This window comes from Haliaeetus leucocephalus, unplaced genomic scaffold, assembly GCF_000737465.1.
Source record: "Haliaeetus leucocephalus isolate CR32 unplaced genomic scaffold, Haliaeetus_leucocephalus-4.0 Scaffold1, whole genome shotgun sequence".
NCBI lineage: Eukaryota > Metazoa > Chordata > Aves > Accipitriformes > Accipitridae > Haliaeetus > Haliaeetus leucocephalus.
The window spans coordinates 9,312,936-9,378,839 of record NW_010972437.1 but is presented as its reverse complement, the minus strand read 5'-3'; the positions used below and the strand labels follow the sequence as shown (position 1 = coordinate 9,378,839).

The window sequence follows — 65,904 nt, the reverse complement described above, 5'->3', positions numbered from 1 at the left end:
GGGGGGGGGGCGACCCCCGGTTTCCCCCCCCCCCCCCCCCCCCCCCCCCGGCTTGGAAAAACTGTAACAATTGAGATCAAGCACAAAAACATTATTATTGGGAAAACCCCACCTTGTATTCAAAGGCTAGCTTAAGAAATAAACATAGTAGGGGGGAACTGCAAGAATGTGGTGGAATAGTTCTCATTTATAAAAGAAGTATTCAATACCAGATATTTAAGAAAGAATAAACAATTTCTTAACTACTCAGTGAAGAATCTTTAGTATATTTCTTAAATAATTTCTTATTGTAGTTTCTGTACACTAATTTTGTATTCCTTTATGAATAAGATTAGATACAGATGTTTTGCCTCATCTGGAGGGTGTTAGAATCATGGCACGTGGTATTTTTCCTTATGCATCAGAGTTAAAAGACCTTGCTGTATGTTCTGCTTGCAAGACTTGCTCTCTCCTTGACTTTGGGCAGAGCATTTTACATTTCTATATACATCACCTTATATAAAAAATATGTAAATAACTTAGAAGAGAATGTACTGAAGAACCATTAAATAATTTTTATGATTACTAAATTACAAATGGTGTTTTAAATACAAAATAGTTGAGATGCCAATGAAAAAAGTTGAAGACAAAACTTGCAGCTAGGCAACTGGTACTTGGGATGAGCGAAATCTCTCTGCAGTGTCCAGTTTTCACGTTCCGGGAAGTCTGTCTCTTACACACTGGAAGCAATGAATATATTTCCTTCTTTGGGAACTCATGGCAAAGCAGCTTTCAGGCAAGCCAATGCATGGCCACATTTGATGGGCTGAATCAATTTATGTTCCTAAACTGACAGGTGGTTTTGAGCAGTTCATAAGGGATTTAGTTGGCGCAGTGCAAAATGCAGCCTACAGGTCAATGATATTTGGATAAACAGAAATTAATAACCAATGGCCAATACTGTTACCCTTGGTTATGCCAGATAATGCCATTCTTTCCGAGTTGTCTGACTGAAATAAATTAAAATACTTTCAGGTTGAAGACATATTTGCTGTGAGGTAAAGGGATGATAAAATTGGCCTCATACAATGAGTCAGATGTTTTGGTCTTTGTCAGGAAACAGTATCAGAACAAATGCACAATTACTAGGGTGACACCCCCCACCCACCTCAAACCCAACATCATAATTTTTGAATGTGTTTTTAGATTTTTCTCTTATTTTCTAGAAACAGTCTACCATGGTATGTGGCTTGCTTCTGTTCCCACTGAAGTCAATAGCAAAACTGCCAGTGACTGATGGAAAAAGCCCCTGAAAAATGTCTCAAAAGCATTGGTTTCACTTTGGTAAATTGAATTTATTGGCCAAAAAATTAGATTTATAATTGTTTGCTTCAATCTTAGTTACAGAGAGACTGGCATCTCTTTACATCAATTTCACTAAATTTGTTCCTTCTGACATGCTCTAAAAAGATGTATTACCCAAATTTTAAGCCAAAATTGGAAGATAAGCTCTTAGCAATATAAAGAGAATCCAAATTCAATGTACAAGAACAATGACCAAAAGCTCAATGCTACCTCTTGCTACTTTACATTAATATTTTTGTTTTGCTTACAGTGCTTGTTTTCTCAAATATCCCACTTGCCTTTTTTTGACTTTTAACCCTGAACTGTTCCGTTATCAGAAATTTCTATGTATAAGTAATAGCAATTTTGTATTGAAGTTATTGTTGCTGTTTAATAGGGCAAGAAGGAATGTTTGCTTCTTGTAGTGTGAAGGGGGGTGGATTACTTTTATATATCTTTTTGGGAGACTGCTATCAATAAATCAGTGTGGTTTGAGCAAGCTGTTGGTTAGGTTCAGCTCTTAATGCTTGGGGGATGCCACAGAACCACTGTGGAGTTTGGCTCAGGTGTAAGCCACTTCTTTTTTTTTTTAAATACCTTTCAAAAGAAAAGCCCATACTTCACAGGATCTTAAACCTGGCAACTACTTACAGAACTGTTTTTCTTGTGTACTGCTTGCTAGCATTGTGTTTGCTTCTTGCAACAGCGCCTCCGCTCCCTGAGAGCCTTAAAAACATGCTTGAAGTGCTAGATCACTGTCCTCCTGTGCCAATACTAAACATAAACTTTTCCACATGAGTCAACTGAGTGAAGTTCAGATGTTTTAAGAAGAGTTTGGTTTTCATTTGCCCGAAGGCTACTCTGCTAAAAAATTTTCAGTGACCTCATAGCTGAAGGTGACTGAAAATTTGTCCTTTTAGCTATTAAATAACTCAACTGTTCTGCACAGCTTTGTGAACTTGGATTATAATTTTTGTGTTCCAATTTTTGTAACTTGATTTTTGATTTATATGAAAATTGCATAGACCTTGAGATGTCACTGTTGGCATACCTCTTCGACTAAAATTTGCCTGATGCATTTGTAGGATATGAAAATGCTGTTAAACTAGATCAGCAGTCCCTGGTATGCTAGGATAGAAGGAAAAGCCTCTCTTTGGGTGCAACTTCATTATGTTTTCTCTCTGAAGTCTTGAAACAAATGTGCTGTGCAGCTTGTTTCTTTCTTCCTGCAACCTCTGTCTTGTTGTAGCTGGCTCTAGCAGCTCCAGCACAATCCATCTTCTTAGGCTTTTTCTAGCAGGAATTTGTTATCCTGAAAAGAATAGAGAATTTGCCGAGATGTTCAGGCTGTGTGGGCAGCTTTTGCTGGTGGAACAGCCATGTCCTCCCAGTCATGCCACCGGGATGCTATGTGGGCTCTGTGGATATTACGCGGGATCTGTCATTCTATGGGAGACTCCTTGATGGAGATGGAAGCTCATAAGATATCCATGAGACTTGTACTTGCAAAAGTGTTGATAACTAATAAAGTGAAGTCATTCCACTTTCCATAGTACAGCAAGCAGAAAAGATGTCTGTCATGTATGAGTCATCATAGATTTCAGCTCCAGCAGAAGGGTGTTTGTTAGGGTGCAGTATTCAAAAGCTGGTGGCCACAACACACAGCATAATTAATTATTTAGCTGCCTTTGTGTGAGTATCTGGATTCAGGATGATATTCTTGCATGGATATCTGTTGTGATTGGAGAAGCTAGAGCTCTGTCTTCAATATGTCATAATTTCTTGAGCCTGCAGTCATGTCTGAGTGTTAGTTAATGTATTTTTGTCCTGATCTCTTTTAACATTGTGCAGGACAACACCTTTCTCCATGCCCATCTAAAGCTAGCTTTGCTGTACTGACCCTTGGTGTGCTGTCATCACAGTGTATGTGGAAGGCCACTACTTCAAAATTAGAGAGAGGGTGGTGGAGAAGATAGATGCTAGCGGCAAGCAGATAACATCATTCAGAGAACCATTTTATCCAAGGTTAATGGAAGATCAGACACAGTATCTATCAGCTGAAGCAAGATCAAAGTAATCTGTTAAACACTGAGAACTATAACTCTGTTCCTGAACTGTCGTGATGTACTGGTGATGTACCTGCAACATTTTGATAGTGTTTGACAGGTAGTATTTGACTATTCATTAACACAAATACCTTCTGTGCTGCTCTAAGTATCTATTTTTCTGTTCTTGGATGGAAATTAAAAGTTTGAGTGGAGAAAAGTAAGTGAGAGAAAGCATCTAATACTCGCAAAGAGGTAATACACATAGCAGCAGCTGAGTAAACAGTAAAGAGGATGGCCCCTGTAGCTCTGGTGGGTTAGCCCTGGCCAGCAGCCAAACACCCACCCAGCCGCTTACTCCCCCCTGCCTCAGGGGCATGAGGGGAGAAAATAAGATGAGAAAGCTCATGGGTTGAGATAAAGACAGGGAGACTGCTTATCAATTACTGTTGCAGGCAAAACTCAGCTTAGGGAAAATTAATTTATTGCCAATTAAAATAGATTTGGGTAGAGAGAAATGAAAGACATTAAAACAACAGCTTTCCTCCCATTTTTTTCCCAGGTTGAGCTTCACTTCTTCATTCCTGACACCTCTAGTCTCCGCCTGCCCTGAGTGGCATGGGGCAGGGAGTGATGTTTGTGGTCAGTATGTAGCAATTTTTCCTTGCCACTACTGCCTCCTCACACTTTTTCCCCTGCTTTGACGTGTGTTCCCCATGGGCTGCAGTCCTTCAGGGAAAAATCTGCTCAGCGTGGGTGCTCTGCGGGCCGCAGTTCCTTCAGGACTCCTCCTCCTCCACGCGCTGCAGGGGAGTTTCTGCTCTGGTGCCTGGGGCCCCTTCCCTTCCCCCTTCTCTGACCTTGGTGTTCACAGGGTTGTTTGTCACTTGTTTTTTCCTCCTCCTCTGCCTTTACGGTGTTTTCTGCCCTTGCTTAAATATCTTTTCACTGACGGGCTCAGCTGTGCTCTGCGGTGGGGCCCTTGCGGAGCCGGCTGGAACCAGCTGTGTCTGCCTTGGGGCAGGTCCAGCCTCTCCTCACAGAGGCCGCCCACCCCTGCAGCCCTGGGCTGCCAGACCTGGGCACTGCATGCAACATGGCAGCCCAGTGTCTGAGTTAGGCCCTGGGTAGCTCCTGCCTTCATCAGTACATTTTTTTTGTACCTGGGATTCAAGAAACATGCTGAAGTTTTTCTCCAGATGAAAAGATTAATACCCCCTGGCCACAGTCTTGCGGCTGAAAGCATTTTCTGGTCAAAACATTTTGTATTACCTTTAAGTCATTTTTGAGAGCAAGATATGAGCGCGTGGTGAGCTCTGCACCATCTCAAAGGTGCTGATGCGTGAAACTGGGTTGTCTGCCCCTTCAGTGAGGCCACCATCTTTGAAAAAGGGACCTGCTTTTAAAAACCAACTTGCAGAGTCCTTTCTAACTGCAGGATTTTTAAGAAGTACTGGTTATAATGGGGTGTTCAGTGGTATCTGTGTTGTACAGGCAGTCCTAAAGAGTTACTTGATAATGTTATGATATTATGCAAGATAGGATAATGACCCCTTGTCTTTGCCTGAGAATTGTAAATTCCTTAAGCCTTTCCATAGGGGTTTTTGAAATAATGTAATATCACCTTCATCTTCTGTGAGAATGCAGACCAATGTATTTGTGTTTGTAGTGGATAGCTGTTAGGAAGGGAAGTAAAAAACTGGGAGATGTGTTGGATTAAATAGTGACTGTCAACAGATTTCTTTGCTGCAGAGCTACTTTGGAGCGAGGGTGTTTATTCACTCTTTCTCTCACATTTTTCTTTATTAAGGTGCAGTTCAGCTGAGATTGAATTCCTCTTTGGCTGTCCATAAACTGTGAAACAGAAGGATGCAGAAGACTTTTCCTTGCCTTTTTGTACATGAGTGACAAGAGCACAAGATCATTACTACAAGTTTGCTGCAAAGATGAGTTCAGAGGAGAAGACCATATCTCCAGCTCACAAAACATCCACTCCATCACATAGAAGTGCCTCCTCTTCATCATCATCTCAGAGAGACAGGAGGCAGGTAAGGAAAAGATCTAGATGTTTGTAATATCTGGTGAAATGATTCATTTATTCCTGGCTGTTACTTCTTGATAGCTCTGAATTTACTTGCTTATAGGACTGGATGATATCACTATAGCTGAGAACTGTTGATTTTTTTAAAATTTTTTTTTTCCACTTTCTGAAGTGGTTTGAAAAAAATTCAGAAGCAACATGGGCACTATGTGTAGTGCTGGAGTGGGAAGGATATAATCACATGGACAAATAGGAAACATGCTCTGAAGTCTTTTAGGAAGTGGTTTCTTTGGCAGCATGAACCTACAGTGTTGCTTCAAGTTGTTTCGTGCCCTCTGGGAATACCTCTTTTTGTAAATCTAACTACAGAGATGTATTATCTTTTTACAAGGTGATATTTCAATTCAATTTAAATATCATCTTATTCATCCCTTTTGGAAGCAGCTAACATTTTAAATATTATTTGGTTTACTACAGATTTACACTGATTGTCCCATGTCATATAGTACTAGTTCAGTTATGTTAGACTACCATTTTCAAGAGACCCTTGTCTATGTGGATGTAATACATCTTGTCCCCAGGACCCCTTTCAGATGAGGGCTGTATTATTTTCCCTCGAAACATCTTAGGCATTCCTGTGTTTTTTTGAGGGCTGGGTGTACAGTCTGGCCTCAGCATCAGTGGGAGCACTTCAGAAAGTATCAGAGCTACCCACTAGATTCCAGATAGTTGTTACATGTATATTTACAAATGCAAAGGTTAATACTGAAAATTTGATTAGAAGAGAAGCATGCTTTAAAACCTTGATCCATGGAAACCTTGAACACTAAATCAGCTTCTATGTTAGTTTTACACCATCATGTTTAAAAAAGAAAAGTACAAAATGTAAGAATATAACAACTTTATAATTTAAAATATTGTGAAAATATTTTCATTAATGCAATACTGGCTTCTTTTCAGCTTGACAAGGAAAAGAGACAGGAAGAGAACTTAAGTAATTGTTTGCTGTGGTATGCTTTTACTTGAATGGCTGTAGCTTAAGAACATTTTCCCAGCTACTTGTGTGCCAGCTGTGACACTATTTTCTCAGCTGCTGCTGAAGTAGGTTTTTTCCCTTACCTGACTTATAAAAATTTTGAAAACAGAGAATTTTGATGAAAACTGTAACATTTGCAGCTTTGAATGTAAATAGTCTCACCATAAGGTATATTTAAAATGTTAAACCAGGAGAAGAATTCTGATGTGTGTTCAGTAACAGGCAGGAAATGTGTCTGTTTTTTTTTTAAATAATTTCCATTGCTTTTCAGTGAAGCCAAAAATGATGTTCTCACAGGTGATAAATATTTTCCCTTTCATGCTGTACAGGATTTGGGATAGCTGTACTCAGTTAAGTCCTGGTTAGCATATGATATCCTCTTAATTTTTCATTACGTCCGTCTGGAGCAAGACTTTCACATCTTTTGTTTAAAGCATCAGTATATTTTATCTCCTGCATTTAAACCCAAAGAAGGTGAATGCAAGACTTGTAGGAGCTGCTGAGCTCAGCTAAGAGCATATCCTCTGAGTTCTCTTTGTAATTAGGTAGGTTGGTACGATCATGCAAGTGAGGATGAAAAAAAATTACCTTTTGGGAATACATTTTACCATAAATCTTAATGGCTACCATATCTGTTACCATAGCAACAGAGTAGAGCAAGGTATACCTGTCATCATAATGAAATGGATGCTTAACTTTAAGTCCATATTTGGCCACTGAAACATGAAACATGATTTTAAACTAATGCTGAAGAGGTTGATGGTGTGATGCATCCAGAGCTCTCTTTGATCCAATAATGTCTGATGATGCTTAACAAGTATATTTAAGCATGTAAATGTGGACTGGAAAGGCTACTGCTAGGCATTCATTTTTTTGCCTTAGTGCTTTCAGTGTTAAAGGCAGAGAAATATCCAGGAGAATGAATTGATGGGCAATTTCTTCTGCAGTGAAACTGAGCTACAGCATGCAACACAGCGTGAAGTGCAATGGTACTATATCTAGGGAAATAAACATACAAATGTTTCCTTTGTGCATGTTGACACAGTAAATCAACCAGCTCCATCATACCATATATGATAACAACTGTATTTCTATTTTCTTTCTCTACTTGTGGCATTATTTTTACATGTTTTGGTTTTCATAGGCTTTCCCCAAATGCAGTGATAGCTAGGGGGTAGACTATTTTGGTTCAGGGGCTGTTGGGTTTTACTTTGAAAAGGCTCGAAGGTTCTGTCTTGCTGCCTCCTTGGACTCTTCATAGCAGCTAGGAGAAAAGCACCGTTCCTCAAGGGGTAATATGTATGGATATGGAAAGTGATGTGACTGGATGAAGTGTCAACGTAGCTTTCATTGTCATAAATGAGGATAACACTTGATATTTCTAGATGGTTAATGACTGAAATCTTCTCATCATATAATTCTTGTCAAAGTCATACTAGCAATTATGGAACAGTTTCCCAATAAATTACAGCGCGGGAGGCTGAATGAGTGTGAACATGACTATGATATATTATTTCAGGGAGAATGGAAAATGTCATGCTGTATATAATGCTGGCATTTTAATGTAGCTTTCTTATTTGTGCAATATACATCACCTAAGAGAATTAGCAGTCAGCAAAAGCTTTGACATGGCCAATCTGGAGGCTCCATGACTAAGTGATTGATAAATGAACAGACTACTGAAGCTAGCAATAACCAAAAAAATGGGTTCAGATTTTTGTTGTCATAGGAACTTTAGTGTCATCCATTTTTGTCAAAATTGTGGTTAATTTGGACTATTAGATAGAAGAAGGCCCAGGACCAACCTGTTTTGTTTAGCCCCTGAGCTGAGCATGGTGGCAGGGCAGTTGTGGTGTCCTTGATAAGGAATACTTTAGAATGGAGCAACAACAGTTTTTCCTACTGTGGAGCTGTTGCAGAGTGTAGAACCTGTCATTTCGACTGTCAGGGGATCTCCCTCAGAAAACTAAGAGTCCCCATACCAAGGCGAGAATAAAAACTGCAATTTTGACAGCCTTTTTTGTGGGCCATGCTGGAAAGGGAGATTCCTGGTTTTCATCCTTTGTCAAACTCTGAAAAGGCTAGTCATGTTCTGTTGCACAGCAAAAAAGAGGAAGACTAACACTGTTTTTAGAAAGTACAGCTGAATATGATAAAATCATATGTTGTGTATTCAGTTTGATGGGTGTAAGCTCTTTGTAAGTATTCCATGTTTTATTTATTGACTAAGTATGCAAGTCATACTACAGACTGTAATACGTTATATATTCTCTGCAATGCCTGGGTGGTAATATTGTGCTGAGAAGGCAGAAAGAAGTAAATACATTATAGAGTTAACAATGTGCAGTTTGGTAAATTGGGGCCTGACCCCAGGCTATTAAACAGAGGGAGTGATGTAGGAGAGTAATAATAATTAAACTGTGAACAAAGGAGAGATTTTGACTTTTCTGACCACCATCTAAAGGGTAGCTAATACATGATGCGAAGTGGATTTAGCAATGTCTGCTATTTTATATGTGAGGATTTCTCTTCTAATGTCTCGATTTTCTTTTTAGTCTTTTAGTGGGGAAGGGATGATTAGCTGTTACTTCTTTCTCTCTCTCTTTGTCAGATTGCTGTTTCAACAGATCCTTGGTTCTTTTCCCACACAGCAAACACAAAAGGAGAAGAGCTTTTAGTCCTATTGCATTTAGCCTTGTGTGGTCACCTTTGTACTAGGAGAGCTTTCATATTTCAGATGACTATTGTCTTTCAGCCGTATGTAATGAGTGAAAGATAGGGGCTTTGAAGGAAGAAGAAAAAAGATTTTCCAGAGCAGCAATCATCCACTTTTGAGATTTTAATGTATTTGTTGTTTTTTTTTTTCTTTCTGTAAGAGCAATATTGACTAATAGGAGAAGGGGTGTAGTCAAGGGATGCAGAAAGGGCTGAGTTTGGGCTGAAGATGTTTACCTGGCCTTGAATTTAGGAGCAGAACGTGATTCCAGAGTCAAGGCTCTGGTCTTGCCTCGAGGTCTGTGCTTGAAAATGCCTAGTCAGCTTTTTATAGCCACTATATTTTAATTGTCAAAGTAGTCTCCTGAAAGCAATATTTCCTAAGGCGTGTATCACCATTTCGTAGATATAAAGGCTTTAATGATGATGGAAGGATCAAGTCATTTGTCTGCAGCAACCTTAACCAAACCTTAGTTTATAGAGTAACTGGAAGACTATAAAAAAGTTACTGCAGTAGGTGAATCTGGGGGTGAAATATATGGTAGCTGAAAAAAAGGGCTAATAATAATTATTTGGATATAGGGATGCAGTAAAAATCTAGGCCTCCCAGTGCTATGCACTGTATTAAGCACATAATAAAAGGGAGTCGCTAGGATGAAGTGCTGAATAGATGAGACAAGCATAGATTGGGAGCAGAAAAAGAGAGAGGTGACTTGTCTGTTGTGTCATCAACTAATGATGAAGTATAATAAGAAGAGATGCGCATAATAGGAAAATATGATGGGTTTTGTGTTAATTCTAGAGTTTCATGCTTTCAGCTAACGTTAAGAAGAGTAAAAGTAGAATTATGAAGGGAAGTGTCTTGGCTAAGAAAACAACCATCAAGTTTTTCCCAGGAGATAATGAGCTGCAGGGACCATCAGGTTCTGTGAAGCTGAGTTCACATGGGCAATCTGGATGCCACAGCAAGTGGGTGGTGCAGGAGGGAGAAGTAAGAAGTGCCAGGAGTGGAGTGCTTGGCTGTGCAGTGTAGAAAGCAAAAGGTACTTGATTTAGAGAATGAGACTCTTGGATCAGGAAATGAATAGGTGAAAGAAACAAGTAGGGGAGAGAGAACTAGGTGGGCCAAACACTTTGTGAGGTTGTAGGACATGAAACTAAGAAGCAAGGACTGGTTTGTAAGGAGAACAACTGGCTGGAAAAATAAAGGCAGAGTAGAGAGAAGGAAAGCAAGGGGAGAGGTGTTTCTTTGTGATCAGGAGTATCTGGGAGAGCTGGTTGATGTGTAGAAGGGAAAAAAAAAGTCACAAACAATCTTTCATTCTAACTGCTTGATGTTTAAGAAGCTCTTTTTGTGTGGTTATTCTAAGCAATAGCAGATTCACTTTTTACCTGTCCAATGAAAAAGCAATCTGGTATTTGAGACTGAAGCTACTTAATGCAAAATGCTCTCTAAAATGAGAGACCTGCTGTTGCTATTGCTTCGGCTCCTGTTGCTGCTACAACTTTCCTGGCAGCTCAGTGAGAAGTAGCAGAGCAGCAGCAATGGGAAGGTTCATGGCAGGAGCAGCTGTGGTGGCAGCAGCTATGGGATTTCAGCCACTAGTGTTTTTCCTTTGGTAGGCTAGGTTGGCAGGGTAAGGTCCGTCATATACAGAGATCCATCTTGCCTGCTGGTAATTAAAGTCCTTTGGAAGACTCTCTCTTTTCATTGTCTAATTTCATTTAGCATTTTTGGTGCTTTTTCTGGGAGACTGAGAACAATAAGATGTGTGAGAGTTTGTGAAGAAATAGGAGGGAGTGTTCATGCTCATGTAGTTTAATTTATTGGTTTTAATATATTGAGATACCTCAAACTCAACTTTCTCTTTCTTTAAGACCAGTTATGATCAGTGACACAGTATCAAGGATGCATTATAGATTTCTGCCTCATAAACAATGACAATATAATTGATTGGGATATTTACCATGCTTGCCTATCTGTCCAGTGTGCCTTAGACAGTGTTGTTCATACAAGGTTGCAATATAATATAACGTAGTATATTCCATGTGGAAGAGAAGTCTGAGGACGTTTATATCCCTTCTTTATTCTTAAACTGAGTATCAATCTACATTCTTGCTCACTGCTGACAGCCTGATGTGACATCTGGAAAAAAATTCTTGGTGGCTACCTGTAAATTTTACTTGTTTCTGTCTCTCTGTGACTTTAAAAGAAAGAAAGGCAAGGATGGACAGTTGTCTAGTAGTTAAGGTACAGACCTGAGAACATGGAGCCTTATTCCTAGCTTTGGTCTTTAGCAAAGCATAAACTTAAGAGTGTTTTTACTTCTTAGTAGTTTGTGAGAATTATTTAAGTAATAATTGCTGATCTCTTTGAGAGTTTCAAGCTGAAGATGCTACTAAATGCCAAGTACTGTTACTACAGTGATGTAATTCTCTTCTGCTCTCTTTCCTAATTAACTCTCTTCTCATAATACAGTTGAAGCGGCATTAGAGCAGGAAGTGTTAAATAAGTACTTTAAAGGCAGCAACTCACTGGAGCAAGCAAATGTTCTGAGGGAGCCAAAGAATGAAGTGGCAAAATTGTTCACAAAACCATACAATTATTCTTTAAATTGGTTAGCTCCTGCTGCTCTACAAGATTTTTTTTGATAATTCTGTGTCTTTAATAGAGTTTGAAAATGTTCCTTAGGTTCAGGAGGTAGTGGGTCTTACTTCAGTAGCTGAAAGAATGTCTGAAACAATGAGTAGAGTAACTTATGAAGCTGTAGGACACCCATGTGAATGTTACCTTAAGTTCAATGCCATAGCACTTGTCTGAAATGAAATCATAAATCTCAGGCCCGTTAGATTCCTTTTTCATCACTCAAGTGGATAACAGTGAACTACTTGATGAGTGAACATTTACATGTGGCACAATCAGACCTTTAGAAGAAGGTAAGGACTATCAGAGCAAAGCTCTCTGGACTACGGATTTGTCCAGGGACAGGGTAGGAATCCATGTCATTAAGACTCAGAGGGATTTGGTACAGACTGACCACAGGGTTGAGACAGGCTTCCCCCTGAGCACCAATGCTGATGGGTGCATTGAAAGTGTGAGGCATTGCTGCTCTGGCACTGGGAATCCTTGGGGGCAGGGCTGCTGGCACATGTTGGTAGCAACATACGCCCAGGAGCCCAATTCATGTTGGATGTATCAGGCTTGCTGTCTGTATGTTGTGAAGGCAACCACAGGCATGCAGCAGATGTCCCTCATCTTGTGCCTGTATTTCTGCCTAGAATTTACATGATAGATACATGGCAACCAGAAGAAGTATGTCTGTGTGCATGTACACTGGATGGGCCCTCTCCAATCAATAGATATTTGGATGAGTGCCCCTGCCCTTGGTAATACTGTAGTGGTTTGGAGACAGGATCTCCCAGAGTACAATCCTGGAGATTGATAGAGGGAGATGCTGCCTCTTTCTAAGAAGGACTTGGCCTTAAAGCTGTTGAAGAAATAAAATGGGCTGGAGCGGTCAAGGAGAGACAAATAGCCTGGTCTATAAGGCAAGCCAGCACAATGTCTGAAAGACCTGTGAGGAAAAAAAAGGTTGTGCAGGAGGCTTGATTTGATTCTTGGCAGTGATAGTGTGCATGCCGGGCTGTCCCGTGGGGCCGTGTGTACATATTCTCTGAGCTTCATAAACATTGCTATCTGAGTAATCATAGAATCATAGAATGGTTTAGGTAGGAAGGGACCTTAAAGATCATCAAGTTCCAAACCCCCTGCCATGGGCAGGGACACCTTCCACTAGAGCAGGTTGCTCAAAGCCCCATCCAACCTGGCCTTGAACACTTCCAGGGATGGGGCATCCACAACCTCTCTGGGCAACCTGTTCCAGTGCCTTCACCACCCTCACAGTAAAGAAATTTTTCCTAATTACTAATCTAAATCTACCCCCTTTCAGTCTAAAGCCATTATCCCTTGTCCTATCACTACATGCCCTTGGAAAAAGTCCCTCCCCGGCTTTCCTGCTATAAGATCTTCCTGGAGCCTTCTCTTCTCCAGGCTGAACAATCCCAACTCTCTCAGCCTGTCTTCATATGAGAGGTGCTCCTGCCCCTGATCATCTTCGTGGCCCTCCTCTGGACTCATTCCAGCAGGTGCTTCTTATGTCAGTGGCTCCAGAGCTGAACGCAGTACTCCAGGTGGTGTCTCACAGGAGCAGAGTGGAGGGGTAGAATCACCTCCATCAACCTGCTAGCCACGCTCCTCAATGCAGCCCAGAATGCAACTGGCTTTCTGGACTGCGAGCACACACTGCTGGCTCACATTCAGTTTTCATCCACTGATACCCCCAAGTCCTTCTCCTCAGGGCTGCTCTCAATCCACTCATTGCCCAATCCACATGCAGAACCTTCTGCTTGGCCTTGTTTAACTTCATGAGATTCACACAAGCCCACCTCTCAAGGTCCCTCTGGATGGCATCCCTTCCCTCCAGTGTGTCAACCGCACCACACAGCTTAGTATCATTGGCAAACTTGCTGACAGTGCACTCGATCCCACTGTCTACGTTGCCAAAGATGTTAAACAGCACTGGGAATGCCACTTGTCACTAGTCTCCACTTGGACATCAAGCTGTTGACTGCAACTCTGAGTGCAGCCATCCAGCCAATTCCTTATCCACGAAGTGATCCATCCATCAGATCCATGTCTCTCCAATTTAGAGACAAGGATGTTGTGTGGGACAGTATCAAATGCCTTGCGCAAGTCCAGGTAGATGATGTCCTTTGCTCTTCCCTTATCCACTGATGCTGTAACCCCATTGTAGAAGGCCACCAAATTTGTCAGGCATGATTTGCTCTTAGTGAAGCCATGTTGGCTGTCACCAATTACCTCGTTATTTTTCATGTGCCTTAGCGTAGTAGTTTCCAGGAGGATTTGCTCTGTGATCTTGCTGGGCACAGAGGTGAGACTGACTGGCCTGTAGTTTGCTGAGTCTTCCTACTTTCCCTTTTTAAAAATGGTGGTTATGTTTCCCCTGTCTTACCTGTAGGAGTGCTTTACAGACTGCATGGAGAATGCTGAAGTGCTATGAAGAAAGATTTCTTTTTTTAAACCATGTCAGTTTGATTAGAAATGGTGTATGTAGCTAGCTTATATTACAAAACCAGGGAAATTGCTCACATAAAAGTTTAATTATCCATGCAAATTATGATAGATAACTTAAAGTTGTGTTTTTGGAACATGGTCACTCTTGCATTCCTCCTGTCTCATTTTTTCCCCTCTACCATGCATGCACGTTCATACCTACATGATCATATCTCACTTTCTTTGAGAATATAAACTAAAAGGTTGGCTTTTACATTTAAAAAAAAAGAGACTATTCATACAATTCACGTGTCCTTGAACATTGATTGATACTACTATAATACGCACTTATTTTCTAACTGCAACTCGATCCAAAATGGGCTGTCTGGGATCAGTGAGGAATGTTTGTGTACACAACCACACATGAATTCAGAGGGAAGAAGTGCAATGGAGAGAAAAGACACAATAGTAAAAGAAGAGGGAGGATGATGGCAGGTATGATATGAAGGCTTCTGTCTTCAAGACACTCATGCGTGATTGGCATTATCCACATTCAAGACACACAAATGTATTAGGCAGAATAAATGTGTGCCTTAGTAAAGCTATTTGCTGTTCTGACATCTCTCTTTTTCTGTTTTTAATAAATACTTTGTCTTGGAATTGAAAATGAAGCTGTTACATCCAAACTTCTTTTTTCCCCAGTAGAATAAGAGTTCATGTTAAAAAAAAAAAAAAAGATAAAAAACTTTTTATAACCCCTTTTTTCCTAGCTCCTCTATTTTTGTACCGCATATATTAAAGTTTAAAGGATATTGAGAAAGTCTTAAGTGGGTAGCTTACACAAGGATGTGAAAAAGAGCCCCAAGAAGACAGGGCATTCTTTTATTTTGAACCTATGCACTTTTTTAGGTGAGTATCCAACTTTTTGGCCTATGATCTGTGTTAACTTAAACTCCCTTGCAACCATTTATTAAAGTAAAAACTGCATATATTTTCTGAAGAAGGCCATTCAACGTCTAGAATGCTTTCATTAGTTAACAAATTAAGATATCAAGGAATGGTTTTCTTTTGTGTATGTAATTTTATTTCCTCTCCTTTTATTTTTAACTACATCGAGACTAATAAAATGAATTGCTAGCCTGAGACTATTTAGCGAAATATCAATCCTTTTAATTGCGATTATTCAATATTCATAAAAAAGCTTTGTATCATTAGCAAACATTTGAATTCTGTCAGATATTGTCAATTTATCTGTTTGCTCTATTTTGAGATAAGCGTGTCAAAATCTAAAGTGTCAAAGGAGAAGATTGTCATTAAAGGCCCAGACTGTGACTTTGTAGTTATTCCAAACCGTCGCTCTGGCAAAGAGAAGATTGCTGTTACAATGATAGCTCTTTTCTGTTTTATCCAGTTTTGCTAATACTTCCCTCCAAGAAGCTCTTCAGAGGAGCAAGAGCTTATTTGTCTTCAGAGTTTGTCAAAAAGTACCTTGAAAAGCAAAGGCTTCTTTGCTTCCAGAGCGTAAAAGCATTGACGTGAAGTGCTACATACAATACAAAGCTGGAGTTCCAGAAAGGGCTGACAGACACCTCCTGAGCTAACAAATCCTTGACGTTTCTGTAACACAGGAAGTATTTATTTTGCATATCCCAGGAAAGAAGTAGAGACATAACATACCTCTGTGTTACTAGTATGCTACACAACTGCTGCTTAGATATAGTTGTCTTGCAGTAAAAAGGTTACAAAGAGAAAATGTTGCTCTTAAGCACATTTCTGTACAAGACAAGCATGTGCTACAAGAAGGGGGAAAAAAAAAAGATTAACTACATGTGCTATTCATAAAGTATTGTTAAGTTCCTTTGTCTGTTGGTTGATAGCCCAGATTGTTGAAAACAGCTTTGAAGCAGTGTCAATAGGAGAGACTGAGGATGAGAATAGGACCATGGTTGCTTTATATGAAGAAAAAAAAATGTGCTAGAAGAAAGAAGGGAGAAATACACTGATGGAGATGTGGTTGTTTTGCTTTGTACTCACCCTTCTCTCACAGTGATATTCAAGACTCTGTCTTTATTCTAACATCAACAGAAGGAAAGCTAGAGCTGACTGAGAAGCAGCCTAAGATGAAAGCAAATTTCAAGGTTATTCCATTTGCAAATAATATTGCAGATTAACTCAGCATATATCACAGTAGTAAAAACTGGTATGCCTGCAGTCAAATCTGTATCTACCTTATTACTGCTGCTGTATTTCAGGTGACTGGGGAATACTGTGTTTTTAGTTGAAAGTGATAAAGCATTGCACTTCATACTAAACAGAATTCAAATAAGAACACAGGTCTGTGCAGGGGTAGCTAGGTTGTGAAAAGAATGCCAATGAATAGCAGATAATAAAAGATGCGCTAGTTGGTCCTTCAGATTGAAAAAAAAAAAACAACACAAAAAACCCAGAGAGAAAAGCTCTGTTTTAAATTACTGTTGTAGAACAATGTATGGCTAGGCCCCTTGGTTATGGGTGTTGAAGACTGCTGAATGCTGCGAGCAAACAAAATGACCTACCAATTTTTTTTCATTAATTAACTGTTAGCCACATGTTGTGCATGTTTCTGAAGTAAAGAGACTCTGAGTCCAATGTGAGTGATAAATTCCTCACCAGCTTGTCTTCTTCTTGAAGATGAATAAATTATAAATTAGAGAGAACTCATTGCATTAAATATAATTAAATTCCATTAAGTAATTAAGCAGCGAAGCAGAAAGAAAGGCATGAGTGCCAGACTTGTCCTTCACTGGATTTCCTATCTCTACTTACCCAATATCTTCTTTCCTTGCCTTCCCTTTGAAAATGGTTGAATGTCTTTTCTTTTAATGGGAAATCAGATTCAGTTAAGAAACATTTGGGTCTTCAGCCTCTGGCCTGATGGAGACCAGATGCTGCATGTGCTAGCGTTTGTTCTGGTGGATGAAATGAATGGATCGCTGAACTCGTAGCTGAGAAACAGAGTTAGCAAGATATATAGAAAAATATTGTAAAATACTTTTTCCATTCTTGCTCTTCAGAGAAGATGAGAATATGAAACAACATCATATTGTTATTCTCTCCATCAGCTTCCTTCTCCCTCACGTCTTTGGTATGCAACATGAAAAAAATGCAGGGCAGAATCAGCATTTGTGTTCCTCACGTGTAGGCTTGTTAGGGGCATTTTGGGGCAAATGTGTGCTCACATATATAATGTATGTTGTGAATAATCTCAAAGCTGAAGGAAAGATTGTAGTTAGGACTAAGATTTAGCAATGGGATTACAGAGGAATTTCAGTTAAACTTGTAATCTTGTTGAATTAATTTCCAAGAGCACACAGAATTTGATGGTGCTGGCGTTTTTCTCCAGGACAAGCCAGCTGTAGCGCACAGGTAGTCCTGAAGCATGAGCGCTGTCTAGAACGGAGCAGTGCAGGCGTTGATTTTGTCTGCCTGTATTCTTGGGATGAGAGGACTGAGAGTGCCAGACTGATTGATATGCCAAGATTAATAGATTATTCATTTTTCTGTTTGTATGAAGAAAACCCAGAAGCTGTATTGATCTGCCTCTTTCTTCCTTTTCTTCGCATCAGCTTTTTTTAACTGCTTCCTTTACTAACTCTATTTTTCTTGTTCAAGCAAAAAAACCTTGATAACAATTTCAAGATCTAAGTAATTTTTATTTCTGTGATGCTAAATAGCTAAAGTTCTGCATTATAAAAATAGCTGCTTTTCAAAATATCAAATAATTGTGTAATTTCTAGCTGTAGTTTTGCAGAAAGATAAAATGATTAATGAAAAACATTTTGCACCAAGTAATATTATACTAGAGACATGGCACAAATCTAAAGAAATGATTTTGCGTCAGTGTAATGGTGGTCATGACAGAAAAGAATTGGAAAGCAGACATTTACAGACAACAAGACAACACTTCTTGAAGAAGTAAGGAATGTAAAAAAGGAAATTTTATTTTAAAAGTGTTCATTTTCTTATTTCCAAACAAATAGTTGAATAAGTCAGCAGTCATTAAAGTGCTGTTAGCTAATAATGTATTTCTCAACTGAAGTGGAACTGTAATGACTGAGGGCTGATTAAAAAAAACCCAAAAAACAAAGGCACAAAACCCCCTTGCCTTAAAATCATGCGATTGAAAATGTCACTGGAAATCTGGCAAGCCAAGGGCTGTCGGGTTACTTCACTCTAAATATTGTACAAAATGAAATTGCAGTTATGTAACAACAAACTGCACCAGCTGCTACATATGAGACCTTCAGAACATCTGTGTTGGGCATTGCTCCATCTCAAGATGGAGGGATTCCTGCCTGCCAAACAAAACTGGCAAGAAAGTTGGGAATCGTCCTGATTATGCTAATCAAGCGACATTTTAATCTTCCTTGGAGGAACAGATTTAGGCTTTCTTTTGTGTTGTTTAAGTGTGATACTGTGTGCATTTCATCTATTTGATGATAAAACTTTATCATTGTTTATCATTAGTAACTTTGTGGTGCTCAGCTCAAACAAGCATATTAAAATAGTTGACATGTAATGTAGGAACCTGTGCTGCATAAATACAAACGTTTTTCTCATCTGGCTAGTAATAGACATTGGGCTAATTAATAAGATTGGCTTTCTTTGAATAAAGCAGATTTCAAAGCATAGATGACAAAGCTTTTGCTGGTTGGCCCTGGGGAATGTAGCAGGTAACATAATATTGGTGCTTTTCCACATTCTTCATTGTAAAATTAAATTTAAAGTAATTGAAAATAAATGCCGATTATTGTTGCATAGTGGCAGGGATGCTTATTAATCTCCACTGACAACAGAGACAATCCCCATATTTTCCTTCTCATTCACGGTTGCAAATTGAAAGAGAACAATGAAGGTCTGTGTGTTGCTCTGCAGCAAGACGTAGTCTGTGTTATATATGAATTTATATGAATAGCTGTGTTTATTTTCATTTAGTTTGGTTATGGTCCTTATGTACTTAGTTATCTGTATAAACAATAATATTTACTCTGCTGTTTGTATGTGTTTTTATATTCCCTGATTGTTTCTGCTGTCACTTGTACCTGCGTAATCTCTTTTTCAGTGAATGTAAAGAAGCTTAATTGTGAACAAAATTTAATTGTTGTTTTCGGTTGAGAAAAACTTACCCTTCTCAGAGGGTAATTGCAATTGCGAGTTTGTTGACGTGCTACATGTCCTGGAAATGAAATAGTTTTATTTCATGCCCAAAAGATACTACTGACATGTTGTAGTACAATTCTTACCAAATAATAATATGAGCTATGTAGCAAAATTTCACCAGAGAATGAAATGCAAATCCAAGCAGGCAGAATGTGGTTGTTTTCTCCTGTAGAAAAAATGCTTTTTCATTTACAAAATACGAGTGAAACATTTCTGGAAAATGGGAAGACATTTTTAGATGTCTTTAAAAAATAGCAATTTTTTCAAGACTAGTTATGACATTATGTATTTCATTTTTGGACCATGCTTTGAAGACATAAAATTTTATAGTATTGTTGCACATGAAAACAGCTGTGATGGTTTAAGATCATTATGTTGCATAAATGTTTACCAGCAAGCCTGTCAGCTGAGACCCAGTAACTGATCTCATGAACACTTGTAATCTATTAAAAGCACTCATGTAATGAGTTACTTCACCTCGGTTGAGAAGCCAATAACAAAATGCTAAGGCGTGATAATGAATATGTTAGAGGCAGTAATGTCTTATGTGCAATGGTTTGCTTCAGGAATGAATGTAGGATAGTGCCAACTGCTTGATATGTATACTCGGCATCTTGTATCTTAGCAGAAAACATAATAGGCTCGCTTGGAGCACTTTGCATCTCTGTAGGTAAGAACTGCATTACTTGCCTTTCCTGGCTTTTTTTAGTTCCCAGTCATTTCTAGGCTGAACAGAATAATTAGTTTAAAAATGAAGAGTAAAAAAAGAAAGAGAGGTGTATTGCCTCAGAAGACAAACTATTTGTGCAGTTATGTTATGCATGGGTAGTACTTCATACATTTTGAGCCGTGATGCTGATACTTTATATAAGGATTGTAATTTGTCATTCATTACTTAATATGTATTTTTAAAAGTAACATTGAATGATAAGTTGTACTCTTTAATTACTTTTTTATTTTTTAAGAGTGTTCATATTTTGGAGCGCAAGGCTTCTTCGGGAAGCACAGACCCATCTTTAAGCAAGCAGTTCCTTGAAAGTGACCCTGTCTCTCTCTCCAAGGTAAGTAAAAGCATGGGCTGTAATCTGGGTGATGACTTTCCCTCTGTAGTTACAAAGTAGTTTCACTAACAGCTTTGGGATATTTTGTATGATTCTACCACTGAGTATATTGTGAGCCTGCCCTGGAGCTTCCTCTTCCCCAGCTGAGGTGTCAGAGGGGCCATGGATGGCCCCCAGGAACAAGTTTTACGATCTCAGAGTATGGGGCTAGAAGCGACTTTGAGAAATGATCCAGTCTAATCCTCTTATTAAGGTAGAGCAAATCATATCCAAGTGCAAAAGTGCTGCTAATCAATAATGATATTAATTTAAAATATAAGTCCTAATGACATCCCTTGTGGGTGGTTTCTTAAAATTTGAAACTTAAAATCTCTTGATGAGACCTTCTGTCCTGAGGCCGAGAAATGGATAGAACTGTAGGAGTAACCACCAGTTCCTGAAAGATGCAGCCTTGTGTGTGGTGCTTTGCAGTCAATTTCTTGCTGGCTGAATTCCTCAGTTTTGGAATCACTGATTTCAAATAAGTCTAATTCCACGTAAAGAAGGCTTCATTTTAAGATACTTCATATGAAAAAGTAAGATTGTTACTGAAAAGGTGAGCATGCTGTGATGGAATATTTGGTGGAAAAGAAAAATCTGAAATTAAATGTCTGTAAGTTCTGAAACAGAAGTGGTAAAACAAATTCAAAAGGAAACATTCTGTTCATCCGGGGAAAATGAAATGGTTCGTTCTGTTTTATTTGGAAAAGAAATACTTTGCAGACAAAAATAGTAGGTTCAGAAAGCTGTTGGTAGTGGCTCCCTTACTCCCAATACCTGGGGCATATGCAGACTCAGGGACTGTAAGTTCTGCTTGTGTTCCCCTGGTTCTGCTGCTTCACGCAGAGCTGTTTCTCACATATTATGTAGGGAATTGCAGAAGTCCTAAAGTACTAATGCTGGACTTGAGAATTGGCATTGTATGAGGACCCTTCAAGCATATCGCTTTCACTTTGGTTTTCCTGTTTCTGACTGCTCTTGCATAATGTCTCTTGTATTGGGGATATCTTATCACACCAAACCTGTGGGATGAGTTAGGATTGTTAGGGTGGTTTTAGGAACAGCTTGTAGCACTGGTGCAGCAGAAGACAGGTATCCACATTGCACTGAATAATTGCTCATTTTGTCCTTCTGTATTGGGCCTTTTGTCTCAATGAATAGCTATATGAGATTGTGTGATTTCTAGTTGAGAAGTAATCAATACTGATGTTATCTAGTAGATAAAAGACTTGTGCCTGCAGCTGATCTTCTAAAGGAGAAATCAATATGGTGAAGAATCAGTTGGCACAGTTGCAGAGAGAGATTCTCTGCTCACCCCAGGGGACTCACAGTTTAATTTGCCCCTCTTAAGTGCCAAGTGCTTCTTTGTAGGGAAAAAATAATGTATGTGTGCTTCCCTCTACAGTATTGGAAATAGAATATCCAAGCAAAACATAGGGAAGTAAAAAAGCGGGGTTTTGATCATGGTATTTACAGGCACTGGCATAGTTCCAGTTCACAGTTATGCAGGGAAAACTAAACTGGGTAAACATTTCTATCAAAATTTACTGCAGTATATACTATTTGTGATAGAACTTTCGACCCTCCTCAAAATAACAAGATCATATTGAAAATTGTAGATTTGAAATTTGCTGTTACTTTTGAAATCGTATTTTCATAATAGTAATGTTAACATTATCAAGGCTGTATAACTTAATTGGAGGTGTTATGGAAGACTGACAATGCTCGGCTTTGAATAGTTTTGTGGGAAATGGAGGAGACAATTTTTTTTCCCCTTTAAATGTTTGATGCTGTATGACCTCCTCCCTCTCTAACTTTTCATAACATTGCTGGGAGTTGCAACAGATCAGCTGAGAAAATGCAAGTTTACAACTTTGTGGGATACAATTAGTAAAATAGAGTCTTAATGAGCAGGCAATAGGAGATTTTTAAATTGGTACATAATTTTGTTGATTACAGTAGTAGCAAAAGGACAGAAATAAAGGCATAACTCTGTTTTTTCTCCTTAAAAATATTGTTCTTTAAGCATTCACTATGGTATATTATAAGTCTGGCTTGAGTTGTACAAGTTGTCATGCTTAAGAAGTGGTGTGTACAAGAAATATGCTTTAATTGGCTCCCTGGAAGGCATACAGTTGGTTGTATCTGAAATGATACAGTTCCTATTCTTTCCTCTAGAGAGAAAATTAGTTAGCTTTCCTATAAATTTCTCTTAATGCAGTGAATATGAATGCAGAAAAATTTAAAAAAGACTAATTTCCTTTTGCAGATTTCTAAAGGCACAATTAGCCTGTGAAACTGTCATAAAATGCCTTCGAAGACAAGAGCTGGCTGCATTCAAAACCAACAACAAACCAACCTCTTCTGCTTGTTTTTCTAATTTTAAGGAAAAATTAGAGTATCCAGAATCAATGTAGCTTGCACCTTAAAGATCAGAAAATTTACTATGTTTTATGATCAGGGAATACCACAAAGAGGACTGTTAATATATGCCCATATATTTAACAGTATGGTTTCTTCCTCATTTAATCTCATGATCCCTTCTTTTTCAGATAAGGAATGCTCTGAGTAAAGGTACATTTTTAACATGCAGATTCTGCCCATACCCCAAGAGATTGCAAGATCTCTTCAGTCCTTTTAGTTCTTACAGTGCAGTGCTAATTTGTGGGGTGCCTTCTGGATAGACTTAACAGGTGGGAAGAGCCACCTGCACTTTCACACTGTTACCGCCAGTAGCAGGTCTGACCTCTCTTATACTTAGCTCAGCCACAATTTGATCCTGTTTTCATGTATTTGGATGTATTTATTTCATTGGGACGCAGTGCCTGTTGTGAACAGCATGTCCAGGCCCACCCTCAGATTGTCCTTCATTTACAGTGCCAGACTTTTTAAAAAGCTTCAGCTTCCTTTTAGTTACCTGGTAAGGGTTAGACTTCCAAAAATACTAATCTTCAGTAGTTTTAAATGAGATACAGCTGGACATAATACAGTGACCATGTAGTTTGGTACCTAAATAGGCTGATTTAAAAGCCTAGCCCTCCTTTACTCTTTGTCTTGCACTGGAGACTTTGTGCTACATGTAAGTGCAATTTTTCATCATGTGTATGCACAGTTAATTAATCAGTGTGTCTTCATACTTTTTCACCAGGAACCTGACAGCTGGGAAATCATAGAGGGTCTGAAAATAGGCCAGACCAATGTCCAAAAGCCAGACAAACATGAAGGTTTCATGCTGAAAAAGAGAAAATGGCCTTTAAAAGGTTGGCATAAGGTAAATGACTCATGAAACAGTCAAAAGTTTATTACCTCATTTTGTGAGTTGGGATTTTTTGTCTAGAGGAAGTTAGGATGTCAAATAAATGCCCAGGATTTTTGTGTATAACTTTTTTTCTTCAAATTGTGTAAAGAATTAATTTGCACACACAGCTCATGGCTTCCATATTGCAGTGCCTGCTGCCTAATGTATTCAAAAGCCAGGCAGAAGCTGTAAATAATCAGCAGATGCCTTGTGGTTTAAGAGGTTTAATCAATATCCCTTTTATTCTTTCCACTATATTATAACCAAATATAGCTGTGTACTGTAAGATTGCATTGACTTTACATTAAAGTACACAGGACTTCATGATAGCAGAGGAGAGCTGAGGGGCTTTTGCATGGACCCGAGGTGTTCATATGGGAGAGCATTCCCCTTCAGGCATGCTGACTGGGCAGATTTGCTCAGCTTTGTCCCTGAATTTTGTTTGTCTTCTTGATTGCAATCTTCTGTGTGGGCATGCAGTGGGACTCTGCACTTTCACCATTAGATGTCTCCATTTAAAAAAACCAAACCAAACCACCCTGAAACTCAGCTCCAAATCTCTTTTCTCTTTAGTTAATTTGGAGACATTTTTCCATGCATAATTCTAACTTTTGTTAGCCCTAAACCTCATGTTCATAAACTCTTTTGTCTGTATTTTATACTATAGTAATTACATTTTCCCCCCTTTTTTAGCAACAAAATGTGTGGTATTGGCACTTACCTGTCTTTTTGTAGCTGAGGGTACTTGAAGCAGGATAATTTTCTAAGATAGAATGTGTTTTACTGCAAAGGATAGTGAAACCATTTGTTATATGTGATGGTTTTTCTGGGAAAGCATTACCTTTTTTTGCTAAACACTGTGGGACTTACTCAGGTCTGAGTCCCAATTCAGTCCATACTAGTATAAATTACACTTTTTTCTAATTTCTCTATTCTTTCTGAATGTTATACTAGCTTGTACATATGCCTGCCACCCTTTTTTGTGCATGCCTATCTACCTTAGAGTTTTTTTGTTTTGTTTTACTTAAGTAAAGTTTGTAGTTTCAGCAACCAAATACATATAGACTACTTGAATTTAGTCTAGGGGTATTAAAGGATTTCAAACTGACATACCTGAAACACTGAAAGAACAGAAAAGGAGAGCTTATTTTAAAAAAAACAAACAAACAAGCACACCAAAACCCCCACACCCCCCCCCCCCCAAAAAAAACCCAAAACCAAACAACCGCAAACAATTAATCAGATATATAAGAATATATGGAATAACCTGCTGCTTCCGCTCCTCTAAAATACATTATGTTAATGTGTTGTTTCTTGGACAAGTGTCTGTTTTGGTGAGGAACTTTATAGGAGAGCACGGGGAGTCCAATTTTCACAGTTCTATAAAGGAGATCACTACTGATGATCTGTTTTTCATGCTGACTTCAGAACAGTTACCTGTGTAAGTAATTCTTAATGTGATTAAAAGCTTCACAGTTCAGTATTCCCCTCTACTCTGCCTTGCGTTTCACCTAAGGATCTATGCTGAACTTATGTTTAGAAACTGTGGATTTGTTAATAAGTTTGGATTTTTTTTCTAACTGCTGCCTCAATATCCTGCAGTTTCCGTAACAATACTTAGTGCTGAGAGCCCAGTGAGGAATTCCAGAGACAGTAACTGTAGCATGTGCTATGTTAGTGTTCTGCTAGCAGAGCCATAGCATCCTCTGTCTATTGAACGTCGCATGTCATATTCTGATGGTTCTGAATATGCTTTAGCAGCATACCAGGTATAATGTGTACAACTTGGAGAGCAGCTTATTTTCTGAAGTGCAGTATGCTTTGGAACGAAATATGAGGAAAGGTCATTTTCTTTTGTGTGTGGAACTTAGGCAGAACAATATGAAATGAATATGATGTTCTTGTGAAGTCCGTTAATGACCACACCTAGTTTAAAACAACCCAGAACTAAAAGCCCTCCTGTTGTTTTGACATCTTATTTAAGAATTTATGTCTCAGGAAAGCACAGTTTTCTCGCCCTGACTGACATAATTTCCAGAACCGTCTTCAGGAGATATTTTCTTCCATCTAACTACTGATCATGCTTATAGTGTTGATTTAACAGGTTCACATCATGAAAACATGGTCCTTCCTTTCTATGTCAGATAGCTTAGAGAGTCTAGCATAATATTTTGCTGTGTTCTAGATTTTTAACATAGATTAGTGCTTTAGGTTAGACTCTAAAAATATGAACTAGTTTCTATTAATTAGCATGTTTTAAAAGTTAGTGGTGGTAAACACAAGTTAGTGTATCTCATTTGAAGTCTAGGTTTCCTCTTAGGCTGTGTCTTTATGCTGTGTGCCAAAGTCTGTGCTAACTTGTCTGCAATGCAGATTGAGTGGTCTAGTACACACAAGCTAGGGCAACTTAAACACACTTTGAATTCTGCTCTCTGTTTTAAGAGCCACTCAGCAAAATAAAGGTGTAGCAATGGCACAGATAGGGATTGCCAGGTTAGCCTAGCCCTGGTAACTATGTCAGTGAAGATGTAGTGGCTCACACCGTATCAATGACGTAACACCCAAAACGTAAGCGCTCCCATGACCTGGGTATGTTGCTGGGAATGCTGTAATATTTACACTTGTACTAATACCTGTATTAGCTACATTACAGCTAGAAAAGGTATCATCAGCACAAATTACGCTCTCATCTTTCTCTCACTGCATAGAGGTCTGCCATGAGGCACAAAATTTTGGATTATAGAGCAGTGTCTCGCAGCCTGCATTTTTTTCTCACCTGGAGATCAAGGAGACCACAACAACATCCCTATGTGGGTCTTTCTTTTGGGATGTAGATCTTGCACTAGGAAAAACTTTTCAGTTTCTGGATAGGAAAGGTAGGTTGTAAACTTGAAATGTGGGAAGAAAATGAAGAAACAGACATATAGTGTCTTACAGAGTTTATTGAATTGGCTCCAAAACTGAAAAAATACCCTTCATTATCGAGGTTTGTTAAGTTAAACCTAGCACAGAATGTTGAAAAAAGAGAATCTGTTTTTTCTTGCCTAGAAGATAATTGTTGTTCAAAAAACAAGCAAGAAAATTATTCAATACTGTATTTATTCTGTCTTTCCAACCCACAATATTCCTTAATTGCTACAGAGTAATCGTCTTCTTTTGCAGATGAATTATTGTACATAGTTTAAATTGCATCTGCTCATTAAGAAAGAATTTTTTTTTTTCTTTCAGAGGTTTTTTGTCCTGGATAATGGAATGTTGAAATATTCAAAGTCACCAATTGATGTAAGTAAAGTTGAAGACCATTTTAAAATTTGTATTGGAATTCAGCCTGCCAGGGTGATTAACTCTCATACTCACTCTAGGCCTATTTATGACAGCGCACACATGAAAGTTGTTTTCAAAGAGAGATCTGTATATGGAAAGCATGTAAGATTTTGGTTGAGTTTTGTCCTCAAGAATTCTACCTTTTCTTACTTCTATGAAAATAAAAACTACATTACTTAAAGTAGTTTATTTAATGAAGGTGCTTGAGAGATTAGCCTGACCATGTGTTTTTCCTTTTCAATTTTTATGTCAGTCAGAGCTGATTATTGTGAGACATGTGGAAAGGGCAGAGAAGTGATTACAATGTACTCAAGAGATATAAAGGGTAGCATTAAATTAGTTAGATCTGATACCAATAACTATCAAGTGGTAGGAGCAGGGAGCCGAGTACTGTCTAATTTTCTCTGATTCTCACTCACCTGTAACTGTGTATTGGTGTGAAACAACACACTTTAATTTTGGAGTTGGCTCTGTACCGAGCACTTCTTGTGAGATACTTTTCTCTGTCTATAAATATAGTAAGTGGTTAGTCTGACTACAGGTTTTATTTTTTAATATGGCTTTATATTAAAAAATTCATAAAATGGGAAACCATTTCAGCACCAGATATTCTTCTGTTAAATATAGTGAAGAAGTGCATGATACTGCCATTTTCTTACCCTGCTTTTTGATTTTAGATACAGAAAGGCAAAGTCCATGGGAGCATTGATGTTGGTTTATCAGTTATGTCTATAAAAAAGAAGGCTCGTAGAATAGATCTTGACACAGAAGAACACATCTATCATCTGAAGGTAAAAAGTGGTGCAAATACTTATTCTCTTTTCACCCGCAGTGGAAATAAATAAAACTATAAAAGGCGTGCAGAAAAGTAGTTTTTTTAATGCTTTCCTGATAGTGAATTTGTTTCCAGGTGAAGTCCCAGGATTCATTCGATGCATGGGTTTCAAAATTACGCCATCACCGGTTGTACCGTCAGAATGAGATTGTGAGATCTCCAAGAGATGCTAGCTTTCATATATTCCCTTCAGCCTCTACTACAGAATCTTCACCAGCTGCTAATGTGTCGGATGGAAAGGTATGTAGTGTTCTTTTGTTGAAAACTCATGCCTGCCAGGCTTGCTCATGAGCAGTTTCAGTGGTCTCTGCTTGTAATGCCAATAGAGAGGAGTTTCCACTGTGGGAATCAATGGTCAGCAAAAAGCTGTATGTGCAGCTGAAAGACTGTCTAATTTAGCCTTACTGCAGCCTTCACCAATGGGCTGCTGTAGAGATCTAGCAAAGAATTCACCATCCCTAGAACAATTTGCACTTGCCTTTGTCATCAGGGATAAATCTGTTTCTTTACTGTTTGATAATGTTCTTAAACAACAGCTTTTCTAACTGGTAGTTAGCAAACACAGTTTGCTTGTGAGGTTCTTGGTTTGGTTCTCCAACATGCTGTTCAGAAAAATCTGCATCTTGGGCAACTACATAGTCAAATCACAGATGTCACTGAAATCACAGTGCAATTTTGTTTTCTTATTCTGAAGTAGTATGGTGATTACACTGACTAAGCAACATAGCAACAGTAAATTTAAGCATTTTATTATGCCTTAGGTGCAACAAAATAGCTTCCCCTGGCAGTCTCCTATACCTTGCAGTAACAGCCTTCCTGCCACCTGCACTACTGGTCAGAGTAAAGTAGCAGCCTGGTTGCAGGACTCTGAAGAGATGGACAGATGTGCAGAAGGTTAGTCTTTACCTTTTCATGCCTTGTTCTTTCAGCAAAACTTGTTGATATAAAATAAGAAATAGTCAGTAAACTGGTTAAGTTGCATCTTTACATGAACATGAATTAGCTCTTCAGGTAGTTAGATGCTTGTGGTAGGAATTTCCCTCTCTGCATGTTTTGGGATATTGCTTTTACAATTTATCTTAATAATCTGTATTATCTTAATGGATATCATTGCTAAAATATGATCAACTTTTGAGGTCCAGACTTGTTGCTGACTCCCATAGAAATAACAAGTGCTCAACATCTCTAAAAATAAAGCTTTTACTTAGATGCCTTACAAGCAGGGATTTGGACATTAAACTTTTATAATTCAATAAAGTGTGAATGATGGACATCATGGCAAAAAAAAAAAGTCCAAATTGAAGCACCTAATGTAATTTTGTTTTATATCTGTTAGATCTTGCTCATTGTCAGTCGAACCTTGTGGAACTCAGTAAACTTCTTCAAAATTTAGAAATACTACAGAGAACTCAGTCGGCACCAAATTTCACAGACATGCAGGTAAATATGCTTGAACATAAATCATCACACTGAAACATTTGTTCTTTGTGTTAAGGGAAATATAGAGATGATGTCTGTTAATGATTTTCTGAAATCATAGTAACTCTTGGATGAAAGGTTTATGCTATGTGTTTATCTTAATCACATGTAATAATGTTTCATGTGTAAACAAATAATTAAGACGTATTAATTATTTGAGTTAAATAGGACAAATCAAATGATCAAGTCATCTGCAAAGCAAAACTGAGAACTGTTACAATAGAAATACACATATACATTGAAATTATATGTAAAGAGTTTTTATTGTGCAGAGTAAGATACTATTTTAAGTTTTTTTTAAGGGGTGGGCATCCAAAGACCCTCAAAGATGAAGTTGCATGCTCTAGAAAAGAGGGCATAGTACAAAGGTCCCAAAGGTTGGACCGTTTCACAGTTCAGGGTGAGTTTTCCTCTTGACCACAAGAAAGGAACAGCAGATCCTAAATCCTAAATACTTTTTTCCTTTTTCAATCAGTCCCCTTAAATACACAAATCTTCCAGTGGTGCATGTGTTGCGAAGTCTAGTTCCAATGAGGTAACGAGACTTACCATTGATTTCAAGAAGAGGTGAAGTCTACATTTCTCTGAGTAGTACCAAAGTAGAAATCCATGAAGATTTCAAGATCTGGTCCTGAATATTGTGCACTCATGAAGAAAGTATACCAGTAGTTTTGCTAAATAAGCTAAATATACCACGTGTTTATAGAAGTGTATGGATAGCTACGGCTGGTCACTGCTGTAGTTGTGGGCCCTGGCAGTGGCATCCTTCTCCTTACTTTCTAATTTGTAGATGTCTAACGCTGCAATTCTTTACTAACTTGCTGTACTGTCTGTGTTGCTTGTGTCTACTTAATAGTACTTTGTCGCTTTTAACTATTTGTATAATGTAGGCTAACTGTGTAGATATTTCAAAGAAAGACAAGCGGGTCACAAGACGATGGAGAACAAAAAGTGTCAGCAAAGATGCAAAAATTCAACTTCAGGTACTGAATGCACAATGTTTTACTTTTTGCTGTACTTTTAGATTAACTTTTAAGCATGAAATGATATATTAGCTGAAAGTAGGAAGTCAATCTACTGTCTCTTATGTTCCTGATGAAGTAAATTAAATTTCAGTTTGTTGTTTAAAACCTAGAGAAAATAGTGAGAAAAGTGTTGATTTTACTTTCATGAATATGAAAACATTGCCATCTAGGGAAAGGAGCGGGATCTGAATACTAGTCAATTAATGTGCAAACAAGGCAATATGCATGCAGCACATGGGGATACTCATGTTCTATCTCAAACTTGGCAAGAGGGGCAGTTGAGCAGGTGATATCAAGCTAAAAGCAGAAAACATGAATGAAATACTAAAGACACCAGTTGTCTTTGTGAAGATCTATACTATGAATGTTGCCAATGAGAAGTATTTTCACATGTCTTGTCTTATGGAAAAGGCTAGTATGGGAACAAACTGGATAAATCAAAGAATACATTACATGAAGAAAGAATTTACCCCATCCTGGCTTAGAGCTGAAAAGTAAAAGCACAGAAATAAGCATAACACGCTTGTATTACTGCTAGATCCAGGGCGTCTTACTGTGTTTTGTCAGTAGTTGTATGTTTTGAGGCCTAATCCAAAACCTAATCTTTTTTATCACTGAGCAACTGATAATGAAGACTATATTCAACTGATTTCAGGAGCTAACAATCACCACTGTGCTGTCTGCTACAAAATAAATAAATGTCAGCAAATTTGATCCATTTAAATTCCTTGGAATTCATGCAAACTTTGAAAGCCTTTAATATGTGCCCTAGAGGCACAACAAGGAATTCTCTGTGACTCAGAGGCACAGTAAGGAGCTCTCTGTGACTCATTTAAGATTAATAATCTTAAGAAGAAATTGTAGTTGCATCAGCCTTCTCTTTGCAGCTGTAGTAGGTGATTTTTCTTTCTACCTGTTATACTAGATAACTCACAATAGTTTGAATAATGAAGCATCTGTTAGGATTAAGAAGGTTTATTAACAAGGGAATTTTGGTGATTGATGTCATGTCCTATTACCTGCATTTGAAGGATCACTGTGTTTCCCTGCTGCTGAATAACATAGGCAAATAAAAATATCAGGAAAGTGGATGCAAGTACTTGGTGTCTATGAAGAGACACAGTCAACACTGCATGTTCTTCTTCCATGCCGCAGTGGTCTCAGAGAAATTTCTCTCCACAAAAATGATGAAAAAATGATGAAAGCAGTCAATGTATGATGATCTAGGGTGGGTCATGAGGAATTATGAGCTGTTCCTTTGTTGTCTGCACTTTGCCAAAGTGACACTGGTCTGGTCTTTTGTCATTTTGGCACCTGACTCTCAAACTGCTGTTTGTGGTTTGGCAGGAGTTGTGCCTCAGCTCCTGAAGTTCTCAAATACAGTCGGTTTGCAGGTTCCCTTGAGAGAGTTTGTGTGCATAGCACTGCTCTACATGGATCTGTCACTTCTGGGCTGGTAATGGACTCTGCCTAACCTGAGTCAGCATTAACTCCTGGCAAGCTTAATGCTGGAAATGTAAAGCTTATTTTGTTAGAGCAAAGCATTAAGTTATTGATGATTGATTTATAAATTAATTTGCAGTGAAACAGAAACAATAAAATTATTCTAAATTATATGGAAGATGAAGACGTCTTTTTGGCTGCTCTGTTACCTTGCCTAGTTTGATGGGCTCAAGGCATTGTTTACTCTTCCAAGGGCTGTCCTGTCCTGTGAATGGTCTAAAGCTGTGATCCGTGGAAGATGGCCTCACTCTGACTCATTGTGTTATTCCTAATTTGGTCATGTTGCCATTCCACTAAAATGTGGATTTCCTCCCATGCCTAGGTGCTTCTTAAGCTTACAGTCACATTTTGTTCTTCTGTAGCCATTCCTTCTAGCTTCATTGGCCTTCCTTATAGGTCATTTTTTCAAGACTACTCAACTCTTTATAAACTTTTTATCCAGGCACCCACTACTGAGAACCACTTTATCTAATTTGTGATCATTTCTTCATGGTGCCTATACATGATTTGCTATTAAATAGTTGACATTTAGTACTAAGAAAACTTCTGTTGTCCTTTTTCTTTCCCCATGCCTTTGTACATCTCGTTAGTTTTAGGGGATAATGCTAATTCTAACATACTAACTTTAAGCTAGTTGCATTATTAATTCCATTTGAAGTACTTGCACCTATTTATTTTAGAATAAGCAGTCATTAACTACCATCAAAAGACCCTCTGATAGTATGATGTTGAGAGCCATCCTCCTGGGGAGCATAAAAATTAGAGTGCTGTGTATGCAAGTGTCTTGTTCACGAGTAATGGAGAATGAGAGTGTAATTTTTTGCTAGCTCAGCATCCGCTGTGAAAGATGCAAGGAGAGAATTCTTCCATCCAGGTTTTATATTATACTTGTTACCAGATTTTTGTTAATAAGACAGCTTTTGTTGTATTCCTGCTAACACATTCTGTAATGTGAATGCTAGGTGTATAATGTGTTTAAAACACTTTTTCTTGTAAGAAAAGCTGCTTGCTTTGTTTCTTAGAAATACGTATGTACTTATTAGGTATACCAGTTCTGTATGCAGTTAACTTCGCTCACACAGCTAATCCCAGTGACTAGAATGGGGTTACTCCCCGAAGTAAAATTGAGCATAGCATGTGTGTATATGTTTGCAGGTTTGGGGGTTTAGTATTGCTAAATTGTTTAGAATTAACAGCTTAATTTACAGGCCTTTACTCAAGAGTAATACATGGACTGCTTCTCTGAAGAAAGATTGCTTTTATGAACGAGGTTTATTTTGTTTTTAAAGTGTATTTAAAGTCTTATGAAAATGGCTCACAACAACAGGTTAGTTGACCTGTATTCATTCATTTTACAAATAATGCTTTTGTACAAAACCTGAGGGTTTGGTTGTTTTTTTTCCCATTGGGTAAAAGACCTATTTGTCATTCTCATGACAATCTACAGATCTTCAAAAGAAGAAGAAAAATATTACTGAAAAGCAATAAAATGAACTAACAATTTAATTTCCCTCAAGAGCTCAGAGCTGTGAAGTTCCAAGACTGTTTTTTGTTTGGGGTTTTTTGTTTTGTTTTGTTTTCCAGGGAAAGTAGTTTAATAGAGAACTATATAGTATGGAGCAACCTGAAAAGGCAGCTTGCTCTACTGAGGCTTTCAGCTCAGAAATGAAACCAGACCCACAGACTGGCTTATTACCTTTTCCCTTAAATCAGTATTTCTTTATATCATAACTCAGATTATGACCTCACTTTCTCTTGTGTTGAGGGGAGTGTGTGGTTCTGCAGAGTTCATTGTTCCCATTTTAATAATGCATACCTGCATTCATAATCTGGCAGCCAAATATATATTTGTGCATGTCTCTTTCTCTGTACATATATATATTTATTTATGTCCCTATTAGTTAAACAAGAATATTCTTCCAAACTCCTATTCACAGGATAGACATACTGCTGCAGAGCACAAAGAGCTTTACATTATGCATATGATGCGTTCTCTGCTTTAACAAAGTTTGTACTCTATATTTTAGAGGTTATGTACATGTTTTTTAATGTGAGAATTTTACAAAATATTACAAAGCAAGGCTTCTCTTTCTGTGATCATTAGACAATCCTTCCATTGTCAGTAACACTGCGACTAGTATCGGCCAGAGGGTGGAGGGTACGGTCATTCTCAGATGCAGCAACCCCTACTAGCAGGAGTGTTACAGGAGCAAGACACTTTATCTAATATTGCACTACAACATCCTGTTCTTCAGCATGGTGTCCATGTATCCAATCTACACCTTTGTTATTTATATGGCGCCCAGGCTGCTTTCAGAAAAAGTATACAGATTTAAAAATACTGAAGTGGCTATTGGTGAAGATATAGGTGAAGAAAAATGTAAAGGGTTTGAAAATTGTTTTCTAAAAGCAGAAAGGTGGATTTTCTAGTCTTCTAAAATCTTAAAATGGCTTCAAAATAATGACATTTTGATTAGACATTAAATAGAAGGACTTCGTGATAGGTGTGGAGCTCCTCTGCATTAGGCAATTACTTGCTTGACTTTAATGTACCATGATGAATTTTCTTAAAAGTAAAATAAAAGTGAAATTAAGCAGGATGATGCCAAAAGTTAGGCATGCAGAAAAGGAAGTAGTTGTTGGAATACTTAGTTTTCATTTGTGTTGCTTTATTCGAGTTTTTGCATTGCTTTGGAAGCCAAGCCTTCAGTAATGTACAGGAGAAGTAGTTGGAACTCAAAAAAGTGGTGTGTGGAGAAAATGCACAAATAGGCTCAAGGATGGACATGGAAATGCTAGAGCTGTGCACAGGAATGTTTACATAAGCAAGCTCACTCTAACATACACACTGAAAAGTTTTACCATTGAGATGCATGCATCTTCAATGACCACAGTTCATGTGCTTCCACTAATGCAAAGTGATGTCTTTCAGAATTCATCTTCTAGATGGTCAAGTGACCCCCAGAAGGAGTTTGGTTTTTGTGTTTTCTGCCATGCCATAGCATCCTTTTTGTTTTCTTATGCCATAATTGCCTTATGGCAATGCTGATAAATTTTTTTTTTTTTTGGTAGTCTTAGTAAGTGCACTGCAGTCCAACTCATCTGGAGATAATTTTAGTGAAGTATCTAGCTTTTTTATGTCTCTGGCATACACAACTGAAAACATGTGATATGTCCTCAGAATGTGTAGGCCATAAGAGTTAACAAAATTGAAATCCACTTAAAGACTTTCCCTCTCCCTTTTCTGATCACCTTTCATCTTCCTGTGTCCCATCACCCCTTCCCTTCTCTTTTTCTACTTCCTTCTCTTCTTGCATTCACTGTCAGGAAGGGCCAGCACCGAAGGGCCAGTTCAGCACAACACGACGCCGGCAGAGACTAGCAGCTGCAGTGGCTACAACAGTGAGTGGATTTAAAAATCAAGGGATAGCTCTGAAGATGGGAAGCTGTGTAACAACTTGAATGTGTAATAAGCTTATGAAAATGTTTCTTGCACTTTTTGGAGGTGTCCGTGCTACCCACTTTCAGCTGAGTTCCTTAGAAGTGGTCAGGCCTGACACCAATGAATTCCATAAATGTGGATTTGAGCTTGTTTTCGTGGTACATGTCCCTCCTCCTTTATGCAAGTGCAAGTGACGGTTAGACTTAGGCCCTGCAGTATTTGGACATGTCTTTGACATACTCTGCTATATACTATAGAAAATGGAAAGGAATGATGAAATTCTGTTAAAAGATTCTCGTGACAGTCTATAGCAAGACAGCAGAACCAAGGAGATTTGTTACAAACAAGCATGGAATTATAAAATTTCCTGGTTTTTTTTTTTTCCTTTTTTTTTTTTTTTAAGTAGCATAAGGTTAGCCTTTTCATTTGAGACACTTTCTGTTTACATTCCATAATCCCAAAAAGTCATATTACTACCTCTAGTGTCTGTATTTAGTCTTGCTAATTCTCTAAGTCTTTGACACAAAATCTGGAGCTATGAAAGCAGGTAGGGAAGACTCTGAGCAGCCAAAGATAGAAGTGAACTTTAAATCCATACCCCTTACTTAGCCCAAGCAGTGAATGTCTTCACCAGGCTAAAGTATTCCAGGGTCTGCTGCTCCAGCCCATGGCTAAAATCCCCTAGATCAGACATAGCTTCTGCTTAAGCCTGAATACCTTGAACTCCTGCTACCTGAACCACAAAACTCAGTTACTGTTAGGCCCTCCTAAAAAGCATGAGAGAAATCAGTGTTCCTCCAGTTCCCAAATTAACTCATCTAAATTTAATACCCTGTAATCAGTTGATGCTGAATGCTGTGCTAAATAATTGACTGGTATTCCAACCTCATCGGTCTGCCTGCCTAGCAGAGAAATCAACCTGCTTTGCAGTTTATGTGGCTGAGTAGTGTCAGTGGGACGCTCTAACCAGTAGGTTCAGTAGTAATTAAACAACATTGGCAAGAGCCGTACCAAGGAGTATTTAAGTGGGGGAAACATAGCTGGACTTAGATTGCAAGACAGTAGGAGTCCAGGGAATTGCTGAGTTGTTACCTGCAGCTGAAGTGAAGACCTGTTGAGGGAGGTCTTGCAGGAGCTGGAAGAAGCGCAGGAGGAAGGAAAACGAGAGGCACCAAAATGACTCTGCAGCTGTTGCAGTGGTCGTGGCAATGGCCCGGTCTTATGGCTGATGCAGCAAAGTGCTTGTCTCTTCCAGACAGTGAAGCTGTGTGTATAGACTGAGGGATACAGAATTGCATCAGTTAAATGCATGGCAGAAAGAGGAGGTTTTCCTTACAAACCACTCTACCAGGAACAGTCAGTTCCTCTGTGAACATGTAGTTCTGAAGAAGGTGATGGATGAGTGTGTGTTACGTCCCTGGCGTAAAGCAGAAAGTCAGGACAAGGTACATCTGAGATCATGTCTGGCAGAGTGTGTGTATGGAAGAAACCAGAGTGATGCATCAAGAAGCTAAATATTTTTAAAAAATCCTCCAAAACAACAACAACAAAAAAACCAACCAAAAAAAGATGACTAATAAAGTCAGAATCAAGTCACCATGGATATAGAGAGAAAGCACAGGAGTGAAAGGAAAAAAGGGGAAGAGAAGTATGTTGGCAGTGTTTCTTGGACTGTTGCCTATTCAGAAGAATGAAAGAGTTTGTTCAATGTGGATTTTTTCATCTGTTGTGGGAAGTAGCTTGGAAACTTTTCTAAAAGATGCGTATGAGGAGAGTTCACGTCAGTTAACAGTTCAGTATTTTTGGTTCTTGTATTTAAAGCAGTCGGCAAAGCACCTAGTTGTCTCTGTCATGTGAATGTGTATTTCTTGGAAGCAGTATGACAGTATTTGTAGAACATGTAAATGCTGTTTCTAGGACACACCTTGAAAGGTTATTTTTCCAATAAACCTCACTGCAGAAACATTGTTTTTCAGCCTGGCCAGCTGAGGTATGAGGCAGAAATGATGGATCTAAAGCAGGTCTCTTCAGCTAGGTTCATCACAAAGTGACTAAAAAGCCCTCACCATGTGTGGGCAGCCTGCCTGCAGCTCTGCCAGTCTATGTGGGGCTGGGGCAACCTGCCCCATCACCACAGGCACTTGGGACTGTGGGGACTCTCCCTCAAGATCCTTCATTACAGCCAGGATCAGCTTTCTTTCCTGCCTTCTGCATGGGCCTTAGGGTTGGATACGTGCTCCCCACACACAGAGCTATCATGCAGCCACCTCCTCTGCCCTCTGGGAGCCACCTGGAGCAATTGAACCTTTGTGGTGCTCCCAGTCAGAAAATTCTGGGAACATGCTCTCCGATTTAAGAATTGAAAAGGTTTTGTAAAGGAAACCTGAAATGAACATACATTTAGTCACATTAGTCAGTTAACCTAGTTTTGTTGGGCTGTTGAGAGAGGCAGTCTGGTTCTCGTGAAGAAGATAATGGGGTAAATATCCAGTACGAACGGAAGGAATTTATTCTACATCTCCTGTTAATGAAGTCCCCTTGATATGAGGTAAAAATGAGGTCCAATAAAAAATGCCTACTTTGTTGATATAGCTGGAAATCAAAATACATGAGAGAATAAAGTTTATACTGGATAGGTGCCATAGACCTATTATTTTATGTGCAATATGTATCTGGAAATTGAGGAAGAACAGGATGGAAGTTGGTATTTTGCAGATTATGCTCATGAGTGGAATGAGATATGATGAATAGATCCAACAGGATTTTGAGGGTTGTATTGGTGAATCAGAAACCTAAAACATAGATTGATGGCAACTTTTACAGGAAGGTATTGATAAAACTATTCGCTGATCTAATCAAATAACAAGGTACCAATTTCAAATACTGATGGTAGTATAGAACTTATCTGTTGATAAAAATTTTTAGTAATATGACTTTTTATGTTATCTGCTGCTCTTTATCATGCCTCAGAAGACACATTTTATATTTTGGCCCCATTTTTCATATTTGAATAATTAACATTGGGCTGCAGTGTGAAAATTCTTGATTTATACATTTCATCAATGTAATGTAATAAATTAGATTTAATGTGTTCAATGTGTTTAACAGTGCTTAATATTTAAGTAACAAAATGTAGTTCTGCATGCCTTTTCTTTGCATTTATATTTGAAAATTAGGTTCTTGGCTTGATTTTTATACAAATGTGTTTAAATGGTAAAATTAAAATAAAATACAACATACACTCACAGACACACACTTCACATATATAACAGTGGCAGCCATACACTGTATATGTGGCAAGTAGGTAACTGTTCAATACACATGATACATGTATATATTTATAAAGATTTGCATATATGTTTTTATTACCTGAAAAGTATTACAGTAAATGAAAATCAGGTGCAGTTTTGATTTTTTGGGGGTGTTGTTGTTTATTTGTTTAGTTAGAAAGACTATAGAAAGACTATATGCTTTTTCCGTCTTCGTAGTTGCCCGTACACTGAGTTTCAACTCAAGACTTACCAGTAGTTTTGAAAAACTTCTATGCTGTATTTGATAATAATATATCTTATTTCTAGATCTGTGGAGGAGCTTGCATACTTCAAATGTTGGTATTGTAGCAACAGTCATACTACATGTACTCTCAAATGTCCAAATATAAAGCAGTATGTGTCATGGTTTAATTTTCCAGTCATCTTTTAAGCATTATGAAATGGTCCATTTTTGTAAATGTTAGAATTGAAATGCTCCATCATTAGCTGTTAGCTATGTATTTAGGCCGCCTTTTGTCTGTTTCAGTGAAAAATCTCAAAAGGGAATTCTGCATCAGCTGTGCTGAGATATAGGAAAGTAAAAAGTTACGTGTTCACTTTTACCATGTTCTTCACATTGTGAACCAAGTCTTTTGTCTTCAGAAGAAATTTGTATTTTGCTTCAACAGAGTCCGAAGGTTGGTTGCACCTTATACAGTACTTCTTCACTGTTTCTCTCTGTAGGTCCCTTTCAGTGCTACAATGTCACCCGTTCGACTGCATTCATCTAATCCCAACCTTTGCGCAGACATTGAGTTTCAGACTCCCCCAAGCCATGTAACGGACCCTCTGGAGTGCTCTACTGAGTACATGAAACTTCAAGAAGAATTCTGCCTGATGGCACAAAAAGGTAACTGGAAATGTCAAGCCCTTCCCTTATTGCGCTTCTCTGTTATGTTTCTTTATTGCCTTCACTTAGTTATGGCCAGGGCATCTGTCTGCTTAGATGATACTGTATAAGAAATTTCAGCTGGTCAGGGGCTTACATAAAGATAACATGTATTATCCTTCTTACATTTTCCATGGATGTCATGAATCTAGAGATAGGTAAACTGGTAAGAAATTTTTTTTTAGAAGTCTTCTGAACTACTTCTGCATCTTGTGACTGAATTTGCAAACATATTGTTTCTCAATAAAATGGTTTATCTCTCCCCAGACATGAATCAGAATGTCACTGCTACATATAATGTCCAGTTCATTTTTGTGCAATGTTTTCTACATCAGTGGAAACAACAGAAGAGCTTATTACTAGAATGTACTTTAGAAATGCCATTTTATTGCCAATAAATGAATGGTCCTACAGACTCAAAAATACTATTTTTAAAAGGGTCTGTTATCAGTTCGCTATCTGTTATATAGCAAATATAGGAAAAACATGAGACTGATATCTTAAAAAATGTCAAAAACCTGTTTAAAGACCAAGTAATCCTCTTTATTAGTGCAATATTAAGTCTTAGCAGAACTGATTTTTTGTTACTCTGAAGAGAAAAATAAAAAAACAGAAAGAAAAGAACACACTCTGGGCACAGGTTTTCCAAACACGCATCTGTCTATACGTTCAGCACCAAAAATATGCTCAGATGACATATGTATGAACATACAGTATGCACCTTACAACCTCGAGCTGTAAGTGTTTGTACTTATTTGGGCATGGATCACTTGAAGTTCAGATCCTTGTTTCAAATTTCCCTAACTGTGGGATGGAAATCTCACACTCTCTTTATTGCTGAAATATTGTAATAGATGTCAATGTGCAGTTCTGTAACTGAGAAAACACTTGTTTTCTTTTTTCTTTTTGCTTAGTACATTCTCTTTTGAAGTCTGCCTTTAACAGCATAGCTATAGAGAAGGAGAAGCTTAAGCAGATTGTTTCAGAGCAGGATCTTACAGGCCACAATGCTCAAATAGCACACCTCAGACGGTCCCTTTCACAGGTATGTTCTTGATTTGATTTCAAGCACATCTAGCTTGCCAGATGCGGTGTCTTTTATATTTTGGATATTTCCTGAGGTAGAAAGAGCCAAAAAAAAGCCAAGTTCATGACAGAACTATGACATATGTTCTGTTATGACATAGGTCTAACCTAAATGCATGTGGAGGTGAAGGATATCATTTGTTTGTGTAAGCATGTATCTGTTACGGTTTTCGGAAGTAAAGAAAAAGGATCAAATGTTTTTATAGAAATGCTAGATATCTTTCCTGGAGCTGTTTCCAGCACAGCCAAGGAGATATTCTTGTTTTCTTAATTAAGTTTTAAATTTTTACTGTATATTTTCAGATTTGTTTTATATGTCCATGTCTCTAACTGCAAAAGGAATCATGGGTTACAGGACAATTATGGGTAAATTGGATTTTCAGCTACACACCTGTTACTGTCCAGCATCTCTCTCACTTAAGCCAAAGGAAAAATTGTCACTAACCTTAGTGGGGAAAAACAAGTAAAGCGACAGTAAGTCCTCAGGTTGCAAAATAACTCAAATTTTTTAATTCATTGTCAAGAAAACAGAAAAGCTTTTACTCTGAAGAACGGATTGGTATGGAGTACTGCATCTGCAAGAAATGCCAGCAGAAGTTTAAAGGCAAACAGAACTTCACCCAAATGTGTATATAATTTCATACACTGTTGTTATTATTGGGTTGGAGGTTTTTGCTATGAGATTAAAATTGATGCATGTTTCTATAGATAGAGATGCATATCGTGTTACGCAGATTGATTACTGTGTGTTGTAATAAAGAAAGGTTAAGGACAAGAGTAAGGGTAACCATTTCTGGTTATTGATACAAAGTTAACTAAGACCTGTGGAGACTTATTAGCAAGTTGTATGAAATAGGTGATCATGTTTTCTTCTTGTTCCTAGCCTCCAGTGTCAGTCTAAAAGTCACTGTTACACATTAGTTCATAGTCTCAATGGGGAATAAGTGGAAATTTGACCTTAGTGAGATGGTTGGGTTCAACCAGTCTCATGACCAGGTTTGAGCAATTTAAGAAGCTACTGCCAGCCTGCTGTTAGTTGTCACCTTCCCTTCCTGGTAGATGGCAACTGCGAACATGCCCAGACTGTTTAAGAACAAAGCAAAATGGGGTCACTCAAACTGTTTAGTGACAGTTTAAGCTAACCTATTTTACTTTGGTCCTACTTTGTTTTGGTACATTCATGCAATCTATTCTTGAGTCTACACTAGGGGGAGGCAGAAGAAGATTCTTACTCCATTGTAACAGTCATTTTCTACTAAAACAGTATGTCTGTCTGTTGTTCCCTTCCATATCCCTCAGTAATGGGGATATATTAGGGTTAAGTCAGTTCATGTTCTAGGTATGTAACATATTACACTTTTTCTGGATTTCAGAATCTTGCACATGAGTCTTTCTAGATAACAGACAATATGTATATATGCACCCAAATTTATCATCTGGGTTGGGCTTTAAAAAAGGAGAAAAATCAGCAGATACCACTCTAGTGGATCAGTAGTTTGAAATGAGTACACATATGCAAATATATCAAATTGATCAGATGGGCAAACACCCAATGATACTAGCAATTATGTTGGTTTTGCTGGAAAGGAAGCAATTTCCTTTTGCAGGCTCTAAGTGCTGATAACCTTGGTTCAGAAAGGGCTGTATAATTGTAAACCAAGAATTGCCTCTTTGGGCATTTTGCGGGTAGTTCCCATTTGTTGTTCTGCAGTTTCATTCTTTCTTGCTGCATTCACTCCCCATTTCCGTACTGTACCCACCAGTATACCTGCCAAAGAGCTATCTGAAGAATTATGGTACAATGCTGCTGTTATGTTGTGGGAGAATATCTGTACCCCCTGCCCCCTGAAAATCACTGAAGGCAAACCAGCCAAAAGATTAAATCATTTTAGAGGGGATCTCAAAACAAGTATCTCTATAAAAAGAAGAAGGGAGGTTCTGTGATTTCTTAGGAAATTGCTGGGAAGAAGCTACTTTTTTTTTCTTTTTTTTTCTTTTTTTTTTTTTTGCTGTTTAACACTTACTTTTTAATTTTAAATGAAATGTGCAATTTTTATTTTAAGGCTCTCAACCAGAATGCTGAACTAAGGAGTCGCTTGAACAGAATACATTCAGAATCTGTTATTTGTGATCAGGTTGTCAGTGTAAATATTATCCCTAGTCCTGATGAGGTAAGACTTTGGCCTTTAATGGATTTAGAGTACAATCAAACCTTGCTAATTCTCACTAATAGCTGAAATGCATCTGGCAAATTACAGAATTTTTCAGATTGGCAAATGTTCATTTGTAGAAAAAGTCAGATTATATTTTTCCTTACATAAAATAAAACTTCTGTCTTTTATTTTGCATATGTCAGATCTCATGAAAGAGCTCAGTTTGGTCTCTGCAGAGAAACAGGGAAGGACTCCAGTTTTGGAATATTAATTGTTGGCTGTGGGAATTAGTGAGGTTTTACTGTATTTGAATGTAACACACAGTAGCTAACCAATTCTGTATCTTAGTTTCTTGCCAGATCAACAGAACAGTATTTAATGGCCTGATCCTGCAAGTGCTTAAATGGCCTGATGTTTAATATCTTGAGTGGCACTGCTGAAATCAAAAGGTTCAGTCTATGAACCAAGCACTATATTAATACCATGTTTGCAACATCTAGTCTTCCTTGTTTTGCTTTCCTCAGTCAGCAGATTACTGGAAATTTGTGTTAGTAACAAGTCAGCTTCCATCATGAGAAGAACAAATCTGAATTTGCGAGCTGTAATATGTTACAATTAATGTGGTCACTTTGACAGCCATACGGCTTGCATTTTACCAAAATATTTTTCATTTGTCATTTCCACTTGTTTTTTTCTATGCACATGGCATTTCAATTAACATACTTTTGTGTCCTAATTATTTCTTCCAACAAGAAAGGAAAGTGAAAAAATGTTTCCAATTACTTTCGTTTATTTGCTTTTTGAAAATGTCCAAACAATTTTTCCAAGAGTCCAGCACGTTGGAGACTAGCAACAGAAGATAGAGGTGAAGTGGTGCCACAGCACAGCAATCTGCAGTGAAGTTCTGAGCAATGACCATCTTTTCTATTTTGTGTTTTTTCTTGGTTAGCTGTTTCTTTTCCATATGTACATCATTATCTTGGTGCAAGTGTGTCTGACTGAAGAAGTTTTTCAAAGTTCCCAGATCTCTCATTCACTCCTCTTGATTGCTTTATATGTATAATCTTGCAGTGTGTAGATAATGCCTGTGTGAGCATCTTTTTCAGGTAGGGGCATGTGTATTTTTCCAAGTCCCTCTAGTTAATACAAAAACTTAAAATTTCAATCACTTCCTGTAAAGATAACAGTGAAATGAGCTTCTGTTTCCATGATAATTCATCAAACATCATAAACCATCTACAAGCTTATAAGCCCCAGTGAAAAAGGAATGGTTTTTGACCTCTTGGCTAGTTTATGATTGATTTTTTTTTTTTTTTTTTTTTTTTTTTGGTTAGTGCATTTTGAGGCAACTATATAGAATAATTCTACAGGATTAAGATGCCAACAAAACTATTTGCAGGACTTTTGTAGTAGGATTAATGGGGATGGAGTTGCAATCTGAAGAGTTAACTGTGTTTAGAAGGGCTTTGGTAGTTTCATGTGTATTATCTCCCAGAAGCAACATGCTATATAAATTAAGGGATTAAGTCAAAAGCCTGTTTCCCTGCACAGCAGCAGCTCCTTTGGTGGAATGGTACAGGGAGAGAATCTTGTTTTCCTCCCTTCTTAAAATGACAACCTGTAGGGTAACATGTTGAAACCTGGTGTTCCTCCCATCAGTAGCAGGAAGAGGAATATATGTTCCACTATTTAAATTAGCTTGCCCCCCTACTGATATAAACATTACACAGTTTTGAACCCTTGCCTTTGCTGTTAAATTCTCTTTATAATAAACCATAGAGAGTTCATTCCCTTTAGTAGTATTGAGTCAGTGTTAATGGCATCATTTGAATGAGTTTTGAAGTACAAACACGGAATCAAAGCACATAAATATATATTATAGCCATACTCCTGAATATTCAGACATTTCAAACATTTGTTACTAAACTGGTTCACAAGCGCATTTATTTTGAAAGTAACTTATAACTCCCTGACCTTATAAAGCTTTATATTTGAGTTTTGGTTGTATCAAAGCTAGCTTCCAGTGATGTAATTTGTTATGACCTGGTGTCTTTTCATCTGAATTTCATGGCTGAATTTGTCTGACACAATCCAACTATTGTCCACAAAATCATTCCTCTGGATACAGAACTAGATCTGTGATTATTCGTGCTGCTAAAACTTAGCAGTTGATGCTGAGCAGGCCTCGAAGACATATATCTCACTGCTCAAAATGCACTTTATTTTGTAATTTGTCAAAGTCTCATCTGTTAGGTACACACAAAGCCCTACTAAAATGCTGTCTTTACTACCTGTGGTTATATTTGGCATAGAAAAATTATTCGGGTGATTTACCCCTTCTATGCATATTTCTTTTATATTAGAAATAATACTTTTATTTTTCTGTGCTTTATTTACAGACAGGTGAACAAATTCATGTCAGTTTGCCACTGTCTCAGCAAGTTTCTAATGAGAGCAGGCTCTCTATGTCTGAATCTGTTTCAGAGTTCTTTGATGCACAGGAAGTGCTTCTATCTGCCAGCTCGTCAGAAAACGAGGTAGGCTATGGCAGCATGCTGCAGCTTTGCTGTTGGACAGATTTAGGTATTGCTACCACTAGTGAATGTTTTGTTTTGTTTTTTAATAATGATACTTAGAATAAAAAGGTATCAGAATGTGTAAGGTGTAGGTAAATGAACCTGCGACTCACTTGTGATGGAGTGCAGAAGTTCCCTGAAGTGTAAAACTGAGTTGAAAGTTGTTTGTGTCAGTAGCTTATGTTCAGTATCTGTCCTTGCTAGACTATGAAAGTTTCAGGTAAGGATGACATAGACAGGAGCAATTATGTCTGAGTATGCCGTCAACTAATACAGATTTTAAAATATTCTTTAAAAAAAAAGTCATCTAGTATACATATAAAGTTATTCTCTATAATCAGAGAAGTAGACAAAAGCCTGAAAAATTGGCTCACTCAGGCTCAAAGTTGAAGCCATCAGATACAGTTCAGGCTCCTGAATCATGCTTCTGTCCACAGCTTTCCTGTGCTATCCTGAATAAATTCTTCAATTTTTAAAATTTATTTATTTTTTAAAAATATCTTTTTATAAAGCCACAGTAGTGCTGTGGTCTACCACAACTCTTCTGTAAGAGGAAATAAGAGTGTTCCACCATGTTTTCTTTTTGACAAGGATTGCTCATGTCCCACGAGTTGGCACAACCACAGCTAGAGTTGTTCATCTAAAGAATGGATTGGTTCCTTATCTTATTGCTTCTGGCAGGTGTAAAGTACATGTTATCTCAATAGTCTGGATTGTCTATATCAGCATGGAAAATCGGTGTGTCTGGTATAAACAAAATGCAAACTTTACAAAGTCACCCCAAAATGGTATAGGCCTTATAATAAATACTCTGTTATCAGTAAATATGGTAAATTATTTTGAAAGTAATATTTCTGAAAAAAAAAATTTTAAGACAGTGATGTAGTTCTTGTTTTGCAAAATTATAGGTCAATGTTTATATAATTTTTTGCTGAAACACAAGCTGGTTTTATTGTTTGGCTCTTTATAAAGAGCACAAATCTGTCTGTCTCTTCTCACCTCCCATCCCCAGCGCATTATGTTGTCCATTTTTTGTTCATCTCTGGTCTCATCTGAGGTCACCCTTTTGCAAATTTAATGCCTGTATTTGGCTTCGTATTAAGGAATTCAGAAACATAAGGAGAGCATAGCATTTGTTTTGACACATTTAGTGCATTGGCAGTATGGGCTGATTGAAACATCCAGTTGATTTAGTTGAAAGCTCTAACTGAGTAGAGATGATTTCTTTGAATATTTGTGTTTCAATTATATTTGTCTAATTTGTTGGTATATTTTATATGTATTTGACTTAGGTGATATTTTATTTATGTTTTAGGCTTCTGATGATGAATCTTATATCAGTGATGTGAGTGATAATATATCTGAGGACAACACCAGTGTTGCGGACAACATTTCTCGGCAAAGTATACTGCTATTTTTAAACTTTGGAAAATTATTTTGGTTTTGTTCGTGTACCAGATTTACTGCATGTCTGTACAAGACCAACTCAGCTGAAATCAGTGAAGTTGGGCTTGCTTGTTCTGGTGGTCTGTTTTTCTTAATCTAGCGCTTTCTTATGATAATATTTTGTCCCTTCCCAGTTCTTAATGGTGAGCTAACAGGAGGTGCATTCAGGAATGGACGGAGAACTTGTCTCCCAGCTCCCAGCCCTGACACCAGTAACATCAATCTGTGGAATATTTTGAGAAATAACATTGGCAAAGATCTTTCCAAAGTATCCATGCCAGTTGAGCTAAATGAACCTCTGAATACCTTACAACATCTTTGTGAAGAGCTGGAATACAGTGAACTCTTGGACAAGGCTGCTGAAACAGATGATCCTTATGAACGCATGGTAATAAATCTAGTGTAGCACTTCTTATGTCTGTATTAAAAAGGGAGCTGTTGAGTGGAGGTCTGTGCAGGGTCCTGTCTTGCTCTTCCTGTTCACAGACAACAGACCTCCCTGCTGGGTCAAATGAATGCTATGAACAATTAGAGGTGGTAGGTTTTATCTGAACACGGCTGAGGGACTTTTCGTGACTTTAAACCAAGTCCTGCAATTGTGACTCATTGATGTGAAGACTGATCTCACTCTCTAGGACCATATATGTAGGCATTGGCAGTTTCTAATCCTGCAGCATCCTTTCCTGGCTTTCAGTGATCAATTCCAGTAGCCTCTAAGAGCTAATCAAGTCTGTGGCTGGCTTATGATCAATGTAGATGTCAATAAGATGTCATCCTAGGCAATTTCTAATAGAGAAGTTCCAAACCACCAAAATGGTTTGCTTGGGCAGCCTGACTTCAACTGCCCTGTAAGTATGTCTTTGTTTTTTAACTGACAGCCAACAGCCTGTGTTCAGGACTCAGGGTGCTTTGATCTGTCATGTCTCCTTTTCTTCAGAAGAAACAGGGAAAGGCTGTTAGGGAAATTTGGCAGTGTTGTTGACGAACATATCTACTGTTCCCTAGTACGGGTTGACAGCACTGTGGATAACTGGGAGAAGAGAGGTTGCCTGTGGCTGTCATATAGCCATGCGCTCAGGTGCATGAACTGCCACATTTACATGGCCTGCAGGAGAGCGAGGGGTCCTGAACATTGGTATGTTTTCCTTGCCACTGAAGAAGTTGGACCTGTCTTATTATAGGGGGTTGAATTATTTGTCATTGCATGCTGTTTTCCTACAAGACTCCTTATGTCCCTCACAAAAGGGAGATCCTATAAGGACTGGGCAAGGTTGTACTGAGTAAAGCAGGCTGTTTGCCTGTAGGACTCTGCCTGTTTTGTTGAAAAGCTTGGAAGGTGAGTATTGAAGGAGTCAGGAGAGTTCAGGAAGGAAAAGCCATGGTGCAACCGAAAGCTTCTTCGGAAACACGGATTCAATCCCCTTCTCGATCCCCTATCTGAGGATACAAACCAAACTTTTAACAAGTACCTTAAAAATGCAAAGTGCACACCCAGGCCAAGGCACGTGGGCCTGCTTGGCAAAAGTCCTGAATACCCAAAGCATCAGTGGTAGTAGCAGTACTGTGAATATGTTACCTGCTTCTTTGCTGTTCTTTGAAAAATCAGGACTTTGCTATCTTAAATAAGCATCCAAAAGTAGTGGAAACTTTTTTCTTCTCATTGCTCTATATGTCATAAGGATAGTAAACCCCCTCATTTCTCTGTAGTGTATTATAGTTAAATTCATGAAAAAGGTTTTGGAAGAATGAAGGTTTTTACTGTTTGTGGTGGTTTAACCCCAGCCAGCAACTAAGCACCACGCAGCCACTCTCTCACTCCCTCCCCACCCAGTGGGATGGGGGAGAAAATCAGAAAAAGAAGTAAAACTCGTGGGTTGAGATAAGAACGGTTTAATAGAACGGAAAAGAAGAAACTAATAATGATAATGATAACACTAATAAAATGACAACAGCAATAATGAAAGGATTGGAATGTACAAATGATGCGCAGTGCAATTGCTCACCACCCGCCGACCGACACCCCGCTAGTCCCCGAGCGGCGATTCCCACCCCCCACTTCCCAGTTCGTATACTGGATGGGATATCACATGGTATGGAATACCCTGTTAGCCAGTTTGAGTCAGGTGCCCTGGCTGTGTCCTGTGCCAACTTCTTGTGCCCCTCCAGCTTTCTCGCTGGCTGGGCATGAGAAGCTGAAAAATCCTTGACTTTAATCTAAACCATACTTAGCAACAACTGAAAACATCAGTGTTATCAACATTCTTCAGATACTGAACTCAAAACATTGCACTGTACCAGCTGCTAGGAGGACAGTTAACTCTATCCCAGCTGAAACCAGGACACTGTTGAAGAACAGCCCATGAAAAGAGCATTAATTCTGTTGATGCTGTATTTATGAATAATATGAAGTGAATAGAGAATGGAGCACTCATTACACAGTGGGATGAAAACAAAGCATGTAAAAAGCTTACGAGTGTTATGACCTTGCTAGCGTGAGGCAAGGGGGACCTGGTTAAGGTTCGCCCCACTGTTAGCAGATAATGCATAGGTGAGTGGTTTTTATCCCCATATTGCTTTTCTGAAGTTTTGTTTCAACTTCTGAGTGCCTGTTGTGATTTTTTTTTTTTTAAACTCTGCTGAAGGGAGCTGTAATCTACATTACCGTGGCATGTCACTTAGTTTATTACTCCCAGCTAGGCCTGGTTTAGAGATTACTAAATTTTGGTTGTACATGTAGACAAGGGGGCTGATAAGGCCGCACATGCATGGAAGATCCTGAGATAACTCTGCATTAAGGACATCTTAAGTGAGAGCCATTTATGTTTGGCACCAAATAAAATAGTTCCCATAGGAAAATGGTATGTTATCTTGTCATCAGAAGTTATCATATAGTATTTGTTCACAAGGAGCATAGACTAGAGCTGGGTCTGTGTTTTCGATCATTATTGATAAACCTGGTCAAAGGTAGAAGAACAGTATCTTGTGCAGATTGTTATTTTTAGGGGACTGTTCAAAGAGACTGACTGAGGCCATGAAGAAAAACAAATTATATCAACAAAAGAAATACAGTTTATATTAGTTCTGGTTGGGATGTATGGCTTCACTCTCAGGCATGCCTCATTAATCCAGATTTCACTTTGACTGGAGTGAGTTGTGGGATGCCACGTAGTGATACACAAGAATGTCTGCCTATACTTGCTTATGTTCTTGTCTTTATTTTCACAGGTTCTCATAGCTGCTTTTGCAGCATCAGGCTATGCCTCTACATACTTTAGAGCAGGAAGCAAGCCATTTAACCCAGTGCTTGGTGAAACTTATGAATGTATTAGAGAAGACAAAGGATTTCGATTTTTCTCAGAGCAGGTAAAGCTTGTTTCTAGATAGACACTCCTGTTTAGATTTAGCTTTTGGTTTCTTTGTTTTATAGAGTAATCTTGTTTTTTCTTTCTAGTTAGAATGGTTTGCTCTCTTAATAGTATGAAAAGGTTGTTAGTATGAATGAACTTTGTTAAATGCTAGAAGGTATATATTTTTATAGTAATCACAAGGAAGTGGTTTAAGTACATAGCATTTCAAGTACAAACAAGTTGCATCTGTTTTCATAGCAACATAGGCTAAAAAATAGTGTGGGCTATTTAGTATTTTCATATTGCAGTAACAATTGTATTGTCTTAGAAATGAAAATGAACTGTTTTTAACTCAGTCAAACTGTTTTCCAGGTTAGCCACCATCCTCCCATTTCGGCCTGTCACTGTGAATCGAAGAACTTTGTGTTTTGGCAAGGTATACTTTTTTAATTCAAAACCATAAACTCCTTTTTTATTAGGAAGTAAAAACTTTGTCTGTACAAGCTGAGCTTTGCATTTGGAACTTACTCAATTTCTATACTTATTATTTTTGTAGTAACATATTACAAACTGATGCTCTGAATTACTTCCCTCCAAATTCTTATTCTTAAGAGTCAGCAGACATGTTATAACTTCCCTTGTCACTTGCAGTCTGTTTATACTTTTCTGGTTAGAAGCTTTTTTACCAAGAAAATTATTATTTCTTACAAACACAAGCAGTTCTTTTTACACAGTTGAACAAGCAGCTCTTTCTTTGTATCTACTGACATATACATTTAATTTCTATTGAATGTTTTCATGAGAGCTTTGACAATAATGTAGCACAGCCATGACTCCTAGAAAAAAATCAAACTTATCTTTAGTTTTTCTGGCCTAATGTCATTTTCTAGTATTTTTTTTCTTTTGTATTTTCATGACAGCCTCATACTGTCCTGTTTTAAACTGGGTAGTCTAGCATAGAGCATCTTGTGTGACACGCAGATCACTGCAAGGAGGAGACTTTGGTCTTTTCAGTTTTGTAAATCTTTCACTATTATATTCAGATATCAGGTGGAAAAACAAATTCTGGGGGAAATCAATGGAAATTCTGCCAGTTGGAACCTTGAATGTGACTCTTCCAAAGTAAGCTACTGTCCTATTTCCTTTTGTTTTCAGTCTTTGCTGCAATCTGTGCTGCCTTGTGAATGGATTGGGGGAAGTGTATGCAGACATCACATGATTTGTACTGGTGAGAGTAGTGCGTAGCTCACATCTCTCCTTAGTGTACAGGTGGGGACACTGAAACATTTTTGAGCCTGAAGATCCATTTGGGTTTTTGGAGGGAAAATATACAAACTCTCTAGAAAGCGGTAGACAGAGGGGAATAGAAATGTTTTAGGAGAGAGAACCCAAGTTTTACATGTACAGTAACAATCAACTGTTCAGAACAAGGCTGCAATATAGGACTGTCAGCAGCTAGCGATGTGCTAACTAAGGCTCTCAATACTGCTAAGTGTTCCCTCAGAACAACTGCTAGTAATGTAAGGTCATTTTCCAAAATGTAGTTAAGCCAGAACGTGTTCTTCAGATGTTGAAAGAGTAATGAGAAGAAGAAGTTTCGCTGCAGTTAAGAGTAGTTGCAAGTCGTAAACCCTGAGAATATGCAAGGAGAGGATACTTTAAACGTCTGCTGGTTTTGCAGTACTATTCCTGCTCCTGTACATTGCACCCAGCCTTTCTTTCTGCCTCTAACAGCATGACATCACTCCACTTCTTTATCCATCTCATGAAATTGAAGTAAATGCACTCAGGAGCATCTTTGTCTTCTGTCCTCATGCTTGCCCCTTAGCTCTGAAGGAGAATGTGCTTTGCACAATATAATTCCCTCATTTTATTCCCTTGTTTGACAACAGAGATGCTCTGACTCTGAGTAGTTACAGAGGGAAAGGGATGACGTGCCAGTGAGCTCCTGCTTCCTACTTCCTTTCTGTTACCTCCTTCCCATATTTGTAATTTAATTACCTTGTCTGCTTATAGCCTCAATTCAGCCTTATGTTGATCGTTGGGTCACTCTCCTTCCCCTAGAGGAAATGTGGCCAAAGCAGTTAATGCTCTGAGGACAGTGAATATGCTATGCAGGGCTTTGGTGATTCACAATGGCTTGATGTGTGGTTCATAGCACCATTCTTCAGGTCTCTGCACTAGAGTTTAGGTGAGCTCCTCTATGGAGGATTAGTAATGTACCCAGAACCAGTGCTTTAATAAAGTAAGCTATTGTTTCAAAAGTTTTTGAGGAATATGGTCTTTTATTTATGATAATGGAGCTATGTTTTACTTTTTTTGTCCTAATGATCATGGTTAATGTATGTTACCACTTGTTAATCTGTTCTTAGGTATGGAGACTACTATGTCTGGAACAAAGTCACTACTTGCATACATAATATTCTTAGTGGAAGGAGGTGGATAGAACACTATGGAGAGATAACTATCAGAAACACAAAAAGCAGTGTTTGTATTTGTAAACTCACATTTGTCAAGGTAACATATGTATTCTAATACATATCATATTCATAAAACTGCATAGTTCAAGCATACCTCAAGCAGTTTATTTAGTATTCCTGAAATCCACATTCCACATTATGTCTTATCAACGTTCATAAATATGTAAATTGTCAAATGAGAGTGCTATGTTGAGTAGTATGACTCCATTCCATTGAACATCTGATATCAGAATGTTGCATTGCCGTATAGGTGTGTGCTATACTGTTGTTGGTTTTAGGTTAAGAATGAATAATTTCTTTTGTATTACCACAATGAAAACACAAAGTCACTTTAGACTTCTGTGCCATTTTACTTCTGCCTTTACTAGAATTTGGCAGTCAATATTTTTTCTCTTTTGATTAAATAATGCTGCTTTGTATTTTAATATCCAGACAAGAACCACATATAAAACCAAATCACTATATAGCTATGTTACTATCCATTATTTTCCCTAAAAATAAGTTTGTCTTCATATTGCAACAAAATACATCAATACCATTGCAGTGTTAGCGGTGGTGCGTTACCGTAAATCTGAAATTCATGTTTTGATGGATGTTCTGAGAATGGGCAACTGGCTCAGTAGGTGAAGGTGTAAGAAATAAATGTGTCTAAGAAAAGCAAAGCAAAGAAGAGAAACAGAAAGCAACAAATAACAAGTAATACTGGCTGAATGTCTCCCCTGCTGCAAACAGTAGTGTGCAGCACCCGTCAAAGGATTCCCTTACACGTACAGGTATATTCAGTATTTCTCCATATAGAAAGAAGAGAGTTAGTTGGCTCCGATCAAAGTGTCATTTTTGCTGAATTGTGTGGTGGGATTTGGGTTAATGAACAACAGTATAGTTCCCAGATGTGCAGATAATTTAAATATCTTTATACCAAAACACATATCAAATTATTCAGGGTTTCTCATATACTAAATCAATTAATATTCAGATCATCTGAATTTTCAATTCTGATATTCTTGGTTCCAGGTGAGCTGTTCCAATACAAAATTTGGACAGTTGGTGCCACATATTAAGATTCATGCAGTGGCTGTATTGATACAATGGGTAATGTGAAAAACAGTGTGAACTAGTAATTCTTTGTTAAACTTGCAGGTGAACTACTGGAATTCAAATGTAAATGAGGTGCAGGGAGTTGTGATAGATCAAGAAGGGAAGGTGGTTCATCGCCTTTTTGGAAAGTGGCATGAAGGCCTTTATTGTGGGGTTGCACCTTCAGCCAAATGCATATGGAGGCCAGGTAAGAAGCTTGTAATAAACTCTGGCAGTCACTGTAGTGTAACCCTAAACTATGTAGAGCTGTTTTAGCCATCAGTTTAAATACACAAAATACTACTGGAGAAATTAAATTTCTGGCTAGACAAATAAACAAAAATTTACATGAGTTTATAATAATGGTAAATGGAAATGTTCTTACAGGGCATAGTCTTCTACATCTCACTCTGACTCCTGGTCAAATACTCTGGGGTCTTGTGGTCAACTTAAGCAAAAAAATTGGATGTCTGGGCCTGCGAGCTCCTGTGATTTCAGGAGCTGATTTCAACTTCCTTACTGCTTGCTTATAGGCACTGAGGTTGAATTAGTCGTCTTTTGCATCTGTAGTATCTTTCACACATGCAGAGTGATTATCCAGCAATTGTCATTATTGTTAGTATTTCGAACCCTACTATGTATAGATACTATTTTCAACCCTACTTTGCACCCTACTCTCTGCTGTGTCTACTCTGACTGCTGTTAGTGCTGAAGGTGTTGGACAGTGCCGAATCAGTCTGCAAGTGAGTGTTATGTTCCAAAATCAACTCTGAAGATCAGTTAAGGTTAGCTTTTATAGAGACATTTGGTAAGCCCACTTTCTGGGGAACAGGAAACTATGTTTAACTTGAAGATCTGGAAAACAGTAGTTCTTATGTAAAAAGGAAGGAAAATCATAAGTTTTGAATCTATTAGCATGTAATTACAACTTCCACAGGATAAGCAGTTCAAATTAATATTTAGTGAATGTTGTTCCACCTAGAGAATAGCTTTTGATGCTTTTTAATTATATGTAAGTGTAAAATATATTAATATTTTTGCTGTTATAATTTAATAAATAAATTAATCTCTTGCATATTTAAAGTAATAGCTTAAAAAGCTTTTTTCTTTCTCATACATATTCACACAGGCTCCATGCCAACCAATTATGAACGTTATTATGGCTTCACAAGGTTTGCTATTGAGCTCAATGAATTAGATCCTTTACTGAAAGATCTTCTTCCTACAACAGATGCACGATTCAGGCCAGATCAAAGGCAAGAATGTTTATTTATACTCTTAATATTGCTGGGTTTAAGACTGGGTTTGGCTGAGTATTGAATTTTGTCTATGTCTTCACTACAGTCTGAACTAAGCTTTGGAGGATTCTGCTAGCAGAGAAGGTATTCAGTATTGCAATCAAATTTCTGCTTTACTCAGTTGAAGGAAAGTAGAAAGCATCTTGTTGGTATAGTAGAGCTATAGTGCAATCTTTGGGCAGAGGTAGGATTCCTCATAACAAACTAGAAAGACAGGCTCTGAAATGTCTTGCCCTCCTGCTATGAATGGAATCAACACTAATTCCCTCCTAAATCTCAGTTCAAAGTACTTCAATGTTTGTGATATGTTGAAGTTACTAAAGAAAGCGTATGCCTTAGGCTACAGGTCAGGTACATGTAACTGGGGAGTCACATCTCGGTTATTCTTATTTTATGAGGTTATGACTAGATCTGAAAGTGGGTACAACACAGACAGGCTTGGCTTGGCTTCTGCTTGATTTTTGTGATGATTGGCACTAGAAAATCCCTTGTCCTAGACACTGTATGATTGCTATAGGACCTGCTGTTATTCATACAGGCTTCTGGAGGAAGGAAATGTAGAAGCGGCAGCATCTGAGAAACAAAGAATAGAGGAACTCCAGAGAGGTCGGAGGCGGTACATGGAAGAAAACAGCATTGAATATGTACCCAAATTTTTTAAGTGAGTCTATTCATTTCAGTAGTAAGTCTGTTTTCTGTAGTATGACTGGACAAAATACTACAAGAATTATCACCAACGTAGTCTGTTAATCATGAAAGCCTGGAAAATGGCAATTTTAAGAAAAATAATCAGATACCTGGTCTCTGCCTGAAGCAATTTTTACATAGTTTAAAGCTTCATACTTAAAAGAGCATTTTCTCACAAGGGGCAACAGCTATACAAGCCTGCTGCACCCCTCAGCCAATGTTTTTTGAAGTGCAATAGAAGTATAATATTAGAATCTGAGATTTAACTAGGTTATTGTTTTACGTCATTGCATAAACAAACTAATAAACAGTGACCTGAAAAACAATGTCATACATACATATATCTCTCTGTAAAATGTATATATAAGTGTATATATATCTACACTTACGTTACAATTTATTTTTGAGTGGAGGGGTTTTTGTTTGTTTGAAGCATTCTTCTGAAACAAGGGCTAGTCCTACCAAATAGCCTGATGTTTAGCATGGCAAATCAAAAGTGAAAAGATTGAACATGCTTGATGCAGTTTTGTAGTGGAAGATAAGGAAAATATAGAGGAGACAAATGACGTAAATGGTAAAAGACTTGCATTCTGCAAGCTAGATCTCTTGGTTGATCCCCTGCGTGTAATCAGAATCTGTAATGGTCAAAGAGGCTTTATGTGGCTCTAAGACCTGTTCACACAGATCAGACAACACATTTGTGATTTTGGCTGCTTTCTAAACCTTGCACTTTTGACACAGGTAGAGGCTGATTTTTATTGTTAAATCCCTGACTGTTCTTGTGTCCTTTAGAAATATAAAATCAGATTTAGTATTGGGTTAGATCAGAGAGGTATGGAGTATGATTTCATATTACATAAGAGCAGAGATCTATGGTCAGAACTTTTTTTCCCCCTCTTTCTCTCTCTTTTTTTTTCCTTTCTACAGAAAAGTTATCGACGCTAATCAAAGGGAAGCCTGGGTTACCAATGACACCTACTGGGAACTGCGAAAGGATCCTGGCTTTAGTAAAGTAGAAATTCCTGTACTCTGGTAAACTGAGAATGTAGATCTAGTAAACATATCACTCTGAAGAAAAAAATAACTATGCACAATATGTTTCTTATAGCTAAGCGTGGTTTGTGGGTCTACGGAAAAACCTATCATTCGCATTTATTTTCATCTTTATAACGGACTTTTGAAAGTGCATTAGACCAGGCCCCTGACCACTTCTGGATCTTTTTAATTTTGCAGCAGCCATTAAAAAAAAAAAAAGAAAAAAAAAAAAGAAAGAAACAGAAACCTTTTAAAGTTTCATATGCTGAAAATCCAGAACAAAAGAAGCAGATGAGTTATCCAAAGTCACTCGGGAGAGATGGTAAACGCAAAACTGCAACCGGTGCTTTAAACAGACATTAAGAGTAATATAATTTAAATTACAAAAAAAAAAACAAACAAAAAACCACCAAACAAAAAAACACAAAACAAAAGAGGAAGAAAAAGAGAAAAAAATCCATTTTGTTTCAACTATTTTTGTTAAAAACTCTTGGGTCACAACACTGTCATTTCTGGCTTCAGGTTAGTCCTTTGGTGTGATGTGCTTGGACTGGCCTTTGTCAAAAAGATTCGCTTTTCCGGAAGCTGTTCCCATTCATATGCCATTGTTCATGCCTTAAACAAAATATGAAGATGTACAGTAAGTAATTTTAAAATATGTATGCTTAGGCTTGTGTGAAGGGCAGATTTTTAAAGCACTAGAATTTTATCATGATATAAATATTGGAGAACCTGCATTATTTAAAATCAAAAGACAACCAAACATCTAACTGTATTTCAGAGGAATGAGATCTACTGTACATGCTTTAGCTTTGGGAAGCTGACTGTATATTCAGACTGAAAAGAAACTGCTTACTGGTTGAATTTGAGACAGTTTTGGTAAATGCATACGAATTGCTTGTCAGAAAGTTCATATTCTAAATGACTGATGCTGAGATGCGATCATCACTTTTACCACTGGCTAGACATGGTCTCACAGTGAATCTCATTTCCCGGTAACTGTTCATACAATTAGAATTCCCTGAAGCTTTGCAACAGCGTTAAAAGCACAGAAAGATTTCATGGGAAGCTCTCTGGCTTCTCTCCAGAAGCTGGACAGTACTGTAAATACAACTATTTTCTGCCACACACACTGTTTACTTTACTGGCTCTGTTTTTTCCCCCATCTGCTTTTCCTATCTAAATTTATATTTGAGAGTATGGCAGAGGCTCCCATGTGTTGTAGCTAACAACTACTACTTGTGTTGCCAAAATAGCTTTTGTGCAAAATTATATTTTACAGTTTTTCATAAAGTGATTCTATATTTTTTGATTAAGAACCAAGTCTCTTATGTGTTGCTAAGCCTCGGTTAATATATGTGGGAGAAGGCTTGGCACTTTCTATTTGAAAATCTCTGAAACGTTAAACAGTAGGAGGGCAGATTTTAATAAAAGGAAAAAAAAGTAAGTTTATTAGGTAAAAACTGCATTCCATATGGTATGTTCTAGTCTTCCATTTATGCATGTATTATACATCCAGGCACTGATAATAGGTTAGGTGTCATGCATATGCACTGTATCTCTTTCTACATGTACACAGCGTACATAGTGCACTTGAATTTTTCTATTTAAGATTGATTCTAGTACTGAGACCTAAAAAAAATTATTAGATAGGTATGTGATCCTTCCAGCAGAGCTGCTTGAACAGTTCTCAGTAGATTATGCTTCTTCTTTTTGCAGAGTCAGGTCCCTACAGAACTGAGATTACTTTGATTATTTAATATGCATTTAGTTCTCCTCCTTGTTAGTATGGCAAAGCAACTGGCAGAGCAACTAGCTACTAATGAATTCCAATTTCTTCACACAGTTCTATTATCAGGAAGAACTATGAAAACCTAAAGAAAATATTAAGTAGACTTTATAAGAATTGTGAATGCTCATGAATTGCTTATGAATATTTGGTGTAAAAAAACCTGTGTGCAGATTAACAGGATTTCTTCCAAAGAAAATTTTGAATTATTCAAAGAACGATATCTTTTTCTTTCCTAGTTGAACCTAGTCTGATTTTTTTTTGTTCTGCAATTGTTATTATAAAAATATGAAAATATATAAAAAGTTTGGGTTTTTTAAATCATATTTGGTTAACTTCATCCTACTTGCTTTAATGACAGTACACTATTAATCAAATTGGCACATTGTGTGCAAAATAGCAATTAATTATTCTGTGTCACTTTCCTTAAAAATGTTATTAAACATTTGCCCACATCATGCTCCAGTCTTTGTGTGCAGTTCACCGTGATATTAGAAAGCATTATGTGTGTATGACTGCAAGTACATTTGAGGGATAGAAACTGCATGTCCTCAAATTTTTTTAAAGGTTGTTTTTTAATTTAAATACAGAAATAAGGTCTTTAGTTTTACAGTGTTCTGCTAGTGTTATTTGAACGCCATTATATGCAATGCAAACTGATACTTGGTGTACACTAAAGATCCTACCACTGATTTAATTATTTTTCCAATTGTTTATTTGACACTGATTGAAAGAAAAATAACAATAACAATTTTAGAATTAAAAAAAAATTATCTGTGATATGCTAAATCTTTCTATTGAAGGCACTTTTTAAGCCTACTGAATGTTAAGTTAGTTAGTTAGTAAGTAGAGGAGACACAAAACAATGCATCACAAATATTTGCAGTCCTTATCAGAAATTGAAAAGTGCTAGCAGATGTACTGTAAAGCAATTTCTTATAGTGCAGAATTCTATGGATTCTGTGCAAAATCCTTTATTAAATTTTTCCTGTAACCTTGGGGGACATCATGACATATTTTGTGCTGTTTCTAAAGAGAATGGGTTAACAGAGGATAGGTCTGGGGGCTTCTATCCAAATTATAATTTTTAGACAACCCATGAAATTTCACCAGAGCTGAGTTGCGGGTGGTAGTGGGCTTTCCACATCCCCTGCCAGTGTTGCAGGGGGAACGCACTGTTGGCTCCTTTGCAGCCTGGCACTCATTGTAAGTGCCTGCTGCTTTTCAGCAGGGCTGCTGCTCGGTCGTCCCTTCCCAGAACATGGGATTTTTCTGCCCCAGGTGCAGACCTTCGCACTTCTATTGAACCACATGAAGTGTCTTCTGGCCCAGTCCTCAAGCCGAGCAATGTCCTTCTGACTGAAGCTCTGCCATTTGTCGTGCCGTCTCATCCTCCTAATTTAATGTCAACTGTGAACTTGTTAGCATGTAGTCTATGTCCTTGCCCGGGTCACTGGTGAGTTGTTGATTGACACGGGCCACAAAATTGACACCTGCAGGGCTGTCCTCGTTGCTAGCTGCCAGCGGGGCGTAAGCCATTTATCAGTGCCCTTCAAGGCTGGAGATTTGGGCAGTTTTCAGCTCACCTCATTCCATTCATCCAGGCAGTATTTCCTTTTGAAAGGCATGAAAAATACTTATCAGCTCAGTAGATTTAATTGCTATAGGTTTGGTATGTGATGAAAATTAGTGCAACTCATTTGACATTTAAAACCTGTTAGACAATTTAAGAAGTTCTAACTTTTACTACAAAGATGTATCCTTTGCTTTTTCCTGTGTTTTCTCAAATCACCTATTTCTGTATAAAATACACAACCCGTATGCTTTAATTTCACAATAGTGAACTGTACTTTCAATTAATATTTCAAAAGTGTACCTTAATTTGTTCCCTGTTCTGGTACTGCAGGTATGATAGGTTAATAATAGCCATTTTCATCAAATGTAATGTCTTATAAAGACTTAAATAGCTTCATTCCTATTTTAGATCTGTATTAACAAGCTGGTAGATTTTTCGGCATATTAGAAATTGTTATCTCACTGGGAGATACAATTTGAATATGAGTTGATTTTCATACAGTATCACTGTGATTAAAAAGTCATCTGGACATCCATTCTAATTTTAGACACATGTAAGTTGCATGAAATAAACTTTTTTTGTATTTGGCTTTAAAAGTGAACTCTTTTCATCTTACAAATAATGTTACCCTTTATTTTTTTCTCATTTTGAACTTCTGACTCTGAATGAGCTTGTAAGGCATTTGTGGGTTTTATTTGAATAGCACATGCTAGGCATATGTCGAGTATTGCAGTACGTATACATGACACAGTTTTGAAAGATACTGCCCTTAATTTCCCTACTGAACACTGTTAGAGCTTTATGGAAACAAATTACACAAACCTTAAGGCACACTAGGAGCCAGTGCTGGTCCTGCCCTCATGGGCACCTAGTGAGGACCTTGCATCTGGGCCATGCCCTCTGATTCCCATGGAGGTAACATGGGATTTTCTCACCCTTGAACCAGGCAGAGTGGAGCCCAGTGCAGTGCAGTCTTGCTCGTAGAGTTTCTCTCAAAAAAATCTGAATTTTTAGAAATAGCCTGGAAGGGAGGGGAGGTTCATTTGCACTTGCACAATAACCACGAGGGCTGAATATGCCAATTCTCTGTGAGTTTTGCAAAACTTGCTTTCACTAGCAAAGCTCTGTTAGTATAGGGAAGGTTTGTGTGGTCTCCTTGTATTATAGGATTTTGAATATTGTCTGGTGCAGAGATAAACACTAGCTGTTTAACATGCCATTGGCTGCAGTCATAATCTGAAGAATAGCTCTTATTTTAGGTGTCATTACTAATACTGGAGCTGCATAATGAAAGTAAAGGAGAGTTTTCAGATTAAATCCACCTGAAAGGAAAGAGTATTTGTATTCATATGCTAAAATGACAGGAGGGGTTAAGTTAGAGAGTTTGGCCCAGCAGGGGGAAAAAGATTAATGACAGATGTCATGTTTAAGAAACACTGGAATGGCCTCACCGGTCACCCTGTGTTATACACAGACCTGGGAGAAAACTTAACAAAGTTTACCGTGTCATAACCACTTACTCTAGCAGCTACTGTGGCTGAAAATACTGTCTTGGGTTTTCTTCCTGTCATTAGTAACAGTCATCAAAATTGTATAAAACTTGAACTTCCTGTTTAGAACATATATTGATAAAAGTCACAGTAGGTGGGGATACAGCGGCAACTAAGTATTTTGTTCATGTGCTCAAAGTTGCGAAGGTATATTTAGTATAAAAAGTAGTATAATTTTCTACTTTACCATCCCTGGTTACTTTTATTATAATTCTGGTATCACTCAGAAGTAGTTTCATGGAGAAAGGTCTTTTGTTTTTTTATTCTTTTTGTTTTTAACAGAAGAATCTGGACTAAGTGTGTTAATAAAGTTTAATTATTTCTGGGGAGGATATCTCCCTCAGCTCCATTAGAACAGTGAATGGCACCTGCAAGAATGTTGCAAATCTCAGTAAGCTCACAGAAATGGCTTATTTACAGCAATTAATTTTATATTTGTATTATATATTGTAAGGAATCTACTTACAAAAGCAAATACATTATTTGCTCTTTAAACTAGGGAATGTAAAACACCTTCTTTCATTAGCTTTAGTGTAAGCTATGTCTTTCTTCCACTAAACTGAAAAGCCTCTTTACGAAATGATTTTTATATGGTATCTTGCAGGTTTAAAAAGTGATAGTGATGTACTTGTAGGTGTTTTATATACTTCTCTCCTCCTTTGTCAAGTATTGTGGTATTACAAACCCATCATATCTTTTAATTTTTTTTTTTTTCCCCTGCCTTGTGATCTTTGACAAACCTCAGAAAAGGGACGGAGAGACTGCAATGGAGAACAGTGAAACTAGTCACAGCAGCTCTGTCAGTGGCACAGCTGTAACAAAATAGCAAGTTTTCTAACTTTTATGAATTAAAATGTCAGCAGAGCTGCTGAATCCATTTCAGGCAGGTTACCTTAATACTATTTTTCTTTCCACCGATCCATGACAACATGAAAAAAGGGAAGATTGATGACATCTGCTCAGAATTAATTCTGAAGGTGAAGGGAAGTTTTTATTCCTTTTATAAATAAAAGTGACTGTAGCCAGCATTTGGCTGAATGTGTATTGGTAATGTGGACAAAGAGAGTTACATATTTTATAATTAAGGAAACAATAAAGTTGGAATATATAATCAGCAGTGTGTAATATATTCTGCCTTGACCTATGAATAATTCATTGAAGTATGGTAAAGCTACTTCTTCGTACTCCTGGAGCAATGACAGATGTTGTCTCCTATGAAACACTAGAACATGTTTCCATATTGACTGCTACTTTTAATGGTCTGCATTAATGAAAGAGGGATATCTTATGCTAATGTATAGTGTTGCTGGCCCAGAACATTAGGGATGCAAAAATGGAAGAGGCGAGGAGATTCCTTCAAAAAGTCAGAAGTGGGTAACTTATCTTTTACACCCTGAGCATCAAAATGATGTAAGTGCTACACAAGAGCAGCACATGCAGCGATAATATTCAACCAGAACTATTCATCTTCACTGAGGTACTCGCTTATTGTGCCAGTCAGTGTAGCCACACATGCAGTGTCTTTTTTCTGAAGTTGCATTACTATTTATGATTGTACTTGTGGCCCAGCGGTTGATTTGTCAGGTCCACCGAGGACAATCAGTGTAAGAGTCAGGATTGCAAACTCACTTTTCTATTAGTCCTGTGCTGAATGCTCCCTCTCTTCCTTTGTTAAATTCACCTGAACAAGGAATTTTACAATAACATTAACAAAATGAATATAAGTTTAATCCTCAGTATTTTCCAGCTAGAGGAAGATTCAGGATAGCTTATTCAACGGTGTTGAAGAAATACAGACGAGATCTTAAATTATCTTTGTATTTGCTTAATATTTTATAACATATTTTGAGATTGGATCACCAACAATAAAATTATACATAAATATATTAAACTTGCTTTGTCACCTATCTTGAATTCAACATTGAAAATTATCATTCCAATCTGAGGTTAGAAATTAGATCTATTTAGTTCTTGAAGTAAGTGTTAATTATTGGAGAGGGCTTTGCTGCTTCAGACCTCCCAGCAGGTTAATGCAGAGGAAAAAACACTTGCTGTAAACTTTAGCATGATTTGTTAATGATACTAAAGTATTCTTTTGTGGTTGAAATATAGTGTAGAAAATTCAGATCACAATAAATTATATTTTCAACTGAGTCTCAAACAAGACCTGACTATGAGCTGAGAAATAAAGGTTGATGAGTGTATTCTGGTATGTAGACATAAAAGCAAAGATGACGACTTCTACCTTAGTTAGCCTTTCGCTCTACGTAACGAAAGCACTGTTCTTGTTCCTTTATAATTATTTCTAAACTAATTATTTTCAAACATTCATTCCTCACTAAGAATTAATTACATGTGAAGTTTCAGTTATAAAAATTAAACAGTGTTTGGAACTCCACAGACATGAAGAGTGGTGCTTCTGTCTTGCACCTAGTGCTCAGACCTTGCTAAATCTCCAGCTTTCAGAGTGGGGTGGACCTGTAATGCTTACTCACTAAAATTTAATCCTTGGACCAAAAATAAATGTCAGTGGGCTTTTCTGGATGGATGGGGTTCTACTTTGTATATTGATTTATGTCTATGTTATTTACTATAAAATAAGTAAGAAATCAAGTTGGTAGCATCTGATATCTGAAATCTTTTCCTTCACCAAAATGCATAGCAAACCTATTGTTCTTTATCTGTTACTGCTAGATTGTCTGAAGTGGATACTTCAGCACGTAAAAAGCCATCACAAAATTAAACTACTGTGGTATGCAGAGAGATCATTATGATAGTTCTATATTAGGATATTAGGTATATTTTCTTTGTTGTAACCATTAACAAGACTCTTCTTTGGGTCTTTTTCTGCTTTCCTTTGTATAATTGACTGTTTGGTGAATTATGATTTCTCAGTATTTCAACAGCAAAGAATTCTGTATTTTCTCTCATTTTTTGCACAAAGTTAATATGAATTGACAATAATGTCACACTTTTTTTGGTGAAATTAGATCCCATACGCACATGTATGAAATGTAGTAAATTTTAGTATTTATACCTTGCTCAGACTCTGAGAATGCCATTAGAAGAGTAAGGTCTAGATTAGTTGTTAATTTTACATTGCCTTACTGAGCTTCTTTGCTTTTAACAGCCTTTAATTTCAGATGGGAAACAGTCCTGCACCAGTTCTTTAGCAGGCCAAAATGTCAAAACCTGAATAGCTAAAAGAGCATTCTTTACTGATTGCCCATATCCCTGTGCTCATTCTACAAAAAATCCCAAATCTGATGATTTGTTACACATCTCTTTGTGTAGCATACTTGTAAAAGGAGGTTCTCGGAGTCTTTCCGCTGTGATTATGATATTATGTCAGCTAGAAGGGTATACAGAAACTCGCTTTGCGTATTTTCAGATGAATTTTAAAGTCAAATAGTTGCTTTCTAGATGCCTGGCATATAAAGCCAGTACTGCTTTTGAGTACTGGGTAGACAGTGTCTGTTTTACAGGGGAATAACAGACTGCAACTAGAAAGATTCTGCGTTCCTAGATGCAGGAGGCAAAATTTTTTCTGTTGTTTGAAAGCAATAGAAAACTGTTACTTACGGGAAGGAAAGAAAATAAGAAGCATTTATGTACCCAGCTACCCAAATGTTGCAGAAGGCATTATTTTTGAGCGCTGTAATATTAAACGTGGCCTGCAGCACCCTTAATTTTATGCTCAGAAGTTCACTGTGGACTTCCGTAAAAAAATGAAGAAGAAAAGGATACTGGAAAAAAAAGTCAGTACCATAATTTCTAAATAACTCAATAGAAAATTGTTTTGCAAATATTTGTTTTGAAAATCATATAAGCTACTTAATGTATCACAGTTTTTAAAAGCCCAAGTTTAGTCATAGTACATTCAGTAATTTAACATTTAAAAAAGTAATCTGGATTGATCTTGATTGCTTTCCTGCAAATGCATTTATTTGTGCTTGACTGTTCACAAATTTGGTATATCTTTCAGGCTGATTCTTCTTTACATCTTATTAATTCTGACTCCAAATAGTGGCTCTAATTGTGCCTGTAAAACCAGTTCTATTGCTTACTGTTACTAAACATCAACAGCTGAGGAATAACATAGCTAGGATATAATTTGTATATTCCAAATCTATAGACTTTTATTTCATGTGCAAGAGTCAATCAG

At 37.7% G+C, this 65,904-nt stretch overlaps 1 protein-coding gene across 4 annotated transcripts; it reads left to right on the top strand.

Annotated features, from left to right (window-relative positions):
- Positions 1-5,314: 5,314 nt before the first annotated feature.
- On the top strand, positions 5,315-56,862 carry OSBPL6 (oxysterol binding protein-like 6). 4 transcript variants are annotated; one of them, XM_010565931.1, is made up of 24 exons: positions 5,315-5,416; positions 20,399-20,494; positions 23,682-23,804; positions 27,060-27,113; positions 27,833-27,946; positions 28,066-28,230; positions 28,752-28,884; positions 29,327-29,430; positions 30,360-30,452; positions 35,325-35,399; positions 39,435-39,600; positions 40,554-40,684; positions 42,789-42,896; positions 45,278-45,415; positions 46,770-46,857; positions 47,035-47,288; positions 50,126-50,263; positions 50,620-50,683; positions 51,291-51,369; positions 52,620-52,764; positions 53,868-54,012; positions 54,934-55,060; positions 55,641-55,763; positions 56,717-56,862. In XM_010565931.1, the coding sequence occupies exons 1-24, from the start codon at positions 5,315-5,317 to the stop codon at positions 56,823-56,825; spliced, it is 2,874 nt and encodes a 957-aa protein (XP_010564233.1). In that variant the 3' UTR covers positions 56,826-56,862. The 4 variants fall into 4 exon arrangements, with proteins under 4 accessions (XP_010564233.1, XP_010564241.1, XP_010564249.1 ...); XM_010565939.1 differs by lacking the exon at positions 35,325-35,399; XM_010565947.1 differs by lacking the exons at positions 30,360-30,452; positions 35,325-35,399.
- Positions 56,863-65,904: the final 9,042 nt, after the last annotated feature.

Excerpts from the sequence above, each read along its gene's own strand:
- OSBPL6 (XM_010565931.1), top strand. The coding sequence starts at position 5,315 with ATGAGTTCAGAGGAGAAGACCATATCTCCAGCTCACAAAACATCCACT. Across the intron at positions 30,453-35,324 it reads ATGCAAAAATTCAACTTCAG|GAAGGGCCAGCACCGAAGGG; the intron begins GTACTGAATGCA and ends ATTCACTGTCAG. Across the intron at positions 39,601-40,553 it reads CTGCCTGATGGCACAAAAAG|TACATTCTCTTTTGAAGTCT; the intron begins GTAACTGGAAAT and ends CTTTTTGCTTAG.